At 43.1% G+C, this 72,089-nt stretch overlaps 1 pseudogene across 1 annotated transcript; it reads left to right on the top strand.

Moving 5' to 3' along the window:
- The first annotated feature begins 24,413 nt into the window (after positions 1 to 24,413).
- Positions 24,414 to 26,195, top strand: LOC309805090 (elongation factor 1-alpha 1-like; annotated as a pseudogene). The gene has a single exon. The product of its transcript is annotated as an elongation factor 1-alpha 1-like (transcript).
- The last annotated feature ends 45,894 nt before the right edge of the window (positions 26,196 to 72,089 follow it).

Below are 72,089 nucleotides of genomic sequence, written 5' to 3'. Positions count from 1 at the left end.
GGCGGCCATGTAACTGTTCAGAAGAATCTGGATCTTAAGGATAGCAGGCTGTAGTTTATAAGACTGGTCTCAGCAATACTTCAGCCCTATCTGCTCCTCAAGTCCCTCACCACCCCTCCAACTCTGTCACTGCTCGGTGAACTGAATGTGGTGCACGTGATCCTGTGTGACTCCTGGAGCAGTGTCATGAAAGGTGCTCTGGCTGCCACCTGGCTCTGGCTCTCCTGGGACACATGCCTTTGGAGTCTTGAGGTGTCCTGTGAGCAGTCCAGCCACCCTGCAGCCGCTGTGCTGGGGGGAAAGAGAGGGGTGCCCAGTGAACCCAGCTGTCTGAGTCTTCCTAGTCCTGGTGCTGAATATCTGAGTGGACGAGTCCTAGGATGATTCCAGCTACCCATCCCCTGCTTCGAGTCTGCCAGTCGAGGCTGTAGACAAGGTGCATCAGAGATAAGCTACCTCCCCGCGTGTATAGTCCTGACCCATGGAATCCATGGGCCTCATGATTGGTCCATGCCACGAAGTTTTGTGGGGATGGGTTATGTAACCATAGTGACTGGAACACAAGGCAACTATGGGTTGCAGGTATCCCTGAGGCTTGGAGTCCTTGGGATGTAGTGGTTTGGACTCCTCTCAGCAGAGTGGCCAGTAGGAATGAAGTCCCTGGAGAGTTTCACAGCCTCTGATTCCCCATCTGAACCAGGTGGCTGGGTTCGATCAGAATAGACCTCAGCCCGCTGGGATCATTAGCCTTTGCCCTGATGGTACTGGTGAGGACCAAGGACAGAACAGTTTGTTGACGACTTTTGGCTGCTTCAGCACCATCCTCCCTTTCTGATCCTCAGAGTAGCATCTAATTTATCAGAGTAGCAGCATGAACTTCAAACCATGGCTGAACGATGCAAGGATCATTCCCCTTCCTCCTAATGGGGCCACAGCAGCCCTGGAGCCTGGTGTTTATTTGGTGTGGAGCAAATAGCTGTGTTGTTCTAAATGAGGATTTGATTCTGAGCTTGATTTTAAACCTCAGTCCTCTAACTCCATCAAGGCTAAGCCAGGACAGCTTGGCAAGTCATTCATCTTCTCAGAAAGTGTTTCCCATCTGTAAGAAGGGAGATGAGAAAACCCATGCACAGAATTAGTATGAGGATGAGGAACACTGAGATGTTTCGTGAATCCATATTAAAATAGCACGCTTCCCCTCTCCCACCCACTACTGCTCTAGCAATGGCAGGAGAAAACCTAAGAGGCAATGTATTCTGGAAAGGGCAAATCGAAGCTAGCTCAGGGGAGACAGTGCAGAATCCTAGGTCTAGGACTTTGCTTTTGGTAGGGCCTCATTTTTTATGGAGAAGAAAATTGGAGCCCAGAGAGATTAAGCAACTTGCCCATAGTCACACAGCTAATTTATGGGAGGGCTAGGATTTGTATGTAAGTCCTTGTTGTTCTCTCAGCCACATTAAGCTGAACAAAGTAACTCAGGAGAAGGGATGCAAGAGGTTAAAGCAGATGTAGGGATGAAGTGGGATCCTGTAAGAGCTGAAGGCTTGGCCTTCCTGAAGGCAAGTGCAAAACTGAGATAGGGTGGCTGAAGTTCTGGAAAGGCCAGGAGGAAGGGGGAGGAATTACACATAGTTGTTTCCTTCCGTCTCCTTCTGGGTTTTGTGTGCAGGAACCGAGCAAGCGGCTACGACACCATGTGTGCTTGTTGAAACTCCCATGAATGTTGAGAGCCCACGGTGTGAAGTAAACTAGGTCAGATCCAAGCCTGACACAAAGCAGAAAGAATGCCATAGATTTGCAAGTTGTTACACAAAATGCCCTGTTTTGCTCCCAGGCTTGCTGAGTCCCACCTCCTTCCCATCTGTAATTAAAGCTCTTCAGGAGGGGCTGGGTCTATGGCTGGTGGAAAATCAATGCAGTATTTCTGGATGTCAGGTGAGCTCCATGCCTCTCAACTCTTCAACCTAAGCCCATTAATCAAGTCTGATGACTTAATTTACTTTAGAAACAAACACATCCATTGCAAAGTGATACATCACAAACATTTCCACTTCCCAAGTGCCAGGGGAGTTAGCCCAGAGAAGAAAGGAGAATTAAGCCTTTCTCTAAACAGAAACATTCTCCCTTGTAAAACCGGAGAGAGAAGATAGGATCTGAGAGTGTTGACTGGCTTCTGTGCTGGAGATGCCAGTCATTTCTTCTTTGCTCCCAGGACCCACAGAAGAGGCCCCAGGGCCCTGACCGCCCTGACTCCAAAGCAGCAGCTGGTCAGCCCTTGGGGAGCCCAGCCAATGCTCCAGCTGTGTGTGTACTTGGGAATAGGAAGCAATAAGCAGTGAGCTGAAAGCCGTGTAGACCAAGGAGCTGAAGCTGCATTTTTTTAAATTTAATATAAAAAAATAATTTACTCGGGCCTCTCACTGTTGTGGCCTCTCCTGTTGCGGAGCACAGGCTCCGGACGCGCAGGCTCAGTGGCCATGGCTCACGGGCCCAGCCGCTCTGCAGCATGTGGGATCTTCCCAGACCGGGGCACGAACCTGTGTCCCCTGCATCAGCAGGCGGACTCTCAACCACTGCGCCACCAGGGAAGCCCTGAAGCTGCATTTTTGACTGATCTCCGGAGAGACCAGAATGAATCAGTTGTACAGCAGCAGCGAGAGGCGCTACTGCCCCAGGGAGTGAGACGGTGATGGAGAGAAGTTACCTGGTTGCAGATGCTTCCCTGCTGTCTGTGTGAGGCTTGCTGTACTTCCCGCTCTGGTCCTGCAAGATGTCCCTGAACCCTTAGAATAATTTCTTCCTCATTTCTATGAGCTTGAGAGGTTTCTATCTCCTGCAACCAAATGCTTTTCTTTACTAAGATACCTACTGTGTGCAATTCCAGGTTCTCTGGAGAGAGTCAAGAATGATCAACATAAGGTAGCTAATTGATCCCTTTGAAATAACCTCCATGTCTTTGTTTCCTTCATAAGTGCACCCACACTTATCTACCATCTTGTTTCACTTACCATATCATTTAACCAGTTTATCATTTACTAATTATTCAAAGTTTGTTCATCTTTACTCTCTAACTGGACTGAAAATGGTCTGATGTCAAAAACCATGTCATATATAATTTTTGCACCCCCTAATGGTGACTGGGACAGTATCAGACATATTTTAGCCAATAATTATAACAATTTTTAACTTTTTTTTTTTTGCTTAAATGGCAAAGAAAGTGATTACAGAATCAAGAGCCAATCCAGTTATTTAATAAATGCAAATTTCACTTATTCCCTCCTTCGTCCATCCATTTATCAGTCACTGGTTCACTTAATCCATCTGGTTTGAGTGGCTTGGAGTTGGAGAGCTTGGGAGAAGCTAAAACGATTCAAGCTTCCTGCAACTCCCCAAATGGAAGGTGATATAAGGGTCTAGTTAGTAGGATGCAGAGGAAGGTACCCATGTGAGGATTTTAGGAATGAAATCAATGATACTGAGAAACTAGAAGGGCTCTGGATTGGAAAGGGAAATTAATCAAAGATGGGGAACAATCTTAGATTGTTCCCAAGAGGACTCACTGGCAAGGTCCTGGGTGTGGCTAGGGTGTGTGTGTGGCTGGCCTTAGGAGTATTGCAAAGTGCATTTTCCTCCCTTTCAAGAAATTACTTTTCTTGAAAAACAAAGAAACAGTGGTTTCTAAATATAGGAGTTGAACAAAAGAAATGTCCTTCTGAACAAGATATGATCTTGCATTTGCCAGATGGACTCAATAGTCATCTGTCAATAATGCATTTGTTTGTCCACATGTAGACACATTTAATTATTTAACGAGTTCATACAGTCTGGCTCAGGTTACACTGGCTAGAACACACATACACACATACACACAAAACACACACACACCACACACACACACACACACAGAGTTCCAAGGTAGGCATTTGCCTGATGGGGATTATAAAACTGGTCAATAAAATAAAAAGCATTTACAGAACAGCTCTGCAAAATACAGCTTTAACAAATACTAGCCTCTGTCATTTCCCCTTCTTAAGCTTGGACTTACATTTGAATTTTATATTCATTTTTGAAGGATTGCCACATTTAGCAGAAGGTCTCAAAAGGGTTTTTTTTAATAAAAAAAGTCTGAATTTATAGATCAAGAAAATGATGGGCTAATTGGCTTTTCAGCAGGACTGCACTTGCTCTCTTGCTGTCTCATTTTTCTTAGGAGCCTACTTTTCCAATTTATGATTCATGTTCATGATTTTAAAGCTCCTAAGAGCCAAGCACTTCTGACTGCAGGGAACTCATGAGCAGGGCGTTCTGACAAGGTAGAAGTATGACATGTTTCTTGGGGACATTCAAAAACCAATTTCCCATGACATAGTAGAAGATAGCTTAGAACTTTTGACTTTTGCTTTGGGGGAAACTTTGCTCAAAAGTGAGTACTGACTGTCCTAAGCGGTATGAAGCTGGGGCCAGTGGTTCCCCAGGAAAGGGCCATGCAGGGGGCTTAATGGAGGAGGTGGAACTCAGAAAGGATGCTGAGGAAGTACTGGAGCTAGAAAAGCAGAGAGAAAGGGTAAAGGCCTATCAAAAAAGATGACCCCTAGTCCCAAGGAAGAAGAGGATTGTTTAAAGAGTATTGTGGGAGACCAGATTAGAGCCGTCTGTTTGGCCAATGAAGGTTGTGGTGTGTCTTTGTATTCCATGGACTAGAGTCCACTTCAGTTCTCTTCTGTATCCTCTCTGTGCCAAGGTGTAATGTGAATAAACCCTGAATAAATAGAGTTATATGTGGGAAGACGAATCTGGTTCCCCTGTGTAGGGAAGATCAGAATGAGAAAGACACTAGAGGTGGGCGGTGGGGACCAGTTAGGAGCCATTGTCTAGGAAAGGAATGAGTGTTTTAGGAATGTGGCTGGAATTGCTGTCTCACTCTGGGGTTATAGATTCCAAAACAACATCATGCTGAAAGGGAGATTTAAAGAATATGGCCTGGCCTGGGTCCACTTGGGTGTAAATGAGGACGAATGTCTCGTCTGCTTCTTCCCAGGCTCTCCTCTGCGCTGTGGGCTTACCCCCTGCTCCCAGGCCTCCCTTCTCCCTCCCTTGTACAGGGGACTGGGGTGCATGGGCAGCTTCCTGCTTACACCAATCAACAATCAACAAAAAAACATTCCCAGTCTGGTAAAGGCTAGCAAGACTTGTGGGCAGCTGGCCATTTGGGGATCTCTTGTCCAGACAGATCTCTCACCCATCTTCCCTATCAAAGTCCTCCATGCGGGTGGTGGTGGTTTTATTTATTTATTTTTTAAATATTCATTTATTTATTTATGCTCCGCCAGGTCTTAGTTGGGGTATGTGGGCTTCTTAGTTGTGGCATGCAAACTCCTAGCTGCAGCATGCATGTGGGATCTAGTTCCCTGACCAGGGATTGAACCCGGGCCCCCTGCATTGGGAGCATGGAGTGTTACCCACTGCACCACCAGGGAAGGCCCGGGTGGTGGTGGTTTTATTTAACCCGATCTCTGTTCAGTTACTATCGCCAACGTAGCAAAACATCCAACTGTCAATGCCTGTTTGGATCTAAAGATGCAGAGCATGCTGTGTTGAGACAAACCCAGAGACACCACCATAATCACCTCCAGCCAGCACTTACTCACCAGACTGAGCTCAGGGCCATTGCCAAGGCAGTGGCATTTCCGGCTCTTTGTAGGGCATCATTCAGGGATCTGAGAGCCAAGAAAGCCAACACATTGTTCAGACTGCCTGTGAGAGTTTGCTGAGGCCTGGGCACAGGGCCTCCGTAGAAATGGGAAGTAGAGAACTTTGTGGAGTAAAACTCAGGTCATGGCTAAAACTCTGCTTTCAAAGCTTTAAAAGCTTCTGGTCTTCTTGTTAAAAATTAGGAAAGTGAACAGGCCCCTGGAACTAGACACCTTAATCCTGTATCATTTATTATGTTTTTAAAAATCTCTTAGAAGGCAGCAGTTGCCTGTGTCTTAAATTGAAATTACTTGTGACTGGACTGGATCAGAAATCACATGACATCCCATGAGCATTAACTAGAAAAGTTCAGGACACAAAGTTATATGGTTTCAATGGTAACGTGTTTTTTAAAAATTTTGTGTTTATATCATTTTGTTCTAAACGTAGAATCTATTTAGAAGTTGAAAAAAAGAAAAGCAAAATACATAACTTACTATCACTGGCTTTAAAAGAAAAAAACCAGCCATGATATCTGGTTGTAGGGGAGGGGGTTAGTACCGGTGCTTATGTTTCCAATCCTTCCAAATCTCATCTGTCCTTGAGAGTTTGGTTCAAGTCTCTTCTTTATAAAGCCTTTTCTAAAACAGCCCAAATTCACCTCTTTCTTTTCTGAACAGCTATAAAAATTATAGTCAGTACCATACAATTTAGTCCTTCCTTGTAAACTGTGTCATTTACCATTATATGTGCTGCTCCTGTTTCCCCCAACCAGATGGCAAGGTATTTTAGAAAGCATGGATCCTGTTAGGCTTCTTGTTATTTCCTAAAAGCTGAGCATGTTGCTGAGTGCATCCGCACTCAGTGAATTTGATCAGCACTTATTGAAAGAAAATACTATTGAGCATTTAAGTGGGGCTCATTTCAGGAGCCAGGTCTGGCTCTGGGTCTTCCCTTTACTGCAGGGGGAAGCTCGGGCTCAGTGTGGTCCAGCTGGACATGCAGAGGTAGGTCATGATGATGTCAATCATTCCTTGTTGACAGCCACAACCGGCAGGGGGGCATACTGGTTAAGAATAGTCAGCAACCTAGGCTCAGATCTAATTTTGCTCACTTATTAGCTATGTGGCATTGGACAAGCTACTTTACTAAATTGTACTTTCCTTGTGTATAAAATGGGAATAAAAATAGTACCACCTCATAACATTTTTTTCAGGAATAAAATAAATTATGTAAACCATATGTCCCACTTCACCAGTTGGTATGTAGGTAATGCAATTCCACCCACTGCCTCTGAATATGCCACTTGAGGGCCCACATGTCCAGATTAGGAAGGTTCATACTCCTATTCCTTCCCTGTGGACCCACTTCCAATGACCAGCCTGGAGATACAGAAGTGCCTACTTTGTCTCAAGGACTAGCCCTGGATCTTCTCACCTTGCTGGGGTTCCAGGCTTCAGATGACCTCAGCTGTAGCCATGCTGCTGCCAAAGCATGATGATGGCAACCCATTGCAGCCTGGGTGATCCAGAGCAGCTGTCCTCCCTTCTCAACTAGGAGGGAGGCTGTTTCTGGTTTCCTGATGTTACAATTTTTTAATAGAACTTCCCCTAATTGCTGGAGTTTACTCTGGATCAAGGGGAATAATCAATCCATATATAACCCCCAATGGCTTATGGAGCTAAGAGCGGAGGATACCTCACCTAAAAGTTTCATCTGGTCTAAGGTAAAAAAAGCCATGATTTCAGTTTCAATCAAGTCTTTGTGTAGCTGGAGCCTGGCCATAGGGGTTTGTGGCCTTGTTCTTTAAAAGGGTTAATAATGGGCCAGCCACCATGTTCTTGGATTGGAAGAATCAATATTGTGAAAATGATTAGACTACCCAAAGCAATCTACAGATTCCATGCAATCCCTAACAAATTACCAGTGGCATTTTTTACAGAACTAGAACAAAAAATCTTAAAATTTGTATGTTGATACAAAAGACCTCGAATAGCCAAAGCAGTCTTGAGAGAAAAAAAACAGAGCTGTAGGAATCAGACTCCCTGACTTCAGACTATACTACAAAGCTACAGTAATCAAGACAATATGGTACTGGCACAAAAACAGAAATATAGATCAATGGAACAGGATAGAAAGCAGAGATAAATCCACGTACCTATGGTCAACTAATCATTGACAAAGGAGGCAAGGATATACAATGGAGAAAAGACAGTCTCTTCAATAAGTGGTGCTGGGAAAACTGGACAGCTACATGTAAAAGAATGAAATTAGAACATTCCCTAACACCATACACAAAAATAAACTCAAAATGGATTAAAGACCTAAATGTAAGACTGGACACTATAAAACTCTCAGAGGAAAACTTAGGAAGGACACTCTTTGACATAAATCACAGCAAGATCTTTTTTGATCCACCTCCTAGAGTAATGGAAATAAAAACAAAAATAAACAAACGGGACCTAATGAAACTTCAAAGCTTTTGCAAGGCAAAAGAAACTACAAACAAGACAAAAAGGCAACCCTGAGAATGGGAGAAAATATTTGTAAATGAATCAATAGACAAAGCATCAATCTCCAAAATATATAAACAGCTCATGCAGCTCAATATTAAAAAAAAAAAACCCAATCCAAAAATGGGCAGAAGATCTAAACAGACATTTCTCCAAAGAAGACATACAGATGGCGAAGAAGCACATGAAAAGCTGCTCAACATAACTAATTATTAGAGAAATGCAAATCAAAACTACAATAAGGTATCACCTCACACCAGTTAGAATGGGCATCATCAGAAAATCTACAGACAACAAATGCTGGAGAGGGTGTGGAGAAAAGGGAACCCTCTTGCACTGTTGGTGGGAATGTAAATTGATACAGCCACTATGGAGAACAATATGGAGGTTCCTTAAAAAACTAAAAATAGAATTACCATATGATCCAGCAATCCCACTACTGGGCATATACCCAGAGAAAACCATAATTCAAAAAGACACATGCACCTCAATGTTCATTGCAGCACCATTTACAATAGCCAGGACATGGAAGCAACCTAAATGCCCATTGACAGATGAATGGATAAAGAAGATGTGGTACATATATACAATGGAATATTATTCAGCCATAAAAAGGAAATTGGGTCATTTGTAGAGACATGGATGAATCTAGAGACTGTCATACAGAGTGAAGTAAGTCAGAAAGAGAGAAACAAATATCGTATATTAACACATATATGTGGAACCTAGAAAAATGGTACAGATGAACTGGTTTGCAAGGCAGAAATAGAGACACAGATGTAGAGAACAAATGTATGGACACCAAGAGGGGAAGGTGGCCGGGGCCGGGGTGGTGGTGGGATGAATTGGGAGATTGGGATTGACATATATACACTAATGTGTATAAAACAGATAACTAATAAGAACCTGCTGTATAAAAAATAAATTAAATTAAATTAAAAAAAAATAATGGGCCAGCTTTTTGAGCACTGAGGGCCTATGGGAGCTGGTTTGGGATACAGAAATATCAACAAAAACAGCAAGAACAACAATAAAAAGCTGTCCCTAGCTTTTTCACAGGTAGGGGAATAGTTACAGATTATATGCCACTTAGGAAAACAGTTTCTCTTCTTTAGAACTGGGAGGTTTGTGTGTGTGTTCCAGTAGCTAACCACCAGAAGAAGGAGGGTGCCCAGCTTTTCCTCACACGAGTGGGTTGTTTTGGAAGGTGACCAAACCCCAAGTACTAAGACCCATCCCAGGCTGTGCTGTGGAAATGCCTCAGTGTTACTCGAGACCACATTTCCTGGGCCAGACAGGCCAGGCTGGGAGGCTGGCACATTTCTTCGACTATGTACCTGAAGCCTTTGTAAGAATGTAAAACGGTCATATGATGATCTACATTTCCTGACGAACTTCCTGCTTTCTACTTGGGAGGACTGCCTGGGGAATTGGCCACACAGGATCAGGCAGCAGAAAGGCTCAAAGGTTGTGCATCCTTTTGTGCTGGGTGGGTGAGGTGGGGTGGGAGCCAGAGGCCTGGTCCCACCCTCTTGGTCTTCTGTCACACTAGCCTCGGTGACCTTAAATAAAAGGGACACGGGGACTTCCCTGGTGGCGCAGTGGTTAAGAATCCGCCTGCCAATGCAGGGGACATGGGTTTGAGCCCTGGTCCGGGAAGATCCCACATGCCGTGGAGCAACTAAGCCCGCGTGCCTAGAGCCCATGCTCCGCGACAAGAGAACCCACCGCAATGAGAAGCCCGTGCACCACAACGAAGAGTAGCCCCCACTCACCACAACTAGAGAAAACCCATGCACAGCAACGAAGACCCAACATTACCATAAATAAATAAATAAATATTTTTTTAAAAGGGACATGGGACTTCCCCTGAGTTAGATGACCACTGTGAGTGATTTGCTGAGCCCAGCTTGTGAGGGATTGGTAGGAGAGTGTCCCTAGAGTGAGGGACAAATTATTTAGTAAGGATGTAGCAGGAGCATAAACAAAGGTCTCATGACCTGGGACTCTGGAAATGGCCAAGTTTTGTGTCAGGCTGTAAGTTCTTTTACACTGTAATGTCCTTCAGCCACTCCCAAACCCTTCACTAGTAACTATCTACATCTACAGTCTGGCTGTGGGGAAATAAGTGACAGAGCTGGTCACGGGGTGTAGCTTGCCCATGTCACCCCTCTGTGAGGCCAGCAGCAAATCCAGGGAAAGCCAAGGCTGGAAGGAGCCTATGATATAGAAGCATAGTGGTGTGGAGCGTGAACAGACATATATGCATGTGGCACAAATAGAACGAGGAAGGGACCCTTGCTGGGGAAAAAGGAGGGGACTTTGTAAGGTAATGGCCAACTATTTTGACTGCAGCGCCTCTTCTAGTGGGGAAGCCTGTTCCAGGTAGTAGGATTGAAGCCTCCCCCATCCAGACAAATGGTCCCCTTGGGTATCCAAATGCTAGTGGAACAGCCAACCTATTCATCCAGTCAACCTCTACTCTCATTGTGAATTTTTAAAATCTGAGAACCCACTGCCTTACCCCGTCATCAAGTTTTGGTCTAGGCTATCATAGTCCATCCAATATTTTTAATAATTTTAAGTCTCAAAAAAAAAAAGAAGGGAATTGTTGGTTCTTATGTTAAAATTGGCATGTACACAAGTGGTTAGGGAAGCAGTTAATAGTAATAACAAGCCTGGTCAAACCAAAGATACAACCTATTACTGTCTTGCCCTAAAAAAGAGAGTAGCTCTTATGAGAACAAAGGGCTGTTCTCCAAAATGTTTTTACCTCTGTAGACGGAAGACTGTTGATAACTTCTAAAAGACAAAACACGAAACTAGAACCATCAAACTCTTACTGTGCTGTCTCTACGCGGCGCCTACTACGTGCACCTGCACACCGTGTGCCTTCTTTGTTGCTGCTGCTAGTGTGCCAACCTGTCTTATGGTGCCCTTCCTCGCTCCCAGAGTCTCCCGCTCTCTTTCAGTCCAGCTAGCGATGAATATAATAACATCACCGCTTACTGAGAGAGAAGGAATACAGCTCTGTACTTTCCATTCATGTCAGAGCCAGAGGCTGCAAGTTGATCCCCTATCCTCATTCTCTGGTTCTCGTGCACATTAATAAACCCCCCATTGTTATCTGGCACATGGCCCCTAGGGGACAGTTTGCATGTCCCTGCTTCCCTTGCAGTTAGGCATGGCCATGTGACTTCATTCTGGCCAATGCATTGGGAACAGATGTGATGAGTCCATCTGCCAGGATGTGCCCTTAAAGGGAAGGAGTATGCCCTCCTGTGCCCCTTTCCCTTTCATGGTAGAGGGCCCCTTGGACTATTTGTAAGAAGGCAATCTGCTAGGGATGCAAAGCAGCAAAATCCAGGGAACCTGGGTTTCTGACACCAGCACCCAGTGTCCTATACTTCCCCTTCTTTCACAGCACACTGTCTCAGGGATTTCTTCACAGTATCCCTAGGCCAGAAAGAAAGGCTTAAAAATTCTATTTATTAAGTAGTTGTATCCAAATAATTTAATAGGTACTTAGGTCCTAACAACATAGACACCACCTGAAAAACCAATACAAATAAAGATGCTCTTATTTCATTCTTAAATAACTACCATCACTTCCTAGTGAGATGTGTGCATCTGTGGGGCACCACACAACTTCTCAAACCTTGGGTTCAGATTGGGCAACAGTACCATCTTTTACTTGTATTTTATCAGAACAACCGATTACCACAATCTGGGTGGCTTAAAACAACAGAGATTTACTCCCTTATAGTCCTGGAGGCCAGAAGTTGGAAATAAGGAAAAAGTAGGATTACGCTCCCTCCAGAGGCTTCTAGGGGAGATTCCATTCCTTATCTCTTCCAGTGTCTGGTGGTTTCATGGATTTGCGGCTGTATCACTCCTATCACTGCCTCCATGGTCACATTTCCTCCTCCTCTTCTCTGTGCCTGTCTCCCCTCTGTGTCTTTTAGAAGGACACCTCTCCTTGGACTTGGGACCAACTCCTGGTTGAAATTCAGTGACAAAGACCGGAACTGTTGGTCAATTTTATTCCTGTCTCATATTTGTTGGCAACAGGTGGTACTAAAATCATGGAGAGTTTAATAGCAAATCTCGTGAGGCAGTTTGAAGAAAGAGCAAAGAGAACTGGCCCATGGATCCGGCAGCAAGGGACCGTCAGGCTGGCCTCACTTGCATGAGGGGCTGACACTGTCATCTCAGGATTGCGGGGACAGGTAGCAGGGGCCGGGGGAGGAGCCCATCCACGGTGCAGGGCTTTGTCCTTGGTCCAAAGAGGGGCTTTTCTCAGCAGTATGCATTCCACCCAGCTTTGATCAGGAGTCAAGAATTGTGCAAAGCAAGCACTGTCTCTGGATGCAGGGAGAAGAGATAAGACACAAGCAGACAGCCTCCAGAAAACTGAAAGTGAGGAGGGGTGAGAGAGAACCTGTGACTCGTCAGCGATTCAGAAGAAATCAGTTAACGGCCATGTTCCTTTTTTTTTTTTTTTTCCTCTTAACTGAATGTTGTCAGCTTCAGTTTTGATTTCAGAAAGCGAGATAGATCCTCGGACTTCTCTCAAAGTGTTTTTTGCTCCTCTCTACCTACCTCCCACCCCAACCAGGATGCATGTCAGAGCGATTAAGTTGAGAAGGTGACACTCCCCAGTGCGGTGCTTCTATCAGTGGGCGCCCTCTTCCCCTCCTCCTTCCCAAAGCTTTTGGCTGCTAGACTGGCCTTGTGGTTGGAGTAGGTGGCAACCACTAGCTGGAAAGATCTCTGACCTCCACCTCTGACCTCTGACCCTTCTCTTTCCTGGGTCATGCCAATAGCACTGCTATTGGAGAAGGCCATTCCAGAACCTTGGTCTTCCCCGTTTAAAATGCAAATGCCTGTGAAAAAGAGGATACAATCATTTACCCAGTTTAAGACTTCTCTTAGGATGTTGCCTACTTTAAAAAGAAACTGTGTAGGGCTTCCCTGGTGCCGCAGTGGTTGAGAGGCCGCCTGCCGATGCAGGGGATACGGGTTCGTGCCCCGGTCTAGGAGGATCCCACATGCCGCGGAGCGGCTGGGCCCGTGAGCCATGGCCGCTGAGCCTGCGCGTCCGGAGCCTGTGCTCCGCAATGGGAGAGGCCACAACAGTGAGAGGCCTGCGTACGGCAAAAAAAAAAAAAAAAAAGGGATGAACTATGGAAACTTCCTATTATCCACCCATCATCTCTGTATCTATCTGCGTATGTATGTATGTATGTACACATGTATGTACGTATTGGGTTGGCCAAAAAGTCCGTTCGGGATTTTCCGCTCTAACAATGCTATGGAAAAGCCGGAACGAACTTTTTGGCCAACCCAATATGGATGTCTCTCTCAATGCATTCATTTGACACATATGAACTGGGTACCCAGGATACCCCAGGCACTCTGAGGCCCTTTGTATCTCTCCTCTGGGCCTGAGTACTTGCTAGGCTCTAGCAGTGAGAGAGCCTGAGGACAGTCTTTGTTTTAGCCCTTCCTTTGGGACATCCTGGCAGGCATTTCTGTCCTTATAATTTGACCAGAACCTACATGTGGCCTGGGGGCAGGGAGCAGCCTGGCCTGACAGGAGAGCTCTGACCACCCATCTGTCCTGTTCCTATTAGAGAGCCTTTGCCCCAGGACACTTAGTAACCGGTAACTGGCAGCAGCAGCAGAAAGGGGCGGGGTATTTAGGACTGACAGGGGAGGAGAGAAGGCAGATGAAGTTCACCTGGGGTCATCCTCCCACCTGGTTTCCACCTCTGCCTTCTGCTCCTCTTGACCTTGACCTTCTCACTCTGCTCACTTCCTTCTCACTCATCTGTCAGCTGAGACGTGGTCCACTTCCCTCTTCCCTCATCTGCCTGCACCAGCAGGAGGTAATAAAGATGACACATGATTGGGAAAAAATTGCACACTATTTTTTTTTTTTTTTTGGCTGTGCCCCTGGCTTGCAGGATCTCAGTCCCCCAACCAGGGATCGAACCTGGGCCCTGGCAGTGAAAGCCCCCGAGCCCTAACCACTGGGCCACCAGGGAATTCCCTGCAAACTATTTTTTTTAAAACATCTTTATTGGAGTATAATTGCTTTACAATGGACTGTTAGTTTCTGCTTTTTAACAAAGTGAATCTGCTATACATATACATATATCCCCATATCTCCTCCCTCTTGCATCTCCCTCCCACCCTCCCCATCCCACCCCTCTAGGTGGTCACAAAGCACTGAGCTGATCTCCCTGTGCTATGTGGCTGCTTCCCACTAGCTATCTATTTTACATTTGGTAGTGTATATATGTCCATATTACTCTCTCACTTTGTCCCAGCTTACCCTTCCCCCTCCCCATATCCTCAAGTCCATTCTCTAGTAGGTCTGTGTCTTTATTGCTGTCCTGCCCTTAGATTCTTCAGAACTTTTTTTTTCTTAGATTACATATATATGTGTTAACATACAGTATTTGTTTTTCTCTTTCTGACTTACTTCACTCTGTATGACAGACTCTAGGTCCATCCACCTCACTGCAAATAACTAAATTTTGTTTCTTTTTATGGCTGAGTAATATTCCATTGTATATATGTGCCACATCTTCTTTATCCTCAAACTATTATTTTTAAAGAAAAAGGAGCACATTGGAAAATAGGGATTTGGAGACAGATTTTGGGTGTGGTTTTAAAGCACAGCTGGAGTTTTATAAAACTCCCTATTCTCTGTTTAGCTGTTAGCCAAGTTTCTGAGTCCAGCATTTCCTTTGGATAGACAGTAATCTTACTCACCCTCCTCACACCCAAGACTTAGTGCTCCTCAAGTGAGCAAAGCACCCCAAGAATCACGGCCCCACTAGAATGGCCTTCATCTGATGCAGAGCCCAGGCACTGATAAAGCCTTAAGAAGTTTTTTAATGTGGGGAGATGCAGAAATGGAGGGGCAATTGAGGATCTATAATCGAAGGTTGACCTGAGGCTGCCTGTCTGGGAATCACACAGGCAGCAGACTATGGAGGCAGGACCTGGGTAAAGGCCAGTGGCCCCGATACAAGGGCAGGAGAGAGCTGGGAGGGTTGGTGGAGCCACTGGGAAAATAGTTGTAGTCTGGCAGCCTTTTGGAGCCTGCTGATGTTGAGATTCTGGGAGGTTTATCTTATCCTCCTTTGTTTTGAAAACTGCTGGCTGAAACAAAGAGAGTTCCTAATAGTAAAGGAGGCTGACAGGATTTGGGGAGAAAATCCATGGAAATGGTTCCAGGTACCAGGGGCATTTTTACTTGGGTTTTGCCATCCCCATTTAGTGACCCATTATTATACATAAAGTGCAATATGCAGTATGTGTGCAATTTATTATATATAATACAGAGTGGTAAAATATATTGTTTACCTGTATAGGGCGTATATAACCAGAATTACCAGGCTCAGAACTACTTGAAAGTCATTAAAATTTTTATTCCAAAGAACGTTACTTGAAATTTTAGGAAGTCTTGGGATATCAGAACTTGTATTTTATCTGAACCAAAGTCTCAGCCAGCATGCCTCAATTCTCAGAGGTAGATGATGTAATTTAATAGATTTTTCAGTTGATCCTGCTTCCTTTAGTCCTGGCTCCGGCAAGTGCTAGAATCCAGAAATCAAAGGGAAAAGGATGAGAGAAAAAGTGAGGCAGAGATGCCTAGGAGGCACAAGCATGTGGGCCTCAGTGGGCCTTTTCTTTTGCTCCCTAAAAAGCCAGGGAAAAGCCTTCCATTCTTCCTAATCCATAATCATCAGCCGGAATCTAGAGGACTCAACTGTGAAAACCAAACTGTAAGCAAATAATGGAGATTTATTGATACTTCAGCTCTACAAGTACTTATTGGGTGTCTTCAATGTCTTAAGTGCTGAGGTTACACAAATGATGAGACCTAGCCCTGCCCTCAGGTAGTTTGTGATTGACTTAAGAGGACTAGAGTATAAAGGAGAAAGAACACTAACAATTGCTGAGGACCTACTTCATTCATTCACTTAACAAAAACTTCTGAGTGTCCATTGTGTGCCAGAATTGTTTTAGATGCTGGGGATGCAGGGAGGGAAAAGACAGATGTGGTCCCTGCTCTCATGAAGGTTTCATTTCAGTGGAGCAGACAAACAAATGCATTTTAAATATGCCAGGCTGACAGTATGGTGGTTTCTCAAAAAGTTAAACATAAAATTACCATGTGATCCAGAGATTTCACTTCTAGGTATAAACCCCCAAAGAATTACAAGCAGAGATTTAAACAGATATATATGCACCCATCTTCATAGCAGCATTATTCACAATAGGCAAAAGGTGGAAACAGCACAGTGTCTTTTGATGCGTGAATGGATAAATGTGGTATATACATACAATGGAATATTATTCAGTCTTAAAAAGGAATGAAGTTCTGACACATGCTACAACGTGGATGAACCTTAAAAACATTATGCTAAGTGAAATAAGCCAAACACAAAAGAACAAATATTGTATGATCCCACTTTATATGAGGTGATCCAGAGTAGGCAAATTTGTAGAGACAGAGTGCATAATAGAGGTTACCAGGGGCCGGGGAGAGGGGTAATGGGGAGTTACTGTTTAATGAGTACAGCGATTCTGTTTGGGAAGATGAAAAAATCTTGGAAATGGATAGTGGTGATCCTTGTGCAACACTGTGCATGTGCCTAATGCCACTGAATGGTATACTTGAAAATAGTTGAGGGCTTCCCTGGGGGCGCAGTGGTTAAGAATCCGCCTGCTAATGCAGGGGACATGGGTTAGAGCCCTGGTCTGGGAAGATACCACATGCTGTGGAGCAACTAAGCCCATGAGCCACAACTACTGAGCCTGCGCTACAGCCCGTGAGCCACAACTACTGAGCCCATGTGCCACAACTACTGAAGCCCACATGCCTAGAGCCTGTGCTCTGCAGCAAGAGAAGCCACCGCCATGAGAAGCCCGCACACTGCAACAAAGAGTAGCCCCGCTCGCCACAACTAGAGAAAGCCCGAGCGCAGCAATGAAGTCCCTACACAGCCAAAAATAAAATAAATAAAAAAATTTTTAATGGTTGAAATGGTAAATTTTATATTATGTATATTTTGCCACAATAAATAAACTAACAAACAAAGAAACAAAAAAATGCCATACTGATAACTTAAAGAGAGCAAGAGGGTGACTGGATATTGACTTTAGATTGGGTGGCCAGAGATGGCCTTTCTGAGGAGGTGCCATCTAAGCTAAGATTTGAACATCAAGAATAAGAAGCAAACAATGGGCAATCAGAAGGAAAAGCATACCTGGTAGGTGGAAACAACCATCGTGTTTCTAAACTATTAGGCATGTACACATGTTCCTTCTGAGAGTTACTTATGTACCTAAGTGGGAGGACAACAACTAAAATAGAGGTAGGTTTAAGAATATAGAGAAGGAGGAAATACATTCTGACTCAGAAATTTTGAGATGGATTTATGGAGGTAGTGTTTTACTTGGGACTTAAGCCATAGATAGAGATTCATGGGGAGAAAGGCTGAGGAAAGTGTTGCGGATGGAAGGAGAAGTATGAGCAAAGACTCAAAGTTGGAGTTTAGACTTTTTTTTTTTTTTTTTTTTTTTTTTTGAGGTACGCGGGCCTCTCACTGTTGTGGCCTCTCCCGTTGCAGAGCACAGGCTCCGGACGCGCAGGCTCAGCGGCCATGGCTCACGGGCCCAGCCGCTCCTCGGCGTGTGGGATCCTCCCAGACCAGGGCACGAACCCGTGTCCCCTGCATCGGCAGGTGGACTGTCAACCACTGCGCCACCAGGGAAGCCCTAGACATTTTTTAAAAAAGATTTCATCTGAAGGTCTTAGAAAAATGTAGCTGTACTTTTCACAGCGAACCAATGATGTATGTATGTATGAGTCATATAACAATCGTCATCCAAGAAGTCAATTTTGTGTGTGTGTGTGTGTGTGTGTTTCTGGCTTGTCACATGGCTTGCGAGATGTTAGTTCCCAGGCCCTCAGCAGTGAGAGCGCTGAGCCATAACCACTAGACACCTTGGTGTTGTCACTATTTTTTTTTATAAATTTATTTATTTATTTTTGGCTGCATTGGGTCTTCGTTGCTGCGCGTAGACTTTCTTTAGTTGCAGCGAGCGGGGGCTGCCCTTCATGTGGTGCATGGGCTTCTCATTGCGGTGGCTTCTCTTGTTGCAGAGCACGGGCTCTAGGCACGTGGGCTTCAGTAGTTGTGGCACACTGGCTCAGTAGTTGTGGCTCACGGGCTCTAGAGCGCAGACTCAGCAGTTGTGGCACACGGGTTTAGCTGCTCTGTGGCATGTGGGATCTTCCCAGACCAGGGCTCAAACCCGTGTCCCCTGCATTGGCAGGCGGATTCCTAACCACTCTGCCACCAGGGAAGTCCGTTGTCACTATTTTTCATTTTAGTCATTCTGATAGGTGTGTGGTGATATCACACAACCTCTATGATGGTATTAATTTTCAAAAAAGACAGAAAGAGCCACAAATCTGCTCTGTCTGCCCCAACCTGCAAAAGAATCAAACTCAAGACGCTTGACTGTGGATTGTTACAATGCTGGGGGTGAGGCAGTGTCTCTGGAGCAGCTCATCATGAAATGTGGATTCTAAGCTTTGATTATCAGAGACAGTTATCACCAGGAGCCACTATGAACAAGGAGTCCGCTTGTACTTATTCTTTAGTCATTACTTAATATTGTGATGATTACTATTATTGGCAGTAATGAGACATTTCTAATAAGGACAGTCCAGGTTACTGTCTTGGTGGAAGAGCAATTGATGAGAGGATTCTTTTCTAATTTCTCTTCTTGGAGGCTGGGATTTTAAACTTGGGCCTTATTGGCAAATGCCCTGGGGTTTATGTTTGTCATAAATACCAGAAAACAGGGCTTCCCTGGTGGCGCAGTGGTTGAGAGTCCGCCTGCCGATGCAGGGGACACGGGTTCGTGCCCCGGTCCGGGAGGATTCCACATGCTGTGGAGTGGCTGGGCCCGTGAGCCATGGCCACTGAGCCTGCGCGTCCGGAGCCTGTGCTCCGCAGCGGGAGAGGCCACAGCAGTGAGAGGCCCGCGTACCGCAAAACAAAAACAAAAACAAACAGAAAACAAAACAATGTTCTCTTAATTTCAAGGGTGCAAGGAGTGGTGAAGCACATTTCTGTTTTCCCCAGAGCCCTGTGCCATGGTCCCTCTGCCTTCTCCTGTCCCTGAACACTGGCTGTGACAAAGGCTGTCTTTATTACAGTTTTCACCAGGGCAAGCACTGCCTCTGGGGAAGGTGATGGAAGCAATCTGTCATCATTTTGCTCAGTCAGTGACATTCCATACACCAGCGTTACTCGGGCCCCAGCCACTGGTTTCCCTACCCGAGGGCTCCTAATCCAGGCCTACGGTCAGAGAATTTTGCTCTTCCCCTCATCATCTCACCCCACAACAAAACTTCCATTATGGGATGAACATTTCTGGCCTTGACAACTAACTAGTTAACGGGGTAAGGTGCCTAAAATGTGGCAAGGGTTATAATGACTAGAGCTTGGGATGGGGGTTGACCAGATGCCTTCAAGGGCAGGTGGGTAACTGTGTGATGCAGGGCTGTGCCAGAATTGGGAGGGCTGAGGAGAGCCAATGGCAAATTGAGGAGCACCAAAAGCCCCAAGAATTTAAATTTGATTCAAAATGCTTGTGGTTGCCGCTTGCTGCCCTGGATTAAAGTGTTCATCTCTTTAAGGAAAGCAGAAAAGTGGCTCTTTAAAATCCTGCTCAGAATCAGATCAGTAAGAGAAAAGGACATGGCCCTGTTTCAATGATCCAAGTTTGTTTTGTTGAGGGGAGGGGCTGTAAGCGATGATGAGACTGTGGGTGGGGGAAATTTCTGGCCTTCTTTTGAAAGTCCTATTAGGGCTAATGAGATGTCCTTAGAAAAAGAGATGCTCCTCCTGCAGGAAAACTTGCCAAGGGCATTGAGGTTAAACTTTGTTAAGACAGTGTAAGGCAGCCCTGCCAGCCCACTGGCCATCATGATTCTCAAAGCTTAGAGCTGTTATATATATGAATAGACACAAAAACAGGAAGGAAAAAGAGCTTGAGAGCTGGTATCTGTGATCTTCTTGTTGCATCTGGGACTAGAAATAGAAAATAATTCTTGTTGTTTTCTCTGGAAGCAACAAGAGAGCCTCACCCTGATAAGACCAATAGACAGATAAGAGAGGTTTATGGAATTTAGTAGGGTTGGGAGCCTTAGGACTAAACTTGTAGATTTTAAAGGGTTTAGAGTAAGATTTATGGCCCAAGGTCAGTGAATGGTAATCTCCAGTTATAGGGAGATAAAATACTACTTGTATAACATAGATCTTATTCCTTCTAAGAATTCATAAACAAGGAAAAATAATGATAAAGATTTTAAAGACATAGACACTAAAAATAAAATTACTTGAGCATCTCCCCTCTATCAGGCTCTGTCTTGATCTTCATAACAATCCTTAGAAGTAGGTATAATTACCCCCATTTTACAGATGAGGACACTGAGGGTCAGAGAGATAAAAAAACTTGTTCAAGTCACCCTTTCAACCAACCAGTAAATGACTCTAGGGACCCTGGTCTTTCTACTTGGATTTTTATGGAAAAAACCAGTATGGATGGAGTAGATATTCAGGGCTCTGGGACTTCAGTCAGAAAGGCTTGGGAAGAAGCCTGGCCCATGTTGGATCTATGCTGGTCTCAACCAACCAGGTTGATTCTATGTTCTGAACCAAAGGTGGAGTAGGTAAGGGGACTTCCCCTTCAGTCCAGTGGTTAAGACTCTGCCTTCCAATGCAGGGGGTGTGGGTTCTCTCCCTGGTCAGGGAACTAAGATCCCACATGCTGTGCGGTGCAGCCAAAAATTTTAAAAAACAACAAAAAAACAAAACAAAGTTGCAGTAGATAAGAGATTGCTGTCTCACTTCTGGATGCCCACTAGGTAAAGAGCAAACCCTGGAGCAGGATCTAGAAGGTTCTTTGTTGTCTAGTTCCTGGCTACAGTTCTAGCCCATCTTCCCCATCAGGTGCCCAATGTGAGGTGTGTAAGTTCTCAAGACTCTGTGCTAGGCCTGCGCTGTTTCCCTTTGCTGGGTGTACCCTGAATCTGCCTGATTGATACATTCCTACCCATTTAAACAAACTCAGCTTCAGCCATCTCTTCTGTGAGGATATTCTGTCCTTAACCCCTCACTTCCCATCTGCCAGATAGAATTAGTCACTCTCTTGTTTGTGTCCTCAGAGCTCCGTTACATACTTCTCCCAGAGGCATTGTTGCTTTGTACCACAATGTGTGTGTGAGTCTGATGCAGTCTGAAGAGATCTGTTATTAAAGACTTCTGAATATACAGTGCTGTCTTATGTGTGTGCCACCTAGTTTAGGTTCTAACCAAATGTTTCTGGACTCTAATCAAGAATGTATAATACAGAGGCAAAGAACTTCTGTTATTCACATCTCCATCAATATGGGTACTTTGCCAATTAGCATAGTTTGTGTCAGAATTTGTTTTTTATCGGTGAAATTGGTGGCATTTGATTAACATGATGAAAGTTAGAAATGGGATCTCCTTGATGAATATAAAGATATTCAAGATAAGTGCATAAGTTAAAATAGTTTAGAAACCTTCCACTTGTGCATGAATAGGATATACACATTCAGCTAGAATTATAACCTGTACCCTTAGAATGCTGCCTGAGGTAAGACTTTACTTGGTTTTGGGTCCAGCCATGAACTTTGGAGGATTCTAGTTGCCCCATGGTGGCTATACTGGTGACAGGATCCTGCCTCTGGAATACTGGCAATAGTTTTGAGAGAACCTTGCATGCGAGGTTGTATAATCTTCTTATTAGTAAGTGTCTGTAGGTGCAGCAGAATTTTGCCCGTGGCTTGCTTTGATCATAATCAGGTAACGCAGTTGTAGAGGAGATTAGCTGACCCTTGATTCAACAATTCCTGGATGGCTCCCATTTTAGCACCAGTAATCCTGCTCAGGTCAGTTTGCAAGACCCACTCACTAGAGTGTGAGTTTCTCAAGGGCAGAAACTTACCTAATTTATGGAAGTATCTGTGAAATGTTTGAAAGTGAAAGGCATCTGGGAGATGGAGTTTAGATGTCAAAATATGAGCATTTCAGGGAAAAACGGCAGAGCATAGCGGAACTGAGAAAATGCAGGACCCATGATTGCCATGCTTGAAGGGTGGCTCTCTCCCCAGTGCCTGGTTCTGAATTGCACACCCAGTGACTGAGGACCCAAGCAGCTTCCATAGGACACACCTTACAAACTAACTACTAAGATCCATAAAGATCATATTCTTTGAACTAAGGAAATGACTGGGGACTCTTGAAGCAGGGCTCCCTGCTCAGAATCACCTGGGGCGCTTGTTGCAAATGCAAATTCCCCATCACTTTCCAGACCTCCTGAATTGACACCTGTTCCTGTAGGTCCCAGGTGTCTCAAGTTTTAGCAAGTTTTCTAGAGGTTCTTATATATTTAATAGCAATGACTTAACCAACCATTCAGGGGGAATAAAGAAGCGCTACTACATTACAGAGTCACAGTGATTGTAGAAACGCATCTCGATTCAGAAACATTAAAATGTGGGTGAAATGTGCATCATGGAATAAAAGCAAAACTGTATCACGTTTTCCTAGATAACACATTTGTATTTTAACCAGGCCCTCACTGCCTAAATGAAGATGAGGTAAACGTGAGGCTTCTTTATCTGTCCTGGAGCAAGCCAACGGGAGATATTTGGGGGCTGGGAAATCTCTCCAGGGCCCTTCCAATCACATTAAGCTGGCTGTATCTTTGAGTAGCAGGCTCCCTTTGCCCTGCACCCCGTGTCCTTAGACAAGAAGGAGCTCTCTTCATTTCGAGATTTAAATATTGAGGCATAGAATGAGAGTAAACAACCCTGCCAAAGCCCCCTGCTAAGAAAGTCAGTGGTCAGGCAAAACACACGAGCAGTGTTCTGACTCTTGATGAAGCCACAAGGCTCTCCTTCCCGTAGGCTCTAGCACAAAGCCTTTCAACAGGTGAATTCCTGACCTAAAGCTTTCCTTTCCTTTTCTTTAAAATTCATAAAGCACAACAGACAGACAGAAGAGAGCACTGAGTGCAAATAAATCTCCCCACCAGCAGTTCTGACAGCTCCTGTTTAGTTCCTCAGGGAAATCACAAGGGAAAATATCACAAGGGAAAATACAGTATTCTTCAGAAAATATTTCTTTAAAAAGCAGTGGAGGAATGGTGTACTTCCCCTTCACAAGCAAGACTTTCCGAAATTTCCAGTGTTATAATTCTCCGGTCAGTCAGTGGCATCTGTTGAGGATGTCCTGTGTGCAGGGGACCAAAATAGATTGTGGGGAGGGTGAGGTGGAGGTGCCCAAGAAACAGAAGTTCTAGCTTAGGAGACAAAAATACCCCACAAACAAGATGATTATATCTCTGAGTGAATTCTGGAAAGCATTTGTTCGTATCTCTGTGTATTAATCTGCCAATAGCCATGCCCCACCGTTAGGTAAAGTCAGCCATGGAGGAAATGCTGGAGGTGAGGTCTAAATCAGGGGGAGGGGAGGATCACGGTGGGAACAGCATTCCAGGTGAAGTATTACAGATTCAGGTGAAGGTACACGGTGGGAGGAGTGAGCGGGTCAAAGGGCAGCAGGCAGCAGCAGAATCCCAGGTGGCATGGATCATGCTCTCAGCGATCACTTAGACCTGGTGCCCTCCCATCCTTTGCCACTCACAAGTTGGATCATATTGAAGGGATCACCTTCCTAAGCTTGTCTCCTTGGTTATAAAAATGGGATGATTAGATGTGCCTCATAGAGTTGGTTGCTCTGAGAAGAAAAATCATGTGCAATGCCTCGTAGATAGTAGGCATTAAACAAATGGGCAATTTGCCTTTAAAGTACAGAATGATTAAATGTGAAGCTGGTGAAATGAGTGAAGGAGTTGAGGTCACTGGCAAAAGGAAAGGGAACCCCAGGAATCCCAAATGTTTAAACTTTGTAGTGTTTCCCCAAGGGATTAAATCCTCACCCCTGTAGAGAAGACTTTTTTACTTTTCAGATATTAAACTCTGAAAAAACAAAAATAAAAGCATGACGCATTGCTGACCATGTCACAGATGGAAATCCTGAGCAGTCAAAATTATGGGCAGCTTTTCCACAATGGGTTTGCCGCCAGGACACAGGTGTCGTGAAAACTACCGCTAAACCTAAGAAAAAATGGGAAAGGAGAAGACCCATATCAACATCGTTGTCATCGGACATGTAGATTCAGGGAAGTCCACCACTACTGGCCATCTGATCTACAAATGTGGTGGGATCGACAAGAGAACCATTGAAAAGTTCAAGAAGGAGGCTGCCGAGACGGGGAAGGGCTCCTTCAAGTATGCCTGGGTCTTGGACAAACTGAAAGATGAACGCGAGCGTGGTATCACCATTGATATCTCCCTATGGAAATTCGAGACCAGCAAGTACTATGTGACCATCACTGATGCCCCAGGACACAAAGACTTCATCAAAAACATGATTACAGGCACATCCCAGGCTGACTGTGCTGTCCTGATCGTTGCTGCTGGTGCTGGTGAATTTGAAGCAAGTATTTCCAAGAATGGGCAGACCCGTGAGTATGCCCTTCTGGCCTACACTCTGGGTGTGAAACAACTAATTGCTGGAGTTAACAAAATGGATTCCACTGAGCCACCCTACAGCCAGAAGAGATACTAGGAAATTGTAAAGGAAGTCAGCACCTACATTAAGAAAGTTGGCTACAACCCCGACACAGTAGCATTTGTGCCAATTTCTGGCTGGAATGGTGGCAACATGCTGGAGCCAAGTGCTAACATGCCGTGGTTCAAGGGATGGAAGGTCACCCGTAAAGATGGCAATGCCAGTGGAACCACACTGCTTGAAGCTCTGGATTGCATCCTGCCACCAACTCACCCAACTGACAAGCCCTTGTGTTTGCCCCTCCAGGACGTCTACAAAATTGGTGGTATTGGCACTGTCCCTGTGGGTCGAGTGGAGACTGGTGTTCTCAAACCTGGCATGGTGGTCACCTTTGCTCCAGTCAACGTGACAACTGAAGTGAAGTCTGTTGAAATGCACCATGAAGCTTTGAGTGAAGCCCTTCCTGGGGACAATGTGGGCTTCAATGTCAAGAACGTGTCTGTCAAAGATGTTCGTCATGGCAATGTGGCTGGTGACAGCAAAAATGACCCACCGATGGAAGCAGCTGGCTTCACAGCTCAGGTGATTATCTTGAACCATCCAAGCCAAAGCAGTGCTGGCTATGCACCTGTGCTGGACTGTCACACAGCTCACATTACCTGCACGTTTGCTGAGCTGAAGGAGAAGATTGATCGTCGTTCTGGGAAAAAGCTGGAAGATGGCCCCAAATTCTTGAAATCTGCTGATGCTGCCATTGTTGATATGGTTCCTGGCAAACCCATGTGTGTTGAGAGCTTCTCTGACTATCCTCCTCTGGGCCGCTTTGCTGTTCGTGTCATGAGACAGACGGTTGCTGTGGGTGTCATCAAAGCAGTGGACAAGAAGGCAGCTGGAGCTGGCAAGGTCACCAAGTCTACCCAGAAAGCTCAGAAGGCTAAATGAATATTATCCTCAGTACCTGCCGCCACAGTCTTCATCAGTGGTGGAAGAACGGTCTCAGAAATGTTTGTCTCAATTGGCCATTTAAGTTTAATAGCAAAAGACTGGTTAATGATAACAATGTATCGTAAAACCTTCAGAAGGAAAGGAGAATGTGTTGTGGACCATTTGTCTTGTGTGTGGCAGTTTTAAGTTATTAGTTTTTAAAATCAGTACTTTTTAATGGAAACAACTTGACCAAAAATCTGTCACACAATTTGAGACCCATTAAAAAAGTTTAATGAGAAGACTGTGTTTTCTTTTGGTCAACACTGTAAGTTCCTATAGTACTTACTACTTAGGTAAGAGTTGCCCATAATCTGTTTCTGGTATTAAGTCTGCTGAAACAAAAGAATTTTATATTTCTGGGTTGGAGCTTCAGGTTTCTTACCCTCATGTAAGGAGAATTCACCTGTTTAAGTACATCATAGAAAAGCGTTGGTACAACACTTCACAGGTTAGGACAGATAAGCAAAGTAACTGTTATGTAAGCTAGTTTGTAAGAAGGTCAAATTCTATACTATGAAAGCTCATGTTGCATATAAAATTTTGTATGGTTACATAAGTATTGAGTAAATGAGTTACGTCAAATTTTAGTTTCCCACCTATGGGAAAGTGCATTCACATTTACAATATTCAAGTTATTAACCTAAAATGTGAAGCCTAAATAGTACTGAGCACTGCCCTGCTGGAGCTATTGTATCCAGATTCTAGGAAAAATAAAAGATGCTGGAAGCTAAAAAAAAAAAAACATTATGGACAAAGATGGGTTCCAGTCAATGAGCTGACCTCAATACTGTGGCCACAGATTCTAAGATATAAGTATAATTAGAAAACAAAGGTGAAAAAGATCCCCTAAAGCAATTAAAATGCCTACATTATTATTTAAGCAAGTGATTTCTGATGACAGATGGCACATTTAAAAAATTTTCTCATCTGACATGAACTTTATGTGTTAGGGCCCAGTGTACTGTGGACACTATCTGTGATCCTTTTCTGGGTGGAGGGGAAAAGAGGTTTTGTCCTTCCGTTTTTCCACCTCTGTTTTATAGAGAGCTCTATCAGTCTGAGAAGCAGACGTCACACTCAAATTAGGATGATTCAGAAAGGGTTTATTTGCAGAAGTGTGGTCACAGAAGAAGCAGAAGAGATAGTACAGTGTCCCAGGGCTGCTACCAGCAGAGCTGTTTCCATTCTAAGCCTGTGGCTTTGAGGGGAGGAGAGAGTCATGTAGGAGCAAACTGCCTTGCGAGAAGATGTAATCTTTGGTTGAGGGGCACAGTCAGCCTAAGGTGACCTTGCAGGAAAAGAGTTAGGGAATAAATATTGAAGGGTAGCAGAATATGCCTCTTTGGCATATGGATTATTTTGAGCTGATTATTTTGAGAAACAGCAGGCACAGAAGTAGAAGTTACCCTTTTGTAAGGAACATTTGCATTTATAAAGGAACTCTCCATTGTAAGGGCATCTCCCTCTCTGTATTAGGAAGAGAAGGATGACCCAATCACAAGAGAACCTTATGGATGGAGAAGGTATCTGCTTAAATCTGTACAACAAACTATTTCCTGTTGACCTTGCTTTTCCAGATAACTTCCCAGAACCAGCCTCCTCCCACATCTTTCTTTCTTTTGTCTTTAGATGAAGATGGAATTTAAGCTGGAGTTCTAAGCCGCCTTGGAGAGTTACTCCTTTTTCACTGGGTATCTCCCACATATACCTGATGTATACAAGTCAATACACTTCTATTTGTTTCTTCTGTTGTTAATCTTTTATTACAGGGGTCTCAGCCAAGAACTCAGAAGGTTAGAGAAAGTTAAAGCTTCAACATATGAACTTTGTGGTGGGGTGGGGGGCATAATTCAATCCATAACAGTTGGCAATATGCTTTATACCAACTTTTTTTAAAAATTATTTATTTATTTATTTATTTATTTGGCTATGCTGGGTCTTAGTCGTGGCAAGCCAGATCTTCGTTGCCACGTGGGAGATCTTTTTAGTTGGGGCATGCAGGATCTTAGTTGTGGCTTGCGGGATCTAGTTCCCTGACAAGGGATCGGGCCAGGGATTGAACCTGGACCCCCTGCATTGGGAGCTTGGAGTCTTAACCACTGGACCACCAGGGAAGTCCCCTATACCAACTTTAAATGGCTTCTATGAACATGTAGGTAATTGGAATAGCTCACAGAATATCCAGAACCTCTCATTTTGATTTGATTGCTCATCACATTATTCTTCCAAACACCTTTTTCTGGCATTGGATGTCCATCTCTGCCCCTCTGACCACAGGCCTTGAGACATGGAGACTCTGACCTGGGTCATTGATTTCCAGGTATCAGATCCAGTGAACTTCTTTTTTTTTTTTTTTTTTAAAGTAAACTCATTCCATACCAGTGAACTTCATTCTAATCCAGAGATTCATTCAGTCCTGTGAGTAACTTTCTATTCTTATAAGTAGTACATGTCAACAAGTTCCCTTTTTACTGAATTTAATTTGAGTTGGGTTTCTGCCTTTTGTGTCCCCAACTTCTGACTGGTCCTGACTAGGGTTATAGGGCATTTATTTGTGAGAATTTTGTTCTAGTTACTTAGGAGCAGGAGAAAATTAGAAATCTCCCTTTTTTTTCTTTTTTTTTCTTTTTTTGGTCATGCCATGCAGCCTGCAGGATCTTAGTTCCCTGACCAGGGATTGAACCTGGTCCCCAGCAGTGAAAGCGCTGAGTCCTAACCACTGGACTGTCAGGAAATTCCCAGAAATGTCACTCTTAATCAAGATTTGAGGCTAGTTTTATGAAACAACAACCAGCCTATCTCTATCCCCAGCAGATGTGTCCACCCCTTGAAGGGATCGACAGAGGCAGGGAGGGACACAGGCCCTTGTTTAGTGACCACTGCAGCCAGTCATGATGCTTCTCAACACTGACCTTTAGAAAAATATCATGTACAACATCACTGTTCAGATTCGACATTCACAGGATCTCTCAGGTATCAGAGAAGGATTAATCCTAGATCCCCCAGGCTTGCTTGTTTCCCCACTCTCTTTGTTCTTCATGAGATGGGTGGGTTGCAGCCAGGAGGCTCTGGAGACAGCAGTGGCTTCCTCTAATAAAATGCCTTGAATGTGTTACCTCAGAGGCTGCAGACAGCTACTGTGCTAAATTATTCACACTGACTTTTATTGGGTACCTTCCTCCCATTTCAATTACTTGGGATTTTTATAGAAAATTGGCTGTGGGAATTTGACCACTCCAACTGCCTGGTAATAATCTGGTCTGAATAGTAAACTCAGCAGATATTGATTCTGGGACAAGCCAGCGCATTCTCAAAAGGATTTGTGAGGAGCTGACCTCCACTGCAGAGAAAGCTAGGAATGTTTATACAAAATGAGGCTATTTATTTGTGAGAATTTTGTCTATTTACATACCAGCAGGAAAAATTAGAAATGTCACTCTTCATCAAGAATTGAGGTCGGTTTTCTAAAATAGCAACAAGCCTTTTCATAAATGCTTTGACCTTGTGGGACTATGAAAATGCTTTTAAACGTCTGTATTATAATATAAAGAAATTTTGATGTCCACACACAAGCCATACACATAATGGCTGAAAGCTTGGCTGGGTGCTTACTCTATGCCATGTACTGTGCTCTGTTTATGTTCATTAGCTCACATAATCCTGATAATAATACAATGGGATAATGGCTGTGTTATCCCCATTCTGCAAATTAGGAAACTGAGGCTCTGGGAGATTACCTGACAAGGTTAATTTACATAGCTTCCAAGTGGTGGTTTGATTTCAGAGCCTGGTTCTTCGTGACAAGCTAAAATACTTTAAAGTTAGGCCATGTTTGTAGCAGAGAAAAATAAGTATTAAATTCTTTAATCAGTTTGCTTATACTCCATAGTCAATGCTAATTGTTTCTTGAGTTTTCTGTCATTAAGATCAATACAAGAAATATAAGAAAATGGTTTTAGATACCCCCAAACACACTGTGTTATATTTCACACGTGGGCTCAGTCTTACTTAACTCATATCTACAGTGCTTACCACCTGGTGTGAGAACTTGGAGTGTCTAAGCTTGTATCTTAGGTTTGCAGACAAGTCTGGATGGCCAGTGGGGTGGCAGGACTCACTCTTTAGGGCAGAGAGAGTCCTCTATACAAACTTGGCTCAAGGGTGAGAAGCCGGCTTCAGGAGAAAGCTCAATTACAACTTTTGGGATTTGCTCATTTTCCAGATCCCCCAGAACATGTGCCAGAGTCCTAGGGAGATGAAGTAGTAAAACTAAAAGAGCCAGGGGCCTTTTTGCTCGTCTCTGTAGGAGCTTGAAAGCAGAAGGCACTGCTGTACTTCAGTGAGGGGACCGCTGGAGCATATGACACAGAGGCCAGCATGTCTCCGGAACGGAGCAGGTAGGATCTGTCCTATCTGACACGGAGGCAGCAGTCTTCAAAGCAGGAAAGAAGGAACCAGCAGGTTACATGCTGCAACTGCAAAAACTTGCAGGGATAACCAACAAGGACCTATAGCTCAGGGAACCATACTCAGTATTTTGTAATAACCTATAAGGGAAACGACTCTGAAAAGGAATCTATCTATCTATCTATCTATCTATCTATCTACCTACCTACCTATCTATTATCTCTCTATTTATCTACCTGAATCACTGTGCTGTACACCTGAAACTAACATGATATTTTAAATCAACTCTACGTCAATAAAAATAAATAAATAAATAATTTTAAAAAGAAAAAAAAAGAACTTGCAAGAGGGAATGGTGCTTTCTATTCATAATCAAATCATCTCCAGTCCTACATTCACTTAATACACCCAGGAATTTCCTCAGCTACTTGGGAGAATTCAGAGGGAGCTAGACTCCCCAAAAATGTGTGCGTAGGTCGGAGCTAGAGAAATACTGTCCTGCTGCCATTACTGAGATTATGATGGTCTTGGGAAATGCAGATCAGTGCAAATTAAGAAAATACACTTTAAAAAAAAGTTTTTGAGTTTTTTTTTTTTTTGAGAAAGACAAATAAGACTCTTTCTTACCTGGGTCTTGGATGGAAAGCTTGGCACTTCAAAGATCTCATCTGATACACCTTTTTTCTCCACGATTTTTAGCATCTGGAACTTTCACTAAAGTTATGTCATAGGAACAGAGCAGAAATTTTTTTTTAAACCTCATCTATGAGTAAGCAGATCTTTAAATGTATGCTCAGTTCATGGGACTTCCCTGGTGGTGCAGTGGTTAAGAATCCTCCTGCCAATGCAGGAGACACGGGTTTGATCCCTGGTCTGGGAAGATCCCACATGCGGCAGAGCAACTAAGCCCGTGCACCACAACTACTGAGCCTGCGCTCTAGAGCCCATGAGCCACAACTACTGAGCTTTCATGCCTAGAGCCCGTGCTCCACAACAAGAGAACCACTGCAATGAGAAGCCTTCGCACTGCAAAGAAGAGTAGCCCCCACTTGCAACAACTAGAGAAAGCCCGTGTGCAGTAATGAAGACCCAACACAGCCAAAAAAAAAAAAAAAAAAAAAAATTGTGCTCAGTTCATTACAAAGAAATGTGGTTAGTAAAAAGCTCAATGTTAATGGAAGGATTACAGACATCCAGTAGCCCGTTAAGCAGCTATTAATCTGAAAACACACATTGACTAAATCCATCAATGTTATGCTCAGCATTTTACTAGATCAGACTATCTAAAAATAAGTTAATCATGCAATATAGTATCAGTCAAATACCACACTCCAGGGCTTCCTTGGTGGCGCAGTGGTTGAGAGTCGGCCTGCCGATGCAGGGGACGCGGGTTCGTGCCCTGGTCCGGGAAGATCCCACGTGCCTCAGAGCGGCTAGGCCTGTGAGCCATGGCCGCTGACCCTGCGCGTCCGGAGCCTGTGCTCCGCAACGGGAGAGGCCACAGCAGTGAGAGGCCCGCGTCCTGCAAAAAAAAAAAAAACAAAAAAAAACAAAAAAAAAACAAACCCACACTCTGTAGAAGCTACATAAAATAATATACTTCGAATGGTCCTAATAGTACTCGACATTGAGTTCTCCCAGTATTCAAGTCATTTCTTAAGCTCTCTCCACTATGTGACTTTTCATCGTGGGTGATTTAGAGAGTCTTGGGCTCCAGTGGGTTATCATTACCCAGTCATTGTCTCCTTAGTACTTTATTTAACTTTAACTCTTACTGTGATCAAATGCTGGACAGGGGTTTTATTTTTTCCAATGTATTTACCATGAGCCAGGCATGGTAAACTAGGACATCGAAGTGAGAAAAGAAGAATTCTGTTCTACATATCGTGTTTGCTGGAGAACCTGAAGCAATTCAGAGCCTTACAAGTAACTTATTTTCGTGCTTCCAGGACATTTTGGAAGAAAAATTTCAATCAAGACCTCAATGCCACTATTTCAAAATTGAACTACAAATGTATGATACTGTGGCAAACGATTCATCGATATGTCAGCTTCTTCTTAGGCTGTTCAGTTTCCTGTTTAATGGGAACAAAAACTGTCTTTGTCAACAGGGAGACTTCAGGGCTTCTGTAATAATGGAAACTAAAAATCCAGAGCAGACAGGTCTAAAACAATAGAAAAATTCCACTTAAACATTTTCTCCAGCAGTTTCCATCTCCAGGGTTAATGGAGGAAAAAAAGCTGTCAACACTGGGCTCCCCCTACCGCCCCCAGGACATGTGGCTTTACAAAGTCTCTTGTTAGCAAGGTCAGGACAGATTGATTCCTGATAGTCATGTGAAAGCCTACCAGTTTTCCCTCTAAGGCTAGGGTGTTAGAAGAGTGCTTTCTTTTTCTATTTTGAAGCTTATATGTTCAATCAACACAGTCTACATTGGATGTTATAATGAATATGTACTTTTTTTTTTTTTTTTTTTTTGCGGTACGCGGGCCTCTCACTATTGTGGCCTCTCCCGTTGTGGAGCACAGGCTCTGGACCCGCAGGCTCAGCGGCCATGGCTCACGGGCCCAGTTGCTCCGTGGCATGTGGGATCTTCCCAGACCGGGGCACGAACCCATGTCCCCTGCATCGGCAGGCGGAATCTCAACCACTGCGCCACCAGGGAAGCCCTATGAATATGTATTTTTGAGCACCAGAATTCCTTTGGAGCTATGTTTCACCTAATCTCAGGCCACGGTGTTTGGTGAAAAGGTCCCCATTGTGTATTCCTAGGAGTGTGTATGTGTGTATTAGTTATCTATTGCTATGTAACAAATAACCCAACTTAATGGCTTAGAACAAAAAACACTATCTCATAGCTTTTAAGGGTCAGGAATTTGCGTGTAGCTTTTTCTGACTCTCTTTGCCTCAAGATCTCTCTCAAGACAGTAAGATGTTAGTCAGTGTTAAAAACAGCTTAAGGCTCAACTTGGGGGAGATCTGCTTCTAAGCTCACCCATATGGTTGCTGGCAGGTGTTGAGTCCTTGATGACTCTTACAGCCATCAATTCCTTGCCACTTCAGCCTCATCATAGTGCAGTTCACAATATGCCAGGTTGAGTGAGACAGAAGTCAGTCTTTTTGTAACAAGCTTGGAAGTGACATCACTTTTGCTGAATTCTATTCATTAGAAGTGAGTCCAGTGTACACTCAAGAAGGGGAGAATACATGACGTCAGGAAAACCAGGAGACAGGAACCAATGGAGGCCGTCTTAGAGGCTGTGTACCACAGTGTGTGCTTACAAGCCTGGGAAATCATGTGGAGTGTTCTATTTCTCTGGCCACAATGATTGGCTCATCGATGGATACCTGATCTAAGTCAGGCCAATGAGACTTAACCCTGGAATTTTGGCCAGAACACTTGGGAAAGAGACCTTCTCTCTCCACTGGCAGTTTCTAAGAGATCAGCCTGGCCCTTCAGTGGCTGTCTCTGTCACCATCTTGGGAAAGCATCTTGAAAATAAAGCCAACATGGAGAAAAATAAAACTAAAAAATGAAAGTGATATATTCTTGGTGTCATTGTTTGAATACCTTGATCCAGATGTATTTAAAGACAATTCTATCCCTGGATTTTCTGTTACATGACCCAATGAAAAGCTTCTCTTTTTTGCTTAAGCCACTTTGAACTCGGTTTCTGTCACTTGCTACTAAGACTACTGACAGACGGATATATTATGAAAAGACACTATACTTGTTTTTAGAAATTTCTACCTGGTAAAAAAGAATCAGCAAGATATTAGAGTTAGGCAGTGTTGATAGATCAAAGCACTTCTTATATTTGTAGTAAACTATTTGCTCAGTACCTTAAATTTATGGGACCTGGACCAATAAGAGAGTTTTAACTCACTTGTCCTAAGTCCTCGTCATCACAACAGCAAGTAGAGTAGCTCTCTGTTGCTCTTCAGATGCTCATCTGGCCCCTTGTGTCTGACTGAACTTGGGTTTGAGAGGTAGGGCTACTCTGAATGTGTTTCTCAACCAGGGGTGATTTGGCAATTCTAGAGACATTGTTGGTTGTCACAACTGAAGGGGCAGATGTGCTACTCTCATCGAATGGGTAGAGGTCAGGAATGCTGCTAAACCTTCTACAGTGTACAGGACTGCTACCTCCCCCCCACCCCAACAAAGAATTATCTAGCCTGAAATCTCTGTAGTGCTGAGGTTGAGAAATCCTGCTCTAAACCATCTGTGGGTGACTTAGCAAATTACACTGAAAGATGGCGTTAGTTTGTTCCTGGTTAGATAATAATACAAGAGGGTTCAAGCTTGAAGATGTCAGAATGTATTGACTTGGAGGAGAGTCTGTCTTCATCCTGCCTCCCATGGTGGACCCTAAAGCTTAGAAAGTAATACAACAGAGAATGGGTTCTTAATGTTTTTTTCAAAACTGTTTAAAAATGGAGTCCTTAGGCATATATTTGCATGCTCTGTTCTGTTCTAACAGAAAGATTTCCATTTCAGGATGGTCTGAGATGCTGAGTAAGGAAAGAAAATTATTTAGGATTTCTGGTGGGATGTGGTTCCACATCATGCTTACAGACACAAATCTACGTCGAGATCCTGAATTTAAAGTTTAAGGGCGTTTTCTTCTAGGTGGAAAATGGGGCAATTAGTATTTTAATCTATGACATTAGGATTTGAAAGGAAAAACCGGGAGTAAAAACATAACCCTACTCTTTGTACTAGTAAGAAATTTAGTTTTTGTATGATGAGATGGTATTTAGCTTCTCTGTTTCCATCCCTTCCCAGGGATGTGTTTTAAGCCCCATATAGGACTGCCATGAATAGAGACATGTTCTTTCATTTGTTTTTTCATTAATTCAGTAAATGCTTGCATATTCCCCAAAGTGCCTAGCACACAGTGGGTATTCAATACCCCTTACACCGTGCTTTGTTATAAGAGATTCTGCAATTGCCAATAATATGTTCTCCTACTCCCTCTTGCAGGCTGGGGACTGTAGGAGGGTTAAAGACAGTTCAAGGTTCCAAGGCTGCCTTGCACGGTGGTAGCCAGTTGTATCAAGCATCAGGGTACACATGAGGGAACCAGTGGGGCTAGAATCCAGCCCAAGCACTCCGTCCCAAGCTGTGTGCTTGACCCAGAGCTATGTTCACCAAAGACACTGACAATTAGCCAAGCCATGCTCCCTGTGGAGCTACATTCCTATAGCAGGAAAGCCCCTGACTTCAACAGAGGTTAGCAGACATCATGAGGTCTCCTACCTAAGCTGCCTTAAAGCTGTCTGATAGAAATTTTTCAACCTGCATGCAGATGTCCCTGAGCTCCTGGAGCCCAGGCCTTATTGCAGGTTTCCATTATCTACACCTACAGTCTGGGTTCACAGGCAGTATAATTTTCATCTCAGCAGGGTCCTGTTAAATCCTACTACCCAACCATAAAAATATAGCAGGTGCTTATTAGGCCTTGACACGTACTGAAATACAAAGTACGTGGACACTTTGCTAAGAGCATGCACCTATGTCTTCCACTTGAAGTTCATGTTGCCTTTGGTTTTACTGCAGGTTAATCATTTGGAAAATAGAGCTGAGAGGTTGTGTTTCCCCTCTTGCAGTTAATTATTACTTAAGATACCGGAAAGGTGAGTGAAAGGAAACTACCCTGAATCAAAAAGGTGAGTTCTGAGAAGTCATCCTTAATGTCTCAGTTCTAGGAAAGGTAACTGAGGACATTACTGAGCCAACTATATTATGATTTTCCCCTCCTGGGATTTCCTTCTTAGTGAATGACACCACTAGTCACCCATCTTCAAGCTGGAAATCTGGATGTCATCCTTGACTCCCATTCCTCTCTCCCCTCCAAGCTTGAAGAGTGACCAAATTCTGTCAACTCTACCTCTTTAACACCCTCTTTTACCATCTTTGCCTCCTCACCCTGAAGACCTCACTGCCTCAGTCCAGTGGTCACCATCTGTTGGCTGGTATATTACAGTGAAGTGTAGCCCTGCTTTCAATCCCTTCTCTAGGCAGCTGCCCCAAAGAATATGAAACCGTAAGTCTGATTATGCTGTTCCCCAGCCCATGCCACTCCTTTGCTCTGACGCTCTTTTCCTCCCATTTGTCCTTCTGATGAACATCTAGCTATTCATCTTTATGAGTCAGCTCCTGTGAGGGTTTTTCTTGAGAAAACCTTCTACTTTGACCTTCTAGAAGTGGCCACTCCCACCTCTGCACCCTGCGGTGTCCCGAACACACTTCTTCAGTCCACCTGTGTCCTCTACACTGGAAACTTTTTCAAGGCCAGGATGTCTTCAACCTACAGTGTCCAAATGGCCACTAGGGCAGAGTAGCTGCTTATTAAATGCCTGTGGTTTACAAGATGCTGTTTTGTACTTTGCTGCTCACAAAGTACTTTCAAAAACATTGCCTCACTTTAAACACTTTTTTCTGAGACTTGCACCCTGGCTCTTGAGCAAGTCCCTCCATATCTTTGAACCTAGTGTCCCGATATATCAGGGTATAATCATACTTATTTGTGAATTAAAGTCCATGTTCTTCTTCCTGTCTTTTTTTTTTTTTTTTTTTTTTTTTTTTTTTTTTTTTTTTTTTTTGCTGTACGCGGGCCTCTCACTGCTGTGGCCCCTCCCGCCGCGGAGCACAGGCTCCGGACACACAGGCTCCGCGGCCATGGCTCGCGGGCCCAGCCGCTCCGCGGCATGTGGGATCCCCCGGGATCGGGGCACGAACCCGCGTCCCCTGCATCGGCAGGCGGACCCTCAACCACTGCGCCACCAGGGAAGCCCTTCTTCCTGTCTTGAAGCTGCTTCTCTAACAGAGAGAGAGAAAAATGACCATTTACATAAGTAACAAGTGCAAGTGCTATGTGACAAAACTGAAAACTTTATATCACCATTAACCAAATTAAAATTTCAGTTTCCACCTTTCCATTCACTCAGATTCAGGTGTTGTCCGTGTAGAATGTACATCACTGTACTGTTTGAAGTGAATTTGAATATATCATACTTATACAGTTTAACAAAGCCAAAGGACAACTGGATTCTTGTCACTGTGTTAGAATCTTTCACAGAGATAAAGCCATCTATGATGTGATTATTATAACCACTGTGCCCAGGTTGCTACATTTACCTTTGGTGAGTCTCCTTCTTGTTGAAACTAGGAGATAATTTAATTAAAACATTGATTAAATGCTTATTGTGTGTTTTCCACAGCAACTAACACAGTGGTTTGTGTTATCCACGTTGTATAAGGCTTGGCTCTCCCTGGAATAGTTTGTGAACATCTAACCCCCCTATTATAGTAGGACTAAAATACTAGTCTGAATTACTAAAGGAGATGACTAGAAACTAGGAGCATAGAAAGGCAAGATCACTCTCAGTTGAGAGATCAATCCATCCTTGCATTATGGAGGAAAATTAGACTTTCCTTTAAGACCAAGTAAGAAATAACATAATTCAACATTTAGTAAGCTCTTTCCATGTTAAGCACTTTACAAGGAATACTTCATTTAATCCTTTAGAGAGTCCCATGAGGTTAGGATTTGTAATCACATTTTATGAAGGAAGAAACTAAAGCACAAAAAAGCAGAATCAGAGGAGTGGCGGCAGCAGGATTTGAATTCAGAGAGTTGGCTTCCTATTCCACTCAGTTAACCCATTCTGTAAACCAGGCAGTGTCTGATGATAGCATCATCAGGTCTTACATTGGCAGATGAATGATTTGCCAATTTGCCCCAGCTCTGCTTTGCTTTGAGACCCCCAGTCCCTGTTCCGTGAACATGGGTGGGAGAATTGACATGATAATCTGGATTAGCTCTCCTTCTAAAGTTGGAATCCCCAGACTGCTTACACAAGATGGATTTGGGTTTTGGAGGGAGGTGGAGTAGACTTATGTGTATGTGTTGAGGGGTGATGGGTGGGAAAGGAGACACTTTGGGGGGACCCTGCACCCTCACTACTTTTCTTAGAGTTTCTTCTCATTTTGAAAGCTGACCTACCATTTCAGTAGAAATACTGAGTTCTCTGGTCTGGATCCACTGACTCTGCTGAGAACCAAGTGCCACCTCTGATTTACCACACTTGAATCCAGAACCTCATTGCCTTTTGAAAGACATACCAGTCAAGATATGGTACAGGAAGCAGGGCTCAGACTGCAAATCTGTTGCTTCACAGTCACTGGTGAGCACTCTTTCCAGGCACCCAGAGGAGTACAGGTTTCCAAGCCTCTCTTCATGGAACTTGGAGTCCATCCGACAATTCCACCACCTACAGAGGTAAAAATGAATTTTAGAAAGCTGTAGTAATTCAAAACAAAACAAAACAACCCATCTCCCTGAGAGTATTTGAATTTAGCTTCTGATGAAAATAAGGCCATTTCAGTGACATCATACAGCCATGTTTACCTTTTCCTGCCATCTCTGATTGGAGCCAGCTCAGTGCTTGTCCCCGGCCAAAACTAACAGCTGGACATCTTTTGCAATGTTAAGAAGCCACTCTTTTATTTAGTGCTGAGAAATCTCTCTAAGGAATGTTTCACAGAACTGTGCTCAGTGTCCAGCTCTTCTGTAGGGAAAACAAATCCAGGATGGTTTTAAGGGTAATCAGTTATCACAGAGTCAAAGTTCATTATCATTGAACCAGGTTATTGTTTCAGTGGATGTTTCACTTAGTATATGTTTAGAAGGGCTCCAAATTAAGCAATCTGACCAATTCCTTTTTCACTTGTCGCTCTGCCAGTAAATAAGTGCTGAATATTATAGTCCACATAACTGAGTCTCTTCTCTACACAAGGCTGTTATTAATGTAACTTTTATTGAGTACCTACTGCATGTAAGGCTCAATTTTGGATGCCATGGTGAATGGAAAGGTGAAAAAGACACTCTTTCTCTTCTCTAGAAGATATTGGGAAGGTACCACCACATATAAACTATCTGAACAATCCATGCGATAATCACCGCTAGCTGAAGGAACCTCTAGGGGTCAGAGGAGGTATCTGGACTTAAAATGATGTGCAGGACTTCCCTGAGTAGATGTGACATCTGCAGAGTTGCACATGATTGATTATGCTGTACAAGCACTTGGGGGAGCAGCCATATTCACCGTAGCTATTCATTGTCAATGAAGGCTGTGGCCTGTAAGTTTCAGCTCCCACTGCAGAACCCAAACAGAGTCAGCACAGACTGCACTGTACATTGACCCTCTTTAACAGAGACAAGAAGACCCCTCACTCCTACCTCTCTCCTGTTGCACAGGGAGAAGTTAACCCGAGATCCCGAGAAGGCTGGCATGTCCTTGCTCTGGCCAGCAGTCCGGTCTCTGAAAAGGTTGAGGGAGGCACACGGTAATCTTGGGAAGATGCTGGTCACTGGTCCAATGAGCACCTGGTCCCTGGAGCACATTTCTTTTGTAGGGTCCTGCATTCAAGCAGACAAAAATCCCCCTCTCTCCTTCTGCCTCCTGGGTCATGTTTCTCTTAGCTCAGCTTCCCAGAGACATGCAGAGGCCAGGGTAGTGGATCCAGTCAAAACATGTCCTTGGCGGAGATGCCAAGATAGAGAAGAACAAAGGAAGTGTAGCAGATAAGTGGCTTCCTCTGAAGGAATCCAGAGGGTTATGACTAAAGTGAGCTGTTGGCACCAGCGGGGGATAGAAACCGGGCCTTGCAAACTGAATCCCAGCTTGTCTGGGATGCAGTCAAACCTGGCACATGTGTAGGATGAATGAGGGCTGGACGCAGGATGCTGTGGGGCTCCGTGTCGGTGGTGTGGCCTTTCCCAGGAGCCCAGCCAAACGATGGAGAAGGGGACTGAGTCACAGGGGGAGCTGAGCTGTGTGCTCTGACCACCAGAGCGGCTGCTTCAGGCCAGGGAGGAATAAGGAGAATTGTCCTGATTTCTTTAAAAAGAAAACACACAAGTTCTTTCTATTTAGCCAAGCCTTAGGCAGATAAGAAGTATCCCTTCCAAATTCAGGGCAGTGTCTTTCTGATACAGGAATCACTTGGTTTGCTAGCTAAAAAAGCTAAAAACTTCAGGCCTGGTGAACTTGAATCTGAGATAATTTGGGAAATTTGCAAAGTTTAATGCGTGCCCCATGTGAGTCCTTTGCCCTAGATAAGTAAAATCCTGCCTCTAGTTACAAATAGAAGGACTGTGAAGCTTGCGTTTTGTATACCAAGCAGTGATGGTGGCTTCCAGAAGACCTAAATGAAATTCAAGACATTCATTCACTTCCCCAAACATATTTAGATACTGAAGCTGAGACCCTGTGATACTTTAGATACTAAATAGTTCAGTGACTGCAGTGGTACCAGCCTACCTCAGCTAGTTGCCTGACAAATTGTTGCAAGACAATTTATACATCTGAGCTTCTGTTTTTGCATTTTCAAAAGGGTAGTGTCGACTGGTTGAATGCAATTGGAACCAAGAGTTCTTCCGGTTTCATCTGGGTTGAACAGAGGACCCCCATCAAGGGAAATGGGCTCCAGGAGCCAGTGACCAGCATCTGCTTTTATTCTGCTGAGGTTTAGTGGTTGAGAAACTAGGCTTTGATGCAAGACCTTCCTGTTTGAAACCAAACTCTGACACCCATTAGCTGTATGACTTTGGGCAAGTTACTTAACATCTCTATGTCTCAATTTTCTCATCTAAAAGGGAATATAATAATAAGATATTCCTCGCAGGTGTTACAAGCATGTAAAGCACTTAGAACCTCGCCTGCCTGGTAGAAACACTCAATAAATGTTGACCTTAGTATGCATTTTGCATTTTACAGATGATCCTTTGGAAGACCTTCCAGCTTGATCACTGAGAGCTTCCCTGGGGCTTGAAAGTACATTTTACCACATGTGCTGGGATAGTACGCTATGCTCTTTTAGAGTCAACAAATATTTACTAAGGCTTTACCTGGTACAAAGGTGCAGAGGAAAGGCCTATACTTTGCCTTCACGCAGCTATTAGTCTTGTCGGGAGATGCATTTTATTGTTGGTTTACTTGCCTGTAATTGTACAAAGAACTATGAAAGAAGGAAGAATCTGTTAGTCCTTCGAATCCTTTTTTCTTTGCTTTCATGGCAGAATCTCATTTTGATCCTGACAACAGTCCTGTGCAAAAAGCAGGCAGTATTTAGGAGAGTGGTTTTCAATACTCAGTGACTTGTGGGGTTCTTTGGAGGCCCTTAGAAGCCAAGGGGGGAAGTGAAATGAACATAAGTGTCTCCCTGTCCCTCCTCCAAGTACACATGAACACACTTCCTCCAATCAGAATATGTCTCTTCTAACTATTTGAACTTCCTCAGGAGGCTGTCATTAAATCAGGTTCTGCTGGGTGTAGAGGGTGGTATGGAGGAAGAAATCCAAGATCTGGCTCTTTCCTGCAAATTAGGACTTCTGAGAGGATGAACTTGGCATAGAACTGAGGGTCGAGGAGAGGCAGAGCCTCGGGGCTCTTTCTCACGGAGGTATTTGTTTCCCTTTGTTTGTTTGTTTTTAGTAGATTGGAGCCTGTAAACAATTTAGGCCACAGTCCCAGAGGGTAAAACCATTTCTGAGCACCGACTTCACTCAGAAACTTCACTCAGAATTACACACGTAAAACCTGCAAACATTGGGATGAAAAAAGAGAATCAAACTTCAGACTGGAATAAAATGCACTGCAATTCTGAAAGACATACAATACATTTTAACCCATTTTATAAATACACTCTGTTTAGGAATATTAAAAAAATTATTGACTCATTCATAAAATAAGCGTTTCTAGAATAATTAATTCTTATCAGCATATTTGTTTCAGTGCACTGGAAATTTACTAATTGAATTTACTTAAAAATTTTAAATTTTTGTTACAAATAGAATCACAAGTTATTCAACTTTAAATTTTGCAGGTTTTTTTTCTTTTCTTTTTTTTTTTTTTTTTTTTGTGGTACGCGGGCCTCTCACTGTTGTGGCCTCTCCCGTTGCGGAGCACAGGCTCCGGACACGCAGGCTCAGCGGCCATGGCTCACGGGCCCAGCTGCTCCGCGGCATGTGGGATCTTCCCGGACCGGGGTACGAACCCGTGTCCCCTGCATCGGCAGGCGGACTCTCAACCACTGCACCACCAGGGAAGCCCAAATTTTGCAGTTTTTAAGTAGCCAGAAAATAATTTCATAGTGATGAATTTCTGAACTTTGTGTCCAGATCATCTTTTTCTTTCTTATTGGTAGTCATAAAAACATTTTGTGTTTTTGAGTCTCAAAAAACATTTGTTTTGATTTGGGCCATTTGGTGGAGAGTGTTCCCAAATAGGGGCTTATCATATTCAGAAGGCTTAATTATTATTATTAACGTAATAGTGGGTAAGGCTTTTATACCCATCCTCTCAGAAGTCTTGGCCCTGGAATCTAAAATAGACCCTTTAGGCCTGCAGAGGCTCCTTAATTTAAACAAGACACAGAAGCCTCCGTGGTGTGAGTAGATGAGATCTCCAGGCCTGAGCACAAGGGTCCCCGCTCCTTTCTGAATGTCCACCTGGCCCGGGGGGTTCTAACATTTCCATTCTATCTGCCACTTCTCTGCGGGCCTGGAAGACATGCTGTCCCCCATCGAGCCAGCCCGGCAAGGACAAAAATTGGCCCTTTGGTTTCCCTCTTGTTCTTTAAGAGACTTCATTTTGAAAATGCTGGCATCTGTTCAATGTGAAAAGGGAAAATTTAAGAAAATAAATACAGGTGATAAAAACAACAGAAAAGCTGCCAAGTTTCTAAAGCACCTGCTTGGGTTCCCAAGCCTCCCTGTAAAATCAGTGCTCTGGTCTTCTGACCCCCACGTGGAGGGCTTTTCCTGGTATTCTCTTTTCTTGCTGCTTGCCTTGTTTTATGTTTATGTTTTATGTTATTGTTATTGAAATGACCTCGTCACACTGGTCTCAGAAGGTCATCCACTGCAACACCTATTTCAGGAATGGAGAATATCCGCTATCGATTGACGCGGCTGGCACACGCGGTGGGATGCTGTGGTGCTCAGCCCGGACCCCCTCTCAGGATGAGGCGCTGCTGAGAGCGCTGGAGGCTGGGGCCCCGGGCGGGTGAGTCCCTCAGGGAGTTCCCCTGTGCCAGTGCCAGCCACCGTGCCCAAGGCTGCGCCCCTTCCCTGGGTGTAAGGTTCAGGCCGCTTGCCTCTTTGGGGGCAATCTCAGCTCCAGGGCTCCTCAGGGATCCCCCAAGGCCTCTGCCCACAGAGCATCAGAGTTCCGCTTCCCCCCTTGCCCTGTCCTCTTTCCTTACCCCCTGTAGAGGGGTTTCTAAGAGCTCTCCGCAGAAAGCCGCCAGCGGGCCGACCAACCCATCTATGGCAGACAGGGCTGACTTCATGGGTGTAAGCTCACAGCCTTGGGCTCGGAAGGGCCTCGCTCTGGGTTTAATGCTCTACTGTCGTCATCTTAGTAAGTTTGGAACGCTGGGCCCCGCATTTTCCTTTTGCACTGGGCCTGGCAAATTATGCAGCCTGTCCCAATGACAGCGCTCAAGGGAAAATCTACCTGGAGCGTCATGCTGAGAGGGAATCTGCAGTGTCCCTGGGCTACTTGGGAGGGGATGCTGTTGTGGATGCACTGTGTCACCCTGGAGGTCGGGAGAGGCAGGGGTTGTGCCGGCACGAACTGCTTTTTATCCCTGATTCAGGAGCAAATCTTGGCTTAAGAGAGAGGCTTAGCTGGGTGTTCCAATCCTTCTTGGACCTCTCACTTGGTTCCTTCTCTGGTCTAAGGGAAGCCTGTGTTTAGACTTTCTAGGTCTTGGAGCTTTTGCTGATGGCCCAGTGTGGGGCATGCTCTGTTCCCAGCCTTTTTCACCAGTATGTACACTGACATGCGGGCCTGCACTAGCATGTGGGTTTCTGAATCTACCCATTTCAACTTCACACTTTCACACTATAACAGTACCTTGCCTGTTAAAGAATGGGGCACGTGACATTTGGATGAGGTCTTCTTGGTGCAGCCGTTTTGACTCTGGGACATTCTGGCCTGGGGAAAAAATCAAATAATTAAACTTCCAGGGAAAAAATTCTGAGTAATGTGCACGACAGAAAGATCAACTCACGTCTCATTTTCTCTCCTAGTAGCACTTTGACAGAACTACCAAATAAACATGTGCATTGCTCATACCTCAAACCCCACACCTTTCCCCATCTCTACTCTGCTGCTTCTCCCAAACCTGCCTTTGTTCCTAACCACAATCCCTGTTCTTAGGGTTATGGAAAAAATAAAGACAGAAAAGATAAAACAAGAGTTTATTATTACTAAGTGAAGTGTCCATCTAAACAGTGCACTAAACAGACAATTTTAAATTGACAAAAATGATGGCATATGTATGTATCTCACTTCAGAGAATACCTGACACATGTAATAAACATGTATTATGTATTTGTATTTGTTATATATAATGTGTAATATATTTACGTATATTAACTCACTTAATCCTCACAACATACTGAGGCACAAAGAGGTTAAACAGTTTGCCCAATAGTACTTTGCAGTGCAAGTGGGTTGGGGCTATGCTTCAGACCCAGCCAGACTGTGTTCCTAACCACTGTGTCAACTGCACACGTGTCCTCAAATCAGATGGTGAGGACGTCACCAAATGCATTATTTTTTACCTTAAATATAGAGTTTAAGATGGATTAATGAAAGGCAATGTCCAAATATACAACTTGATTAAATCTACTCACTGATAGATGCAGGTGGAATTCACTGTGGAGCAGCTGACATGGGGCAATTCATAAATGAACTTTATTTGTCCAATCTGGAAAACACCAAGAATATGAGCAGAACATCTGTGGAGAAGAAACACCATAGAGAGTGCTTAAATGTACGAGGACTGAGAGAAGAAATCTGAGACTTTTGAGCCTGGAAATGGAATACAAAGGCAGAACTATCAGAGAGGAATCTCTTCATAATTTTCTTATGAATTCATCATGAATAAAATGTTTGATATCAGAATTTGTAACTGAGCAGGACCCTATGGTGCCTCTCCACAACTGACCTCCCCCCAGGCCCTCCTCCGCCTGCCTTTTGTCTGTAGAAAAACTTTAGTCAAAGAATATATTTAAACAGAGAAGTGAGAAAATGCAGAAAGAAAGGAAAACAGTCAGAATACAAAATAATAATAGTTTAACCATTAAACATAGTCGAGGACCTTTCGTTCCTCCTCGAGGGCTATAGAGAATATTCTGAGTCATGTCCTTTGAGCTGTCTGATAGATACTGAACCTCACCCTCTTCCCCCCCTCAGGTGGAAGAAGTTAACTGTATGCTGCCCACAAGCATGTAGACCCCAGACTGAAGGTTGATGATGCTGACTCCCGATTACCTCACCACCAACCAATCAGAAGAGTGTCCACGAGCTGACCACACATTCCACAACCTCCCTCCCTCACCCTGTCTTTAAAACTCTTTCCCTGAAAGCCTTCAGGGAGTTTGGGTCTTTTAAACACTAGCTGCCTGGACTCCTTGCCTGGCGCTCTGCAATAAACACTGCCCTTTCCTTCCCCACAACCTGGGGTCAGTAGATTGGCTTTACTGCATGTGGGCAAGCAGACCCAAGTTTGGTTTGGTAAGAAACCCACTTTAATCAAATGCCCCTGTGGTTCAGAAGAGTGGGTTTTCAGATAATTTACTGAAAGAAGTTTCCTAATACATTTAGATTTTTCTGGTTGACACCAGCAATGAGGAATGAGTGGGGTAGGGGGAGGTGGGCTAGGTTCAGGGATAGGGAATGGAGGAAGAGGCGATGAAAACTATCATACAAACAGCACATACTAGGCCCCAGGTTTCAACAAAAATGACAGATGAGGACATATGCAGGGATAGAGTGAGGGTCAGGATAGGACAGTTGACATTACCTGGTAATCTTTTTTAAAAAGTAAAGATTTCCCTTTAGGAGGAAATCTGTATCTACAAGACTGGCTCATGGGGAAGAATTATTGATCAGTGGCTGGCATTGACAGCTAATATTTATTACACATTTACTGATGTTTTAGATAGATGTATTACTTCATTTCAGCCTCATAACAATCTTGCAGGGTAGGTATTTTTATTTCCCACCTGTACAGGTCAGGAAAACAGGAGCATAGAGTCAGCAACTTGCCTAAGGTCATCTGGGAAGAATGGCAGAAGCTGGGATTTGAACCTCGGTCACATCCCTCTAGGACCTGACTTCATAATCGTGATAGTCTCTTGAAGGCCAGGAATGGGGACTCCCTCCTCCCCCCAGACCAGCTGCCAGAGCAGTAAATCTGTCCAGATATAATGTCTGTTTTTTAAATATCTTTTTACCTTTTGTTTTTATACATCTCATTTTAGACAGTACTCATCTCAATAGAGGGGAATATAAATGTGGACAAAAATCATGTCTACATTTTGGAAAATCTAATTTGGAAACAAAATTTTAAAAGTCCTGCCATGAATTTCCTAACTCAGTCCTCTTGAGGCTGACAGTGAAAACTTGCTCTCAGAAGTCATGGTGGGTTGGCTACCAGAGGCTTTCCTAACCAGGGAAATAAAACTTTAAAACCAGGAAACTGAGAGGTGAGCATTTTAAAACTCCAGGTTTTTTGCAGGCTTTATCATGTTAAAAAAACAAAAAAACCTTCAGAAAAACTAACACGTTAGAATCTGTATATGTATTGATAACTTCTGTAAAACGGCTGTCCTTAATTTTTGGCTGATCATAACAGCTGGCTTATCGTAGGTGCTCAATAAATACATTTTTTTGGTTTTGTTTTTGGCCGTGCGACGCGGTTTGTGGGATTTTAGTTGCCCAACCAGGGATCGAACCCGGGGCCCCCTGCAGTGGAAGTGCCGAGTCCTAACCACTGGACTGCCAGGGAATTTCCTAAATACATTTTAAATAAGAAGATGGATGAACGAGTTTGGCAAAGCCAATGTCAATACCAGCACTGGCCAAGACAGCAATATCTAATATTTATTGATGACTTGTTATGTGCCAGGTATAGCTTAAATATATAGCACACTCACTCATTCAAACCCTCAAGCAACCCTTGGAAGTAAGGACTGTTTTTGATCTTTATTTTGTAGATAAGAATACAGGGACCAAAGATATTTCACACTTACTCAAAGTAAGTTGTATACCTGTGATTTAAACTTGGGCCCTATAGCCTGGGGCTTATCCTGGGATCCACCGGGACAAGCCCCCTCCAAGAAACAAAGCTCATCTGGGCTTGATTAAGCTCTGCTTAGTCACTCCCAGAAAAAAAGTGGCCTGCAGGCATTCTGGAGGGGCCTCTTGGAGTCTAGTGATGAGGCTGACCAATGAGGTTATGCAAGGGCAAAATGACAGTTGGGCCATGAGTGAGGATGGGCTGTGGCCAGGTTGGGGACTAAGGGAGTTGTCACTTCCTGTGGCTGATGGAGGTGGTGCTCCTTTGCCAGAGTTCTGTAGGGAATCCAACTGGAAATATGCTTTTAAAAGTGGATGAGGGGAAGGGAAAAAAAATGTGAATGAAACTGGGAATATGGTGATTATGGGCCTCAGTTGTCAGTATCTAAATTCAATATGGTGTCCAATATGTACCCAGGCAGAATGAGAAGGTAAGAGAAGCCCAACCTCAAACATCTCCTTGAGTTATAAGGCCCAGCCTTGGGAGAAGAAGGATTACCACTGTCAGTAGAAATAGGGTGTCCTATCTTAGGTACTGGCCCTCTAGGAGGTCCTGGATAGCCCAGAACAATCCAGACACGGCAAAAGTACCTCCCAGCAGGAAACCATCTGGATGGACTTTATAAAAGATTCATAAAGTCTCCCAGCTTCTCCTTGACTGTCATAATGACAGAAAGGAACTTGTGGTGGCAACCCAAGAGAGGGTTCTCCCAAAGCCCTCCAGGGGTGGGGTGGGGATGTGTAATTAAAACCTGGAAATCTGTCCATTCAAATCAGGTTGATTAAAAAAAAATCAGGCAAAAATAAAAAGCAGTTCCAGAGCCCAGTGTGCATCCACCACTCTGCTTCTTGTCATGAGACTTCATCCAGGGGTTCAACACCACCTCGCTCCTCACCAGTGTCAGGCCAGGGCAGTGCAGGCGGGCCCTTCCACAGGTGTGGCCTGCACAGTGTCCACTTTGGCTCCGAATTACTGTTATGTCCTGATATATTATTATAAATAACACCATTGTTATATATGACATACAATATTACTTATATATTTATATAATATTATATATTAATAATACTATTCTTTATATATTATATATAATATATTAATAATACTATTATTTATATATTATATTATCTATGAAAACATTATGCGTGTATATATATCCCTCAAATCCAAGGGTTATAAAAAAGACCAGAGGCTTTCAATAACATATTTTTTTTAAAGACATTTCACATTATCTTTTTTTTTTTTTTCACAGTTTTTAAAATTTTTATTTACTTATTTTAAGTTTTGGCTGTGTTGGGTCTTTGTTGCTGCACGGGGGCTTTTTCTAGTTGCGGCGAGCAGGGGCTACTCTTCGTTGCGGTGCGCAGTCTTCTCATTGCGGTGGCTCCTCTTGTTGCGGAGCACAGGCTCTAGGCGCATGGGCTTCAGTAGTTGTGCACGCGGGCTCAGTAGTTGTGGCTCGTGGGCTCTAGAGCTCAGGCTCAATTGTTGTGGCGCACGGGCTTAATTGCTCCATGGCATGTGGGATCTTCCTGGACCAGGGCTTGAACCCGTGCCCACTGCATTGGCAGATGGATTCTTAACCACTGCACCACCAGGGAAGTCCCTCGATAATATTATTTAAAAAGCAGAACTTTTTTTTCCCTGAATGAAATCATGTCTGAAACCTCAGCACAGAAAGTAAGGGGGAGCTCTCTAGATGCAGGGGAGGGGTGGGGGGCAGGGGAGGTGGGGGGAAGAGGAGTGATAGGCAGGGCTAGAACTGGGGACATCCCAGGAGGGTCATCCCTGAAGAGACAGCAAGGCATGAAAATTCTCTGAGGGAAGGACCATCCTTTGTTTTGGGCTCCTGTATCCCCAGGCCTAGCCCAAGGCCTGGCCTGTTCAGCACTTGTTGAATGAAGTGGGGAAGAAGAAAGGAACAGGGCAGCTACATCTGCATTCTTTGGCAATAGGGCAGGGACTTCAGGGTGGGGATGAAGAATGTCTTTAAAACATATATACGCTACCAAATGTAAAATAGCTAGTGGGAAGCAGCCACATAACACAGGGAGATCAGCTCCGTGCTTTGTGCTTTGTGACCACCTAGAGGGGTGGGATAGGGAGGGTGGGAGGGAGATGCAAGAGGGATGAGATATGGGATATATGTATATGTATAGCTGATTCACTTTGTTATACAGCAGAAACTAACACACCATTGTAGAGCAACTATACTCCAATAAAGATGTTAAAAAAATTTTTTTTAAATAAAAATAAAAAGAATGTCTTTAAGTATGGGAGAAGCTAGTGGGTAGGCAACAAACCTATCTTCTATGAACTGTTTGTCATTCTTCCTTCTATGGTTGATGACTGATACTGATGTTAATTAATGGGCTGGTCATGTATTTGTCCCTGAGCCTCAAGTCTTTCTTTCTTTCTTTCTTTCTTCCTCTTTCTTTCTCTCTTTCTCTCTTGCTTTCTCTCTTCCTTCCTTTTCTTTCTTTCTTTCTTTCTTTCTTCCTCTTTCTTTCTCTCTTTCTCTCTTCCTTCCTTTTCTTTCTTTCTTTCTTTCTTCTTTCTTTCTTTCTTTCTTTATTTCTTTCTTTCTTTCTTTCTTTCTTTCTTTCTTTCTTTCTTCTTTCCTTTCTTCCATTCAAGAACCAGCTCTCTGGATCCTCTATCATCCCAAAATACCTCTTGGAACTCCTGCCAGGAGTCCCCATGGGGTAGAATGTAGGGTAGTTGCCCCAAGTCACTGCTCACTCTGAAAGGCTCATGGACTTCCTCACAAGACCCTATGGGATATTTTTCAAAGTAAAGTGTCTGTAGCAAGTTTCTGAGAATAAAGGTGAACTTTAAAAAAAAATTAGTGTTGTCTTCAGAAATGAATATTTCATCTGATAGTATCTAACGTCATTCTGGAGGGGGGTGATGAGATTTGCAGTGATTTTAGGTGTTCAGAGTTAGTTTTATTATTTTTTGAGGGATAAATGAATAAGATGAAAGCAGGCTATTGCACACCAAGATTTAGCAATGGGTTTGCAGAATCCTTCAGTCATGTATAAATATTTTCTGGTCCTAAAGTCTTCACCTTACTGCCAAAGCTGGAGAGGTGATTTAGCTGGGAAACATCATATGAAGAGTGCTTGGTTAGCATTTTTTCTCACCTACCAAGTCATAAAAAGGACTTTATCCTCCAGGAATGTAGGCATTTTTGTCTCTTTTATTCCCTGTTGTATTCTAGGCATCTAGAACAATGCCTTGTAAGTGGTACACACTCAATAACTGGTTTATGAATGTATGAAGTATGCTTCTCTGCAAATCCTTTGTGAAATTCAGGTCCATGGGCCAAAAGGAATCAGGTATCAACTTCTTTGACTTTCCAAACTTTAAACATTTTTTTCCTCAACTGTAGCTACCTTTACTAGGGTCCACCAATCTACTCCACATTCTTTGAGATGAATGGGACAGAAAGACCAACTTTTAGATCCAACTCAATACAAAAAAAAAAAAAATCCCTAAAATGTGTAGAGATGTTAATTCCCTGATAGTATAGAATAGAGGGTCCCAACATGTCCAAGTATAAGGATGTCAGTTTAATATTCAAAGTTTGGCATATTGTCACATAATGGTTGTTGTATGCTTAGTATCCAGTCATTGCTTTTTGCCATAATATATTTTCTCAATTAAAAATTCAGCCACATTTAAAAATGAATTTGCATTTTATTAATCAAAACTACATCTATAGCACTTGAAAAATAGTAATAAGTATATATGAAAAACATTTGATTTATAACAATGCTTGACACATATATAGATTCATGGACTACTCTCTTCCCCTCTCCCATCCCCCACCCAAATATGATGGTGGAACTAATACAGATAGATCATATTACATTTATAAATAAAAGCTACTTTTGGTTAATTTGCATGAATTATTTTTAAGGAATGAAGTCCTAGTAACGCTGGTAGTAACAGATGAGCACACTATAACTATTCACTATCCCAAGACTGAAATGTTGGAGGAGTTAACTCCTTGAGATAGGCATCTCAGAGAGCATCCCACCTGTGTCCTCTATTATTGCCTTGAGCCATCAATAGGTGCCATAATTTTATTCACACAAGAAACGTCCCTTTCAGGAATGTATATTGCTTCTTGGCCCCTGCCTTCTCCCTGGGGGTCCTGGGCAAAGAACCAGGAAAAGAATGTGATTGCTTAGGCAACAATCAATGGCTGGCCTGGCATTTCTTCTCCTTGGGTGACTCTACTTTACTCAAGGAATGAACTGAATTGGCACTGAGTAGGGAAGACAGCACATCCCCTTTGGATTCACTCCTTGATTTATAAGCCATAACCTCAGGGACAATAGCTGGAGGGCCTGACAGTATCCTTGAACCAGCATCTCGGTTGATGTCACAGTAACAGTGCTTCCCTAGCATCTGAGAACCAATGTAAAAAAAGCCCGAACCAAATGAAACATTGAATATTAATGTTATTCCAAAGGTGAAGCAGCAGCAGTATGAAGAACTGATTCCCCCCAACTTTCTTCAAGTTTTAGAGCCAAGCGTGATGATGGCTTCAGTCAAGAAGTGAAGTCAGTGAGCGTATAAGGCAGAACTTGCCACAAAGATAGCTGACTTTTCATGTGTACCTGAACAGGGTAACAGCAGAGGTTAAAGCTATGGGTGACTAACAGGGGATCCATGATAATCTCATTTGACTTTAGTAGAGGCTGCTGCTGTCTGCCTGGCATCCACTTCCCCTTCCTCCTTACTAAAAGAACCTCAATTCAGTGTTATCAGCAGTGTACGCAGCTGAAAAACCACATTTTCAATCTTTCCTCTACACAGGTGGCTATGCTGTTTTGGCCAATGACATGTAGGTGAATGTGATGTTGTGATTTATATTAAGAAATATATATTTGGTTTTCATCCCCATTTCTGGCACAGAGCTCCTAAAACCCTTGAAATTTCCTAAGTGATGAGAGTGATAAAGGTGTCTTGATATTCATAAGAAACCCCCTTCAACCACACCTGAGTTTATGTGAATGAGGTGACTTTTGGACCACACCTAAGGATGAGGGCTGGTTGCAGGGGAACCAACCCTATGATTAGAGGGTTGGAACTTTCAGTCTCACCCCTGACCTCAAGGGAGGGGACAGGGGCTGGGAGGTTGAATCCATCACCGATAACCAATGATTTAATCAATCATGCTTATGTAATGAAGCCTCCATGAAAACCCCAAAGGTAAGGGTTTGGAAACCTTCTGGTGTGGTGAGCCCTAGGAGGTACTAGGAGAGAGGTGCAATCAGGGAAGGCATGCGAGCTCCGAGTCCCTTTCTCTACACCTTGCCCATGTATCTCTTCCATCTGGCCGTTTCTGAGTAATATCCTTTGTAATAAACTCATAGTCTAGTAAGTAAATTATGTGAGCCATTCTAGAAAATTAACTGAACCTGAGGAGGGGGTCATGGGAACGTCCAATTTATAGTCAATTGGTCAGAAGCACAGGTGACAACCTGGACTTGTGATTGGGGTCTGAATTGGGGGAGTCAGAGAGTGAGCAGTCTTGTAGGACTGAGCCCTTAGCCTCTGAAATCTGATGCTATCGCCAGGTGGATAGTGTTAGAATCAAGTTAAATTGTAGGACGCCCAACTGGTATCACAGAATTGCTTGGTGTGGGGGAGAAAACATCACACGTCTGGTGTCAGAAGTGTGATTGTGGTAGTAGTGTAGGAGTGAAGGAGAAACAAGGGAGAAGTGAGTTTTTCCTACACAGTGAAGGTTATTGATTGGAGCTCTTCCTGAAAACTCCAATAGTGGGACTGACCCAGCCATACACCTGTTTGTCCTTGGTACTTCCTCTTCTCCCTGGTTAGAGTATTAATGTGATGGCCAGAGTGGCAGCTGCCATCTTAGGACAAGAGGAGACCTTGGGGTTGTAAAGCATACCGGGGATAGTAAAAGAGATAGAAGGAACTTGGGTCCCTGATAACACAGCAGAACCTCCAAAGCAGCGTAAGCTGCTCATCTCTGGACTTAACTTGCAGGAGAGAACAGTAAATTCCATCTGGCTCAACTCACTCACTGTTACCTTGCAGACCAAGAGCTTTGGCATCACCTGGGAGCTTGTTAGAAAGGCAGGATCTCAGGCCCCTCCCCAGTCCAACTCAATCAGAATCTGCATTTAACAAAATCCCCATGTGCTTTGCACACACTGAAGTTGGAGAAACACCGATCCAGATGTAGTTGGTATATGTACCCCAGTTTCTCTGTTTATAAGAGATATAAGAATAATGCATCCTACTTGCTAGTACTAAAACATAGTAAGAATTATATAATCTTAGGGTAGAACAACTAAAGAGACTTGAGTTCTTTGTATGCAAAGAAACGAAGCTTTTGTGTAAATTAGTTAATTCATGTTCCAGCCACTACTCTTGGCACCAGAGATATCTAACAACAGATACATGTAAGCACTGCATTACAATAACTGTTTACATGCAACAAGAGAGATATGCCCAGGTGTTTGGGGAAAACAGATGAGGAGTCTAAGCCTTCCCTCCTGGGCTATGGAGCGTATTAGAGAAAACTTCTTGGAAGAGAAGTCACCCAAGTAGTTATGGATGATCGTGCTTCTTCTCCCAGCTTCAGGGATGCAGAGACCATCCTTTTTGGACTTAAGGCAGCCTACCAGCCTCCCCAGAGGAAGAGTTGATGCTTAGAAAACACAGATTCCAACACTAATGTCTTCAACTTATTCCACCTTTAGTTTCTTGGTTGGTTCATAATATGGACTCCTTGACTCCGTTTTACAGTTGAGGAAAATGCAGACACTGAATAGTGAGTGTATTTCAAGAAACTCAGAGTAGGTGATGGATTAAGCCCATATGAGGTTTTAGCGTCATTGACCACTGATATCATCTCAGTTTTGTCAACACTGGGTTTTGATTTCCATTGTTGATTAGCTATTTCTCTTCATCTGTATTTCTGTATAATCTGAAGTTGGAAATCCTTTTGACAGATATTTAGAATACATTTTCCCCTTTTCTTTATATTTCTATTTGATATTCTTCAGTTCATTATATTATTTAAAATGAAATCACATTTTTGGATATTTGTGGTTTGGCTGGCTAGCTGGGAAACTGTTTTCTGGCATTCATTAATGCTTTTTTTCTTTCCATTTAAAGAACATTTACTGGATTTGGTACTTGAAGAAACAGAATGCCAAATTAAGAAATGGGAGGGAGAATAAATGCCCTGTGCATGCAAAAACCCAGGAAGATTTTTTTTTTCTCCCAATTTTTATGGATTTGACAGTATTGGGAAAGGGAACATTGTTTCTAACAAAACCCAAATTTTTATTTCTCTCTGCAAGAGATGTGGCTTTATTCCTTTTTTTCTTTTCTTTTCTTTTTTCCGGCTGCTTTTCTGAAATGGTTTTCTAGGGTCTGATTTTCTTCTTCCTTAAAATGGACTAAAATAGCTTTGTTGGTGAATACCGTCATGGAAGTGAAACAGACAAGGACTCAGGTTTCCTCATACTCATGGACTGTCTACTTCTCTAGACAGTGCCTGGGTCCACAGCTCATTGCTGCTTCCCACTGCCCTAAGTTAACTGCAACAAGGGGAAGACAGGAGAGCCTTGGGATATTTTTATATTCTCCTCTCTTCTGAAGAATTCACAAGTTAGCAAGTATTCAACCAGTGCTAACTAGAGGGTATTGCCAAGCATAACAGACTATACGCAAATCAACAAGGCCTCCGTCATATTGCAATCCCAGCAGAAAATGGTGTAGCAAAAACAATCCCCAATCCTCGGTTGCCTGCCACACAAGTTCTTGTTCCAAGCTACGTATTCAGCCAGTTCTAGGATGGTGCCACCTTTTCCTATGTCCAACACTAGGTTTACACCCGCAGTCCTTTCTACCCAGAATGTGTTATTTGGCTCTAACAAATGCAAGAGGAAGTGCCCTTCCCTGCACAGAAATCCAAACACAGGGTGAAACCACAGCTTGTTTTCAACGGGCCTCCTGTTATGAGTCCTCCCGGCTGTGCTGCCTTTCTGAAAGTGAGCTGGGGACCGGTGGTTCGAAGCCGTGGCCCCTGCCTCTTCCTGAAGATGCCTCTAATGAGGATCTTGAGATCATTAGTCATGAGCTGGAGATTTACCAACATGGCTCACTGAACCAGGTCATGCTTTGTCAGATGTAAAATTCTAATGTTCTAACACATTGCTTGTTTGCAAACTGTGCCTTAAATAAATATGCTCATAAAATATAAAACAATACAGTGCTCTGAACTAGTGCATTATTTATGGCTTCATTTGCTCAATAATCATTTACTAAGGGCCTAATATGGGCCAGGCTCTGTGCTACGTGCAGCAGTTCCAAGTCAGAAAAGAGACGGCATTGCCCTAAGTGGGCTAAGGAATCAAATCTCTGTCTCACCTCCCTCCACTAAACTACAAGTTCAGTAAGTGACGGCTGGTATGTAGGGAGTATAGTGGGAATGCAAAAAAGGGAGTAGTAGATTCCGCTTATGCAGGAGGGTTGCAACTAGTACATACAGTACTTTTTTGTAAATCAGAGCCACATCCTCTGGGCTCAGGTATTTTCTACCCCAGAACATGGGATTTGGTGAGTGGAGTATGGGCTGGGTTGACGCCACACTCACCTCTGCGGCAGGTCCTGATCAGGACAGTTTTCTTCACGGGTGGTGCTTGAACTCAGTCTTGAAAGATATGGAGGTGTCTGCTAAGAGGACAGGTATAAACAGAGGATGCCAGGAGGAGGGGACCGTGGAGCAAAGGTAAATAGATATGACACCACCTGGCATAGTCCTGGTAATACAAGCAGTTGAACTTGGTGGGACGGGGCATAAAAGGAAGGAGAGGTAGACAGAGGCCTGGTTGTATGTCACCCTGTGTTCCAAACTAAGAAGCAAATCCTTCATTCTAAAGGTTGTAGGGTAACATTGAGGGGGTTCCCAGAAAACAAGTGAGACAATCACATTACTCATCTTCATGGCAGCATCAGAATGGGTTGCAGGTGTTGAAAACAGCAGTAGGAGACCATGAAATAGTCCAGGTGATGGAGAGTGTGTTTGAACTTTCAACGGGCAACAGGGCTGAAGAGGTGAGACTAGATTTGAGGGACGTGAAGGTGGTAGAATCTGCAGAAGGTGGTAGAATCTGGGGATTGGTTGGATTCTAGAAGATGAAGAGATTTGGGTGTTAAGGATGAATGGCTCCAGGGTGTCTTGTTTGGGATCCTGGATGGTTGCCAGTACTTTTCACTTAAGAGGGATGCAGGGGGAGGAGGTGCTTAATGGGGGTACTCTCAGAGGAAGAATGCTGGGCGCTGTCTTACCAACGACTACCGTCTGTTTATGGTACTGTTTTGGCAGCAGTGAGAGGTGTGGCAGGCAAAGTGCAGAGGAGCTTATCAGTCCCCACTTCATGTCACAGATGACTAAAGAATTTTTACCCAGATCAGACCCAGAACTTGAGCTGCCTACTCTATCATCACACAGAGAAAAATATCCTTCCAAAACTATGGCTCCATTGGCTCTGACCCAGGCTGGAGAAGGCAGTGTCTGCCATTGCTCGTAGAGCTCGTAGAGGGCAGTGGGGTGGTGGGTCAGCCTGACATAATGCATCCCCCTGAACGGAAAACCTCTGAAGCACATGCTGTGACACACGTCAATACCATTGACTTACCCTGCATAATGGGAAGACCACATCCTTTAGCACTAATAAAATATGCTAGCCTTCAACTGCAAGTTATGCATACACTCACAGAGTAAAAAAGAGGCCAGGACTACAGTTTATATACTTTATAATTCTTCTTCTAAGTTCTCAATTTAATGAGTGTATATATTTTTTTGAGTTTTAGAATTTTATTTATTTTTTATACAGCAGGTTCTTATTAGTTATCCATTTTATACATATTAGTGTATACATGTCAATCCCAATCTCCCAATTCATCCCACCCAGCCCCACCTCCACTTCCCCCCCTTGGTGTCCATACGTTTGTTCTCTACATCTGTGTCTCTATTTCTGCCCTGCAAACCGGTCATGAGTGTATATATTTTTGAACTTTTTATTATGGAGGATTTTAAGCATATATGAAAGTAGAGTAGAAGGGATAATATAATATACCCATCCTTGTATCCATCACCCAATTCCAACAATTATTAAGTTATAGCCAATCTTATTTCCTCTATACTGCCACCAATATCCCCCTGTCCCTCAGATTATAGATTATTTTGAAACAAATCTATTGAAGATTAAATATACTACATGTGTAGTGTATAAAATGTTACATAATTATATATATATAATATATTTTTTATTTTTATTTTATTTTATTTTTTGGCTGCACTGCATGGCTTGTGGGATCTTAGTTCCCCGACCAGGGATTGAACTTGGGCCCTTGGCACTGAGACCACAGAGTCCTGACCACTGGGCCATCAGGGAATTCCCTAAAATATATTTTTTTACATAAACTTTTTATTTTGAAAGTTTTAAATCTAAAGAATTTAGATTTCTTGAAAATCTAAATACCCAGTTTCCCCTATCATTAACATTTTACACTAGTAATTACATTTGTGATAATTAACGAACCAACATTGATACGATATTAACTATACAGTCCATATTTTATTCAGATTTTCTCGGTTTTTCCCTAATGTCCCTTTGCTGTTCCATGAGCCTACTGGAGGTATATTTTACTCTGCATTTAAAAATCTTTGTGGACTTAGGGATGTAACGCTCCATCTCATCCCTTACGTGTAAGTTTTTCAGGTCTAAGAAGCCTGCGTCACATCGTGTTCACTTCATCCCTTTCTCCCTCCTCTCTCCCTATCTCTCATGCTCTAACGGGAAGTGGATGTCTAGCACACAGGCCCACGGCAGCTTAGAGGCACTGATACCTTTGCTACCCTAGGAGCACTTTGGGCACATGCCACTATGGAATTAATGCTGGGAAAAACCACTGAATGGACTTTAGGACAGTGGGGAAGCAGACAATTCAGAAAAGGGCAATGTACCTTTAAAAATACATTTGTGAGTTCACCACATTAATTAAATGAAATGGAACTAAGGTCATCCAGGCTGCTTGGGTCAATGTCCATGTTGGCTGTTCACAGCATAGGGTGTTCTGTGACTCAGAGGCCCCGTGGAGACCTGGGGAGGGGCTGCTGGCTGTTCACCCCTCCTCAGCACTAGGGTACATGGGCACAGGCCATTTGCTCTCTGCTGGCGTCACAGGAAGTCAGTTCTCTTTGGAGGAGTTTGTTTTGAATCAGTGGTGTGTGTGGTCCACGTTTCTGATGCAATGCTTGCCTCCAGCCAGCCTGTTGAACAAATCTAAGTGCGTGAGCCGGCTGGCTCAGGGCCAGAATGGCGTCACTGCCCATTAATAGAAGTTGACAGAGCTCAGAAAAATGCTTTAGGTCTGGCAACAACCTAAGTCCTCCTATACTGTGTCTGCCTCTGGGCAAATAAATGGAAAAATCAGTTTAAGGATGCTTATTTTCACGAATTTGTGCTAATTTAAGCATTGATTTGCCTAATTACTGTTGGCTTAAAAAAATGTTTTGTGACACATCTTGTTTTCACCCAATTTATATATTCTTTTATAGGCTCTGCTTCTTTCCAAAAAAAGATTTGAGGATTTGAGATGATTTATTACAAAGGACATTTATTATTAGCATGTAAGCTTCCTCTGCTTTTCCTTGATGATGTTCTACTTATATAAATACAGCTGATGAAGTAAGAGCTTATTTATCTATCAAACATATGGAATACCATTATGGATACATTCAGAGTATACAGAGACTCACATCATATAACAAGATAACACAAATTGTAAATAGATGAGAAAGAGAAAAGGAAACACAAGTTAAGAACATAAAACATATGTTTTGTGGAAATTAGGACTAAAAAGAAATTGATACCGTGAAGTCCTCCAAATGGGTCACTTATCAGTCAACAAGCATTAGAAAAGCCATGAAGAAAGAAAAAACATGACCATTTGGTAAACCAAATGGCAATAATCTAAAAATAAGCCACACAATTATTCTAATACCCAGATCAGAAAGAAAATACTATGTAATGAACAGCCTCAAAAATATTCTTATTAGAAATTATTATGGGCTGAGTTGTGTGCCCCTTAAATTTATATGTTGAAGTCCTAACCTCCAAGTGTCTTAAAATGTGACTGTATTCGGGGACAGGGTCTTTTAAAAAGTAACTAAGTTAAAATGAGACCATTAGGGTGGAGCCTAATTCAGTATAACTGGACTCCTTATAGGGAGAGGAGATTGGGACATATGCTCAGAGGGGAAAACACGTGAAGACAAGAAGCAGCCAAGGAGAGAGGCCTCAGAAGAAACCAATCCTGCCGACACCCTGGTGTTGGACTTCTGGCCTCCGGAAATGTGAGGAAATAAATTTCTCATGTGTAAGCCACCCAGTCTGTAGCACTTTGTCATGGCAGCCTTACCAAAATAATACAGACACAGTTATGAGTTTCCTAAGAGATACATCTAATGGCATTCCTCTTCACAGGCAGATTACATCACCCTAAGGTACGCACCTCCTCCTTTCCTACCTTCCACCCGAATTCACATGACTATTGTGGGAACTTTGATACTCTTATGTGACCTTGCCATGCTGACCACAGCTAATCAATCTGGAAGCAGGCATCTGACCCCAGACAGCCCAATCAGAGCCCTTTTCTGGAATTTTTCCACGTGAAACCAAGAGATCTTGATGTTAGTCCTCTCTGATAGCAGAAACCATAGGATGGAAGCCTCGTTATCTGTCAATGGCCATATTTTCTCCCAGGCTAGAAGATGTCAGGCAGAGTCTTAGCATTATTCCAATTTCTAATTTATTCTTTCATTCAGTAAATATTTATTGAATGTTACTATGTTCCAGGTGCTAGTTCAGTTGTTCCTGAAGTTCATTGGCATCCCTGCTTTCTTGGCAACTTAGTTGTTGCTACCCTTTTATTGATTTTATCACCAATTAAACCCCCCTTTTTGCCTAAGCCAGAGTAAGTGGATTTCTGTCACTTACAACCAAAGTAATACATCACAATTCCCCACATTCTCCTTTCCCTCCAGTCACACTGAATTGCCGGTAGCTTCTTGAACAAGTCCTGTTGTCTCAGGATAACACGAGTCAGTCAAAAGATAATCATGGGGCTTCCCTGGTGGTGCAGTGGTTGAGAGTCTGCCTGCCGATGCAGGGGACACGGGTTCATGCCCCGGTCCGGGAAGATCCCATATGCTGCGGAGCGGCTAGGCCCATGAGCCATGGCCGCTGAGCCTGCGTGTCCGGAGCCTATGCTCCGCAATGGGAGAGACCACAACAGTGAGAGGCCCGCGTACTGCAAAAAAAAAAAAAGATATTCATGCTTCTTTCTCAACATAAAAATAAGCAAAGTTCAAATATTAACTGTGCTGGTTTCCTTGTTCTGCCTGTAAAAATCTATCTTTTTCTCCCAAATATCTGAGCTGACCTGGATATTCTCCTCCTCTTTCAGATTTGAGGGGTTCGTTACAGAGGTTTTTACTCACAACCGGGAGACTATGTCAAAGAGTCAGAAGTACCTAACCCCTTTTATAACCTCTCCTAAGGCAGAAATGATTGGTAGTAACAACATTCAATCATGGACTCAACATTATATGTATTAACAGAATTTCCTCCGTCTAGTAAATCGCTCTCTTTTCTTTAGTGAGTACATTATCTTCCACTTCATGTGGAATTTATCTTTTAGGAAAGATGCATGCAATTTTTTGTGTAACTTGTTTATGTCCTCAGTTTATAGATTTTATATTTTTCCCAAGACGAAGGTGAAAAATCATTAACTCTATGGTGAGGCTTTCAGCCATAGATAGGAAATGGGCACTCAATCAGGGATTCTTAAAACATATTCAAATAATTTAATAGATGTTTTCTATTCTGACAAATAACACCAAAGCCAAAGACCTAATACTTAGAAAAGAATGGTCTTTTGTTTTCATTCAGGAATGTCCACATTATCTCTATTTCTGTTGTGGAAACACATGATCTTTATTAATTAATTAATTAATTTTTATTTTTGGCTATGTTGGGTCTTCGTTTCTGTGCGAGGGCTTTCTCTAGTTGTGGCGAGCGGGGGCCGCTCTTCATTGCGGTGCGCGGGCCTCTCTCTGTCGCGGCCTCTCTTGTTGCGGAAGCACAGGCTCCAGACACGCAGGCTCAGTAGCTGTGGCTCGCGGGCTCCAGAGGCGCAGGCTCAGTAGTTGTGGCTCACGGGCCCAGCCGCTTCCTGGCACGTGGGATCGTCCCAGACCAGGGCTCGAACCCGTGTTCCCTGCATTGGCAGGCAGATTCTCAACCACTGTGCCACCAGGGAAGCCCCTGAAACACATGATCTTTAGCAGCCCAAGTTTGGATACCAGCACTACCTTGGTAGGTGGGAGCACTGTACCAAGTAGGTCATTAGGCTCCAGGGCCTTAGTTTTCCTCCTTTATAGAATGGGAATTAAAATTCCTACTTTGTAGTATAGTTGTGATGTCAATGATAGTAAATTACTGTCACAAGTGTCTGGCATATTATGGGCATTCAAGAAATTGTATTATCATCCAATTCACTATATAATTGCTTATCTCTAATGTTCAATTGCCTTGTATGCTTACTGTCCTTTCATGATTTTCTTTTTATCATTTGATACATATAATTTCTGGGCTTTTGGTGACATAAAACTGTTACCATGGCATTTTTTGGCTTTCATAAGGAGGCACCAGTGAGGAAAAAGCAGAAAAGGAATACTAATTCTACATCAAATCATTCATTTATTCATAGAAAGTACTTATTCAGAGCAAGTAACCAGTATAAATAGTCCATACCACTAGAACAGCATGAGGTGTTCAAACCAAATTATGCATGTCAATGCCTTTCAGCTAAAGATCAGCAGGAACACATCTGTTGGGTTTATCACTTGTTGCAGGGAAGCAGACCATGCAGCAGTAAGAGGGGGTTCCAAAGGAGTTGGAGGACTTGGGCTTGTGTTAGCTGACATGGGGAAGGCACAGGAAATAGGGCTCGTGTTTAGATTGAAAGCTGTCAGGAAGAGGAGCAAATCTATGACTGGGCATCTCAATAAATTCTATCCAGGAAGAGGAAGTGCTAAGGTTATCATTGGTAAAGAGCAGCAGTCACTCAGATGAGCAAGAATAGGGGCGTGTTTGGTCATGTTTGTGATATGGACAATGTCATAATTTGTCCACGTTCAGACATGACACAGAGTGGTCTTTATGTTGATTCATCAAAGTCAACAGAGGGACCTTGTCTGAAGCTGATGTTCTGAGAAATTGTTTACATTCAATAGGAGAACACATGGCTTATCTGTAAATGCCAGGTCACTTCCTAACAACGGTGAAATGTAGCTGTAAGTGTCAGCCCAGTTTCCACATGTCAGGCTGCCTTTTTCATTCTTTTTTTTTTTTTTTTTTTTTTTTTTTTGTGGTACGCGGGCCTCTCACTGTTGTGGCCTCTCTGGTTGCAGAGCACAGGCTCCGGACACGCAGGCTCAGCGGCCATGGCTCACGGGTCCAGCCGCTCCGCGGCATGTGGGATCTTCCTGGACCAGGGCACGAACCTGTGTCCCCTGCATCGGCAGGCAGACTCTCAACCACTGCACCACCAGGGAAGCCCTGCTTTTTCCATTCTTATGTATTAACATGCTCTATAATAGAATTTAGGTGCAGATAACAGGGACTGATCCATTTTAAGAGAATGAGAATTAATACAGGGAACTGGGTGCTTACAAAATTGTTGGATGAACTGAAGTAATGGTTCTGGGCTTAGAATCCAGGAACAACTTCAAAAATCACCCCACTGAAGTGGTTCTCCAGGGGAGCTGCTAACCACTTAATTCCCCACCATCCTGGTTATAGCAATCGCCACTGAAGTTGTTCACTCCAAGAATATGTTAGCTTATGTACTCTTCAGAGATCAGGAAGCCATTGCTGCAACTCTCAGCTTTGAAACCATGCCACATCTGCTCGGTGCATTCTAACTCATTTGAACCCTGCCTCTTGGCTCTTACCATGCTGGTGACGAGAGCATGGGTACCTCTGCTACCTCGGCCATGGGACAATGCAACTCTTCTGTAGCCACCTTTGCCAACAGAAGCAGCACAAGTTGCAAACAGCCCATTCTCGCTATCATTTCCAATTTCCAGATCTCAAGTCAGCAATCTGATTGCCTGAATCAAATCATATCCAGAACTCTAGCTGCAAGGGAGTTTGGGTTAGTGTTTAGATTTTCCAGTTTCTGCAGTAGGAAGGCATATTGGAAGGAGGTTGGAATGGATATTGATTTCCAGGCCAGGTTATTCATCATAAGCCCTAACAGTAAATAGACCTGGATCTAACCCTGATTCAGTCACTTATTTGCTATGTGAAGTTAGAAAAGCATCATTGCCTTTCTGGATCTCAGTCTCCATGACCAAGTTAGAGTGGTTGATATCCAATTTTCTTTCTGATTCTAAAATTCTGTGGCTCTATTATAAATTATTATACATTATAAATATTTAAAATATTTTCTTAAATAGGCTCATTTTGAAAAGAATTTTCTGTATTTTTTAACAAAGATTTTATTTTCCTCATTAATACTTGTAGTAAAATAAGAAGTTCTCTGAGATGATTGGAGGGCCCAAGTGATTTTTACCTCCCAGTATTTTTACCATCCCACATTGAATAGGGTTGGCCCATGTAACAGGATATTGTGGAAATAACAGTGTGTAACCCAGGGTTAGATCATAAAAAAATTGCAGCTTCTACCTTGCTCTGTCTTGGATGACTCACTCTGGGAGAAGCCAGCTGTTATGTCATGAGGACACGTAACCAGAACTGTGAGGAGATCAGGTGTTGAGGACTGAGGCCTCCTGACTACAGCCAGCATCAATTTGCCAGCCATATGAGTAGTCCCCCCTGGGAAAGTGAATGTCCCAGCCCCAGTCAAGCCTTCAGATGACTGTAACCCTGGCTGACATCTTGACTGAAACCTCATGCAAAACTTTGAGCCAGAACTACCCATTTAAGCCACTCTCAAATGCCTAACCCACAGAAACTGTGTGAGATAATAAATATTTAATGCCATTTTAAGTCACTAAGTTCTGGAGTAAACTGTTATGCAGCAACAGAAAACTAATATATTCCCCAATCAGTATGCAAAATAGCATAAGAATTACTGAATTTATTTCTTAATTTCCAACATCAAATTTCATTTTCTTATCCTTTTCTCACATAAAGCTGGTAGCCTTTGAGATTATATCCCTAGGACACAGAAGCCATTAAGTGTGTAAAGCAGGATTAAAACTAAGTAATTTTTTTCTGAAGTTTTATAAAATGTAGTAATGGGTAGACAGGAAAAGAGCTTATTGTTAATACACTAAGTAGCAAATATTTTCTCAGGCAAAATGCCAGGCACTTGAAACTTATCACAGGGCTAATATATTCTTTGGAAAATAAAGCTAATGAAAACATAATAAATAGTTAAAATGACTCTTTCACAGCCATCCCAGTCAGCTCTGCAAAATGACTTTTAATTAATGAAGGAACTATGCTGTGTCTATCGGTTAACAAACACTCCAGTATGATAATGAAAGAGTTGCCTGTTATTGAAATATTTTTTGCTTTAATCTAAAAGGTAAAGAAATTAATCTAATTTCTTGCTGTTTATAATGGCTTAAAGTTTCACTGAACAAAGAATGTTCCAACAAAACTTACTCTATACTTTTTTCACTGAGTTTCTTTTTCATTAAGGCTCCTTTCTGAATTGTGCACCCATGACTGGTAAGAACATAGTTTCTTACTTAGAGCAGTAATCTTCCACTTATTATTAAAAATAAGAGTGCATGAGTTTTGGAGGATATATTAACTCGAAGTCTGAGTAACAAGTGCCACAAACCTTATATAAATCAGCTTGAGCAAAAAGAGGAGTTTACCAGACAGTCACTGCATTCTCCTGGAATTCAAGTCACAGCCAGGTCCCGAGAGAGCTGGAGCCTGGAGCACCGACAGAGCCAGGACTGGAAAGCCTCCAGTCCTTCTAGCCCCATCTCCGCTTCTCTGGGTGCCAGCTTTGTCCTGTGGCAGACTGGCCTTCTCTTTGTTGTGGAAAACACAGTTTTTGGCCATTGCCAAGTTTTATGTTTTTCAGCTTCAGTCACTGGATACTTGTTCCCTGGTCTCAAATGCAAGTTCCCAGTGAATTCCAGGCAGGATTGGGATCATATTGTTCAACATGGCTGCTCTTGTGGTAGGTGGGGAGGGAGGGAGATTTCCCAGAACAACGGCAGGCTGGAAAGACAACGCAATACAATATGTCCCATGTATCAGTTTCCTAGAGCTGCTGCAACAAAGCACCACAAACTAGGAGGCTTAAACATGAAAAGTTTATTGTCCTGCAGTTCTGGAGGCTAAATGTCTGAGATCATGGTGTCGACAGAGTTGGTTTTTTTTTTAATTTTGGCCAAGCCGAGGGGCTTGTGGGATCTTAGTTCTCTGACCAGGGATTGAACCTGGGCCCTAGCAGTGAAAGCGCTGAGTCCTAACCACTGGACCGCCAGGGAATTCCCCAGAGTTGGTTTCTTCTAAGGGCTATGAGAGAGAATCTGTTCCAGGCCTCTCTCCAACTTCAGGTAGTTTGTTGACAGTCTTCAGCATTCCTTGGCTTGTACCAGTATCACCCTAATCTTGCCTTTATCTCCCTGTGTGTTCTGTGTCCAAATTTCCCCTTTTAATAAGGACACCAGCCATACTGGATTAGGGACCACCCTAATGGAATGACTTCATCTTAACTAGTTCCATCTGCAATGCCCCTTTTCTCAAGTAAGGTCACATTCTGAGGTACTGGGGGCTAGGACTTCCACATGTAAATTTTGGGGAAGAGGGAAAATTATTTAACCTATAACATTCCACTTAGGGCAGCATTTCATGTACAAGGTATCAGAGACCAAAGAATGGAAGGAAGAAGCAAGGACATAGAGAAGTAAACCTAGAATTAGGAAACCCTTCAGATTTCATCTTTCAAGAGAGAGAAGTAAGTAACAAACCTGCACCCAGAGAAGGAAGTGGAGGATGCTTTGGTGGTGATGAGGTAAGTTTAGACTGGGAGGGATATAGATTAATACGGAATACCTCATGCCTATCATGACTCACTGGACACACCGACCTGCATGGATGGTCCTATTATCTTTCTCAGGTTCACCATCCCTTCAGACCTCCAGTTGCCCAGGGTTGGAGCAGGGATTGATATAGGATGCCAGTGGAAAGAAGCAGAAAGAAGAGCCCAGCTTCTTCTCTGGCCAGTGAACCTGAACAGGATTGGACAGTAGAGAGAGTTTGGAAAGAGGAAGAAAGTCAGGCTCAGCACCCCGATTTCCCCTCCTACCTCCACGGGGTGCAGTGAGGGGCTCGCAGTTTGGAGTTGAACGGTGGCAGTGAGTCTTTGCCCCACTTCCTCTCTTGGTCTCCTGAGATCTGAAGCCCTGCAGATGCCCCAGCTCCACCGAACACTTGGAGGGCAGCAGAAGTAGCAGCAAGTGGCTTCTGGGCCCAGGATGGCAGAGGAGACCATCAAGGTCCCTTGCAGCCATCCATCTCCTTGCATTGCCATCCCAAGAGAAGAGAGGCACGTCTCCACGGCAGCAGTACTCTTGGGTGCAGACCAGCCACGATGTCATAAGGGCCCCTGGTGAACCTAGCTCTATCCCAAAACAGGGGAGGAGAAGAGTCTTTCATTGTCTGCATTTCTAGTCAGAAGAGGCAATTAAGGTACTGAATTGAGCTAAATTCAGTACCTGAAATTACTATAAATGAACAGGGTTAAGGTTTCCCTGTCAAAGCAGGAAATCAGAATCAGAGACATGATTGATTATAAATTCAATGACAAAGTTGAGTGTGCAAAAATGAATCTTCTTATTCTATTATGATTTCATTATTTAGCACTTACTATGTGCCATGGAATAGCCTGAACACATTAATTTGCACCAGAAATCAGTGGGTCTTACTATTATTATTCCCATATTACAGATAAAAAGACTAAGGCTTAGTGAAGTTGAGAAACTTGAACTAAAAACTAAGTGTGGGGGAATTGTATGGTATGTGAATTTTATCTCAACAAAGCTGTTACAAAATAAAATAAAATGAAAGAAGTCTGCTTGATAATAAAACCTACATACCATATATCATAGGAAATAGCTTGCTTAGCCGGGGCTGTTGCTGGTAGCAAGAAAGTGGATTGTTCTCGTTTACATTTTTCTTGTTTAGGAGAGTGTACATATATTATCAATTTAGTTATAAAAAGTTCCAAGGCCAGGGTCTGAAACACAGTGATGTCAGTTCTGCCTTCCTGTATTCTGGGTGATGTGTCTTCCATGGAGGGTCATATTATCTCCTCAGAGCACAAAGGCCAGACCAAAGCCTGCTTTGCTTAAAGGCGAAATGGGAAAATTCACTATCTTATTGGACGCTATTTAGATCCATCACTTTTTGAAACCATGCTTTATGCAATTTTGATGAAATCTTAATTTAATCCCTTAGTTGAAGTCACTGGTACTCCTTTGAAGAGGGAATCATAGAATATACTAGGAGAACTCACTCTGTTTTCATATGCCACTAAAAGCAAATAAATTATCACCATATAAGATTTATGGGGCTTCCCTGGTGGCGCAGTGGTTGAGGGTCCGCCTGCCGATGCAGGGGACGCGGGTTCGTGCCCTGGTCCCGGAGGATCCCGCGTGCCGCGGAGCGGCTGGGCCCACGAGCCATGGCCGCGGAGACTGTGTGTCCGGAGCCTGTGCTCCGCAACGGGAGAGGCCACAGCAGTGAGAGGCCCACGTACAGCAAAAAAAAAAAAAAAAAAAAAAAAAAGATTTATGAAAAAATATTCATACCGATTTTTTTCTAAGTCTTTTGTAAATTGACAAGCATGGTGACCCCTTTGTTTCATAATTTATGGTAATGGATTCAAGTTGTATCTCATTTTATTACATATTCTCTTAGAGAAATTACTTGATGTGGGCCTTCAAAATGGATACTTGTCGAAATGACAAATTTGAAAGCCTTGTGAGAGTTTTGTTCACAAGACTTAAGAGGAATGAAGGAGATATTTCAAAGTCCTTTAATTATCTCAGATGATGTGATAAGGAAAATAATATACTAACTGCCAAAGCAAAATCATACATTGGGATGAAGTCAGTTGTTACATATACAATGGATTCTTTTCTCTTGAAAACCGTGGTCTGGACACATTTCAGTAACTTTCTTCTTTAGACACAAGCAGTGAACCACAGAGAAACCATGAGGTCTGCGATTCTGCAGGGGGCACTTTCAAAATGCTGACTTGCTACCACGGAAGGTCGCCCAGGGTACAGAGCAAAGTGAAAAATGTAAATTGTCCAACAATGTGTACAGTGTAGACCATTCACAAAGGGAAAACAGATATGATATGGTATATTATGATTTGATACAATACTTCATTATAAACATAGAAAGGCAATTCTGAAAAGACCCCAAAGAAGCATTTAATAGCTGTTGCCTTTGGAAAGAATAAATTGGGAATGAAGGTATCTTTTACTTTATAGTTTAAAAGATTTTGTGGTAAAGATAAGGAATATTAAAATTAACAAGTAAAATAAAAATAAAACAAAAATAGAGAGTTTCCACTTCATAAAGAATAGCAGGCTAGGCAGGGGTGCTGGGTTTGTCCCTTGGATGTGGACCCCAGAGCACATCACTTGCTGACACACTAGCAGTTAGTTGACTGATCTCTGTCTGAACGTCATCGTGTGCTGGTTGATCCCTGTTGACCCTTTGTATCATCCAATGAGCCACCAGGAGATGACAGCGCACTGCACCCCTTGCATATCTGTCTACGTTTCTGACATAATAATAACAGCACATATAAAAGACTAAGGATGGTGCTGGTGGCTATTGTTAGAATGTGCATCATAGCATTTCAGTAGATACTTAAGTTCACTAAAACTGAAAAAAATCACAGATAAGCACAATTTTTGATTCAAAAGAAAGAATATTGCAGTGTTGCGATAACCAACAAACAAAAAGCAGATTTTGGAAAAGTTAAGTTTTGACCTTCTCCTGAACCCACCATCCTGCTGATCTGGAATACAGAAAACATGTATTCTAAGAAACTTGTAGAATGCTGTTTGATTTATTTTACTTCATTGTTTAAACTGTATGCTTTCTTTCATTTTTTTAAAAAACTGCATATTCATGTGGGAAAAGAAACATCTGTTTTCAAGACATTCTAAACTTTCTTATAAAGGCCATTTCATCCTTGATATTCCACCTCCCACCAGCTGTAGATTTTATACACTGGTTGAGAATAATAAATGGTAGTATATTTTAAAAAATCAGTGTTGATGGGTTCCAACATCAAATCAAAAGATGGGTATTTCCAGTGAAAGATTTCAAACGTACTAAAAATAACACTTGATTTTATGTTTTAAAAAATAAAGTATAAGATTTTGAAAAAATTGGCAGAGTCAGGGATAGGCTGCAAAGTAGATATATCTTCAAGCAAATATCTCTTAACTGTGTATCTCCTAGTTGGGATGCTTTTCTCTGCTCTGATTTCTCAGATGTGACAGGTCCAGAGGACAAGCTTCCTTTCCAAACTACAATAGAGAAAACTGGACTCTGGAGATGTGGCCTCATTTCTATATTTCTATCCCTTAAGAATGCTATGTTTATTCCTACCCCAGGGCCTTTACACTCACTCTTCCTTCTGTTTGGAATGCTTTTTCCTAAGACCTGCAGGTAGCTGCCTTTGTTTCACCATGTAGGTCTGTGATAGGTAGAATAATCATCCCTAGTGATAACCACATCCTAATCCTCAGAACCTTACATGGCATAAGGGACTTTGCAGATGTGATTAAGGATCTTGAGATAAGAAGATTATCCTGGATTATTTTGGTGGATCCAAGGTAATCACAAGGGTTCTTTATAAGTATAAGAAGGAGACAGGGGAGTGAGTGTCAAAATCAGAGATTTGAAGATGCTACTCTGTCTGCTGGCTTTGCAGCTGCAGGATGAAGCCACAGTTAAGGAATGCAGGCACCTTCTAAGAGCTGAGAAAGGCAAGGAAACGAGAGCCTTCAGAAGGAATGCTGCCCTGTTGACAACTTGGTTTTAGCCCAGTGAGACCTGTGTTGGACTTCTGACCTCCAGAATCATGAGATAATAAATTTATGTTGTTGTTTTAAGTCATTAAGTTTCTGGTAATTTATTACAGCAACAATAGGAAACTAATACAAGGTCTTAACTCAAATGTCATCTCTTAGAGGGAACTTCTTCATACCCTAACTAACTAGTCACTCTCTACCACATTATCCTTGTTTAGCCTCTCCACAGTATTTATCAGTACCTGAAAATATTTTAGACAATAAGCACATTAAAAACACTTTTTCCTTCTATTAGCATATGAACTCCTTAGGGACAGCACTTGCTCACCACTGTAGCCCCAGCACCTCGCATAACATCTAGCATGTTATAGGTGCTTATGAAAATGCGTAATGCTCCTCCTTGTACAGTCTTTCTTCCTCCTCCTCTTCTTTTCTAGAATACACCTGTGGGAAGAGAAAAAAATAGTTTTTCATTTAAAATATTTGTGTTTATTGCCAAACAAACCATTCTGAGCCATTTCTAAATGCTGGGTGGGAGTGAGAGTCCTCCTGATCCCCTCCTCTCTCCTGCTTGCCTTTCTTCCTGAGGTTGGGAATGAGTCAGGCCAAGCAAGTTATTCCAGAATTCCATCAGATTGTTCAAGCCAAGAAGAGGCTGAAATTTCAAGAGTCAGATCTCTGGTAAGTTTCCTGAAGGATATAACTTGGACCTGAGCTTGATGTACTTCCTGATATGATATTATCTTTCATTTGTGACTTATTGGAAGCCCTCCGTGGGCATGTATGGCAGAAGACGTTGGCGGGTGGGGTGAGTGAGGCATTTGACAAATGCCTGCACTTGGCCCAGAGGGTCCTGCCTTCCTTGGCCACCGTGGACTTGTCCAACCTCATCTTTACCCACTCTTCTCCATGTAGATTATGTTCTTAGGCTCCCTAGGATCCTTGCTGCTCCCTGGAAATGCTGTCCTTTCCTGCCACATGTCTTCCTCATGCTGTGTCTGAGCCTGGAAGGTCTGTCTCCTTGTCCACACAGCAAACTCGCGGTCTCCCTTCAGAGACAGATCTCCTCTTCTGTTCCCTGACACATCTATCCTGGGTAACCTGCATTGACTAACAGCTGTAACAGAGGTACGTAGGCATTGTTGCTGTCTTGTGCAGGAACACTGTCTAGTGCACTCTGGAATCCCTAATGCCTAGCACAGGGACTGACATGGTCATTTGCTGGAGGAAGCAATCTCTGTCCCGTATTAGACTGGACCAGGGCCAATCACCGTTCATCTCTGTATTTCAGAAAATTGAGTGGCCCAGAGTGCACTGAATACATGTTTAATGACTAGTCTTGAGGTAAATGGTATGGGGAACTATTATTCTTAGCTTGTAAGATTTTTAGTTTGGCACTTAGCTGTCTAAAACTTTTCTCCACTTTACA

The sequence above is a fragment of the Mesoplodon mirus genome, assembly GCF_964341445.2.
Source record: "Mesoplodon mirus genome assembly, chromosome: 5".
Lineage (NCBI taxonomy): Eukaryota > Metazoa > Chordata > Mammalia > Artiodactyla > Ziphiidae > Mesoplodon > Mesoplodon mirus.
The sequence above is the reverse complement of the archived record's forward strand: the minus strand, read 5'-3'. Positions and strand labels throughout refer to the sequence as shown.